This window comes from Toxotes jaculatrix, chromosome 7 (assembly GCF_017976425.1).
Source record: "Toxotes jaculatrix isolate fToxJac2 chromosome 7, fToxJac2.pri, whole genome shotgun sequence".
Lineage (NCBI taxonomy): Eukaryota > Metazoa > Chordata > Actinopteri > Toxotidae > Toxotes > Toxotes jaculatrix.
Genome location: NC_054400.1, coordinates 5,163,352 through 5,235,440, shown reverse-complemented (window position 1 = coordinate 5,235,440; position 72,089 = coordinate 5,163,352). Strand labels below are relative to the sequence as shown.

The 72,089-nt window shown below is 41.5% G+C and overlaps 2 protein-coding genes across 2 annotated transcripts; one reads left to right on the top strand and one right to left on the bottom strand.

Annotated features, from left to right (window-relative positions):
* Positions 1–35,157: 35,157 nt before the first annotated feature.
* prodhb (proline dehydrogenase (oxidase) 1b) lies at positions 35,158–46,718 on the bottom strand. Its single transcript, XM_041043251.1, has 14 exons — positions 46,296–46,718; positions 44,923–45,134; positions 42,753–42,787; positions 42,515–42,664; positions 42,246–42,310; positions 42,036–42,152; positions 41,782–41,855; positions 41,375–41,456; positions 40,849–40,941; positions 40,206–40,352; positions 39,654–39,829; positions 38,781–38,879; positions 38,579–38,667; positions 35,158–37,499 (listed from the first exon to the last, which is right to left on the bottom strand). The coding sequence occupies exons 1-14, from the start codon at positions 46,656–46,658 to the stop codon at positions 37,309–37,311; spliced, it is 1,893 nt and encodes a 630-aa protein (XP_040899185.1). The 5' UTR covers positions 46,659–46,718; the 3' UTR covers positions 35,158–37,308.
* Positions 46,719–48,177: 1,459 nt separating this feature from the next.
* Positions 48,178–71,870, top strand: scarf2 (scavenger receptor class F, member 2). Its single transcript, XM_041042225.1, has 11 exons — positions 48,178–48,815; positions 51,380–51,438; positions 51,536–51,637; positions 52,277–52,796; positions 53,335–53,553; positions 53,780–53,908; positions 54,260–54,363; positions 61,193–61,307; positions 61,641–61,738; positions 67,210–67,365; positions 68,288–71,870. The coding sequence occupies exons 1-11, from the start codon at positions 48,709–48,711 to the stop codon at positions 69,523–69,525; spliced, it is 2,847 nt and encodes a 948-aa protein (XP_040898159.1). The 5' UTR covers positions 48,178–48,708; the 3' UTR covers positions 69,526–71,870.
* The last annotated feature ends 219 nt before the right edge of the window (positions 71,871–72,089 follow it).

The following is a 72,089-nucleotide window of genomic DNA, read 5'->3' as shown; positions in this document are numbered from 1 at the left end:
CACAGAGCAGGAAGTGATTACATCACATGCTGCCTGCTGTCAAAACTGATGTTGTATTTTGTGTTGCCCTTGAAAAGATCATGTTATTGTCTGTCAAAACATTTAAAAAGGAAAAAAAAAAAAGATTTTTCCAAAAATGTAACTTTGCTGAGATTAGGGATCATTTCTTTTGTCACTACTTGGTACTGGAACTACTGTAAGGCTAAATTAGGTTCAATGAATGTTATTATGGTTGCCAGTCTTTGCATTTACTGGGTTGCCACCACACCCTCAACCTCCAGTCACTTCACTTCCCTCTGCTCTGTTTCATTGTCGAACTACAGCCTGTTTGTAGTTCCATCTAAGCCAGTTCTCTTTGACAGTGCATTTCTCTCAAATTACATGTGTGAACCATGTTATTTGCTTTTAAACACATCACATTAATTTCACTAAATTTCACAAGGCCAGGCTCCATTAACCCTTTATACCAATTCACATGGGTCATTAGGTTTGCGCTCTAAGCTTGAAAGATGTTGTACCGAGTCCTCAAACCCATTACCCCGTTGTCTACTCGTACTTGACTGATTAATCCTCCCCTGTCTCCCTCTCATGAAAGTAGGGTTGCTCATTCCCAGGTATCCAGGGGTGACTGGCCTTGAGGCAGTGCCATTTCCCTGGGTCTAAATAGCCAATTAGCTGAGACCTTGGGAACCACAGTAAGGCAACCATTAGTAATTAGCCATTGACATTTTGGCTGCAGTAGCAATGGAATAGTAGCCTCATATTCATTGAATCGCTGGCGATTCAGAGGTCTGGAACCAGGCTAATGCAATAGTTAAGGTGTGGCCAGTGTGCTGGATCAGTGCTTCTTCATCAATAATTTTAAATCTTTATCTTTCAGTGACACCCTCCTGAATAGGATTTCACCTCACAAGATCATCCAAGCAATAAAATAAAATCAGTTTATACAGAGTGGGAGATTAAAATAGTATATCCCTCATGCTGTGTTTGACAACCAGGGTCTTAATCTTTCTTTTTCATTTTTTTCTTTTTTTCCCCAAACCATCTTTGTAATCCAGACTCATGGATGGAGGACACTAAGCATTATAAACACTGAATGAGGTTCAATGTTCACCACTTCTCTTAAGATGGATTTTACTGTGCAGTGAAGCACGAGAAACACTACAACTGATGAATTATTTTTGTCAACATTTTTATATTTATAATTTTTAAATATAAACATCTTCTCAATTACTCATTTTGAACTATATTATAATTAATCAATCACCATCTTGCCAGATTTCTTTTTAGATTGACTAATGGACTAACCAAATGAATACTTTATCTCTAATTTAAACTATTGTATGAACAATGTGCCCCAAACAGATATATCTGGATATGTTTTTCTTTGTGTCCTCGTTGGTCACCGTCGAATGGGAGCAAAAATTTTAATTTGATTCCATCTTGAAATCTTACTCTCTTTTTCTGAAATTCTCTCCTGAACAGTAAGACGCTAGGGTGATTCTGATTAAAGCCACATTCTGTGTAAGTCACACAGTTTAACTAACAGGTTTTCGTGATTTTCAGCATGCTTTCAACCCTGTGTTCACACCACAGTAATATCTACACAACCTGCATTGAAAATGACTGTTAGTTTACAGCCAGGTGCTGTAGGTTACACTTTGGCTCTCACCAGCAGGTAGTAGTAAAGATGCAAAGTGGAGTTTTTCATTCTTAAATTACATTCCCTCTTAAACAGTTATGTAGTGGAGTCTTTTCTCTGTCAACTAAAGCAAAAAGAAACATTGACAAGAAACAAGAAAAATTGTCATTTGGTCTGTCATTAAGAAATTGAGACAACTGAAAGCCTCAAAAGGATTTGAGACATTGTAGAATAAGCTACTTTTAGCAAGTATATGAACGCAGTTTTATTCAAGTCAAGTACAGTACAGTACAGTGTCTGTACAGCAAAAGCAGTGTGCCCAACATATAATCGTGTACTTCTGCATGAAAGTAGGGAAAATTAGTTGGTGGTTGAATATCAGTTCCATCAGATGGACATCGGTTAGACAGGTGAAAATATATCCATAATAGACAGAGCTGGGAAGTTACTGTGAGTGTATTGATGTTATAGTACTTGTGTTTTTGTGGTGCCCCAAATATTCCGCAGATAGTGGTTGTAAAATTAGATTTAATGTAATAATAATGGCTGAAGCAGAAGCAAAGAGCTAACCTGTGTTTGCACTTGCGGGGCAAACAGAAGGCAGAATAAAGAGGAGGAATGAAATTTCAGGCTTTACCTCTGAGGATGGGTGTGAACTCGACGTCCAGTCAGTGAGTCAGGAGCTGTGACAGGCTGGGCAGCGGTGTAAATCTACCTTTCAGCAGAACGTCAGCAGCCTCCCTCTGACCTACATTCTCATAGACGGACAATAACTGCAGAGAGAATATTGTGGAATTAAGAGCAAGCAGGGCAATTTTATCAGAACGCTGCGGCTACGGGTGTGCTCACAGTTCTCCCAAATCTCCCGGGACAATCACTCATATTACTGGAGGCAGAGGATGATTTTTGTCAGGCATTTCCTGTCTCAATAATACATCTATTGTTATTTTTGCTATTCTATGAGCAGAGAGGTTTTGGAGGCAGAGTAAAAATATTTCAAGGCTTTCAAAATCAATTTTTCATGAGCTTCATGGCCTTCAGAGAAAAGTGCTATAGATGTAGTGTTCATTTTAGTAGGACACAAAATGTTCAAAATATTTTGGAAGCCTCGAGGTAAAACCTAAATTGCACATGAATGGGGGTGGGGTGTATGAATGATAGCTAATAAAGTCAGCACAGTCTTGTTTTCACCATGGTCCAAATCTGATTATTCTTGGGAAAAAAATATACTTAGTACAAGAACCTGCAGTGGCAGTTAAAAGCATCTGAAGGAACATGAGCATTTGCATGAACAAATTCCAGATATTCTAGAAAATCCCCTGCGATTTTATGATTTGAAAATGCAATTTCTACAAAAACTGCAACTACAAATTACTGCGAACTACCAACAGGTCTGAGCCAACATTTTAATAAAAGTCTGACAAGCAATGATCAATAGCTACTGCAAACAAAACCAAATTACTCTCATAAATCACAATGGGGTTTTCTCCTCATGGTGTTCCTTGTTCTGATATGGGAACAACACAGATCTGTTGGGCTGCCTTGGGAATCCCATTGTGGTTTAACAGTGTAGGTGGAGAGAGGCAAAGCCGTAGAAGAAGAGTAGTTAACCACATGGCTTCAGCCTGACAGTATATGGAGTGTTACTCTACCAAGGGCTACACAAGGGGGGGAACTACCACAGTATCCCAAAGGTTAAAGTGTCATTGATGATTTCAGTGAGCGACAACTCAGAATGTGATTTTCCATCTTCTTTACCTCACCAGCTCTGATTTCCAACATGAATATTACTTATTGGCATTTCTGAAAATATACAAGATTAAGATAATGTCAGGTGTTGGGCTGTTCTCAGTGGAGCCTGTGTAAGAGACAGTGTGGAGAATAAGTAAGCGAGGAGGAGAGAAAGATAAAGTGTAGGAGGTGCATTCAAAATGCCAACAGCTACAGTCTCATCTGTAAAACACCCAGATGGCATTTACCTGACAGCAGGGCAGTGGACGAGTGTAGAGCCTTCTCCTCCCTTCAAATCTCCATCCTTCGTGTTTCCCTCCTCCTCCTTGTCCGCTTTGTCTTGCCTTTCCTGTCTGCAATAATTGCCCCCACCTTCATCCTCTCCTGCCTCCCCTAAACTCCTCTCCACCCCTCTGCCACTACTACTGATCAACTGCCCTGCAGGCGAGGGCGCTGTCTTGAGCAAGACGTGCCTGATAAATGAAGATCCAGACTTCTGCTACAGAGGGGGCCCTGGAGCTCACGGGGGGTTAAATCACCACCATTGATTGTGCAGCTTCAACTCACTGACAAAAGGCCATGATCACTCATCTTGTTAAAAGCGGATTATCAGCCTGTTTGTATCTTGTTACACCCATAAAGATTTTTCTACCTTCGTCTTCTCTCCTATTTTACCACATTAGCTGTTTTTCTTTGGTCTAATTTGCTAAACGGATAATCCTCCACGTTGGGTTTTTGTCTCTAATGGAACTATGGATTTTGATGCTGTTTAGTATTGTCTTCCACTGAAATGGCTGACAGTGTGTGGTGATGTGCTGATTCATTAAGTGGCTGGTTTGATTTTCTGGTTGGTAAATAAGACTGGCACAGTGAACGTGTTGATCAGCTCTTGGCCTTGTCTGCATTTTGTTTGCGGCAGAGAGATTATATACTCTGACCCCCGTGGCTGTCTTACAAGAGCGCTTGGTAGGATCCATGGGATGAATTAATCAAACCATCCTCGCTCCATTGTTCTTGAGTGTAGCAAATTTGTGGCACCCAAGCAGATCACCTTTTAAATGCCTAATGGCTTAAGCCTGACTTCATCTGCAATGATTAACATATATATTGATAAAGTAATTACACTGTAGTTTATTAGAAATCTAGACTGATGGTGTGCTGTTCCATGGTGCAAGATTGTCATCTGCGTAATGATTGATAAGAAAATTAGACATGACGCTGTGCTGTTCTGTCACTGTCATGAAGGATTGTGTCATCTGCATAATGATTTACTAGCTTTCTAACAGGGGTGAAAACACGCATGTGAATGTGTGTGCATATCGGGGAGCAGGGGTTTAATGACATATCACTGCCAAATCCTATTTACCTTCTTACATGCTTTGTCCAAGCTGAGTGCTCAATGCAGACAAATGACAAATGAATCACAGAGAAAATGGAACGCCAGAATGTTAAGCCTGTTGGTAAATAAATACATTTTACAGAAGTGTAAGTTGCTGCTCCATATTGCAGGAGGTTAATCTTTCCTTCTGGCTCTTACCCTGACATAATATCAAGTCAAAAAAGTTAACTAAAACATTAAGACATATAATGTGCTAAATGCCATACATTGCACACCATCAAACAGCAGTGGGATGTTGCTGGGTGGATATTAAAGCAGTGATGTGAAGTCAACATACTGGCTTCAGTGTAAGAAAGGGTGAGTTCATGTTTGGAAAGCAGGAGCAGAAGAAAGGCAGAAAAGGCATTTAGACTTGTCCATGGTCTATCAATATTATATCCTGAATTTTTGTCGTCAGTATGGTCTGAGTCCAGTGATGTGTTACCAAAAACATTTCAGACACTGGTTCTGTTTTTCTTTCTAAAGCAGATTTGCTGATGTCACTGGCCCTGTAAAGCAGATGTTGAGCAGATAAAAATGTTTAACTGTTCATGGGTGTGTGAATATGTACATGGAACAATTCCAAGTGGGCTTGAGGAGAAACAGGAAAGCAGATGGTAGCAGGAAAGTTAACTGTGGCAATCGAATAGTGGTGTACCACTGGTCAACATGCTGCAGGCTAATCTCATCTAGTCTAGCCAGGTTCCAGATGTCTGAATCACCACCCACATTTAAAATTTTGTTCAATAAATAGGTCTGGTGTTGCTCTAGTGAAAAAATGTCTCTCTTAAACTGTGAAACAAGTAAAAATGGAAAAAAAAACTGAGGCTTTGTGGGCAGACGGTTCTTACACCACCATAAGCACAAGAACAAGTAACTAGAGAATCCAATCAAAATGGAACAATAAGAACATGCAGAGCTTGTATAGATCACCACTTTTATGTCTGATTATATTGGTTTTTTTTTTTTTCATCTGCAATGAACATTTTAATTGAAAGTAATTAAAATGTAATTTACAAAAACTACAAAGTGACATGGCACTGCTCGGTGCTGCGGAATTGTTATTTGTATCACTATAAATGGCTGCCTTTCCCAAGAAGGGCTGAAAGCACGTGTGTGTATGTGTTTTGTGTAGTGGGGAGTAGGTGTCTAATGGCAGATCAGTGCCAAATCCTAAACTCCCTGGCACAGAGCCCATTTACCTCCTTGAGCTCTTTGTCCAAGGCGAGTGCTCAACACAGACAAATGACAAATGAATCACAGAGAAAATGGAGCACCAGCATGTTAGAGCCACTGGTACATAAATCCATTGTAGTGGAGTGGAAGTGACTGCTCCATCTAATTACATCCTATGGAGGTTAATCCCTGCTTTTGAAAAAAAAATAAAAATTCTGGGTGGTGTTCTCCCTTAGTGTTACTACTACAGCTTTCACGTCTGAGAATATATGCCAACAGAGAGAATATTCAGCCCACCTTTTTAACCACAAACCCTCATTCTGCTGGTTAATCCTAACAACATCCAGTTAGAGGCCTCAGTGTCTGTGTCAAAACAAATCACTTTCCACTGATTGCAATGAGAGCAAAACCATTTTATATAAACTCCTATCACTGGAAAGGATTTTCACATATTTGTGAAATATTCCAAATTTGCTATCATGACCCAAATTGAACTGTTTGCCTTTGATTTGCTGATCATCTCATATTTATTGCCAAAATAACTACTTTCCGGCATCCAGCTATATTAATAATGTTTTAATTATCTCCAGAATTGTATTAAGAGTGTTTTGGGATAATTATGATGGCATTTAGACATCTGAATAAATGCCATCTCCAAGTTTACAAATTGCTGAGGACGCCAGTAGAGACCGTGCCATAATCATCTCACAGGGGAGCTTTTAAATTAGTGTGCCCATGAACAAGTCAAACCAGAGGAGCTCAACAGAATTGCATGACTGATGATGTGTTTTTCCTTGCAGTGTCATGGGAAATGAAGCCCTCTTTGAGGGGAATATTTGAATTAATGGTACTGACTCGTGGCATATGGAGTCCATCGTGCCAAGAAGCACGTGAGCCGAAGTGACAGCTCTTAGATTAAGTTTTACAGATGCAGATGCTGCAGTGTTGTTAAATGCATTCCTGTGACATGGTTGGTTTTTGCACTTTTTCACCGTACTTCACGTCTTCAAGTGTAGTGGGTTTCTCAATTGAGTTTCAGCCGGGCGTGTCACGGAATTGACAATTTATGGTTATACATTTATTGCAAATTTTTAAGGCCCTGCTCTTTGAGGTGGATCTTCAAGATTCTGAGCAGTAACAAGGATTCTGCTGGAATAACAAACTGGAATTAACCACATCCTACTGTTTAATAAGGTTACATTGTTGTTTACATTGCTACAAATGTCAATGGGATTCTGAAGGTATCAATGGGATTTTGTATCAGAAAACAGAAGTGTCAGTTTCACGTCATCTGCTAGTAGTCAGCTGAAAGCCGAACATGATGATGATGCTAAAGGATGATACATCAGCTACCACAAACACATTTAAATCTGTCTAAAAATCCTGCTCAAACATTTATTAATTTACAGTATCATGTAAATTTAGTAGGAAACATAGTAGTACCACATGCATACACATTAAAAACACATGCAAGATTTTTCTTTTAGTCAAGGAACCGTAACATTCCTGTGCCAGTCAGAGAAGTCAAGGAGAACATTAGGGTACATGTCTGGGTGTACAAAGCCCAGGGCCAGGGTTTGCATTTTTTTTATCCCATACATTACTACTAAAACACTTGGTGAAAGTGAAGAATGGTTCACTAAATCCAGATGACAGTTTAGATTGCTCAACTTGATGCTGAGCTCTGGAAGTTGGAGGTGTGTCATTTTCGCAAAGGATTATCGCTGAGCCCCAGAAGTAGCAAGCTAACAGCTCTAAATTATTCTGACAGCGTAGAGGAGTGGATGTCGTGTCTATTTACAAATTTTTCTTGCACCACACACACAGATAGATGTGTGCAAACACACACACACACACACACACACACAATCTGATTCAAATAAAGTGAGAGCCATTTTATACACACAGTTTCTCTCTATGCTACAACAGCAGGTGACAGAAACTGTCTTAGTGTGAGGGTGTCACACAGAAATGACAACAGTGTGGAAACAGTAGATGAGCGTTAACTTTGGCTTATTTCAGCTATAGCTATTACTGCTGAAGGAAAGACACTGATGTTGATAACTCCACTGGGGCAATGCTGTGCAGAGCAGAGTGGAGCTTGTCTGATTTATCCAGAAGACCATATGTGAGGGAGATTACAGCACCAAACCACCAGATTAAAAGACTGCTATCCTAGCTGTAGCCAAGGTCTAATGAAGAAAATGTGACAGCTTCTCTTTTTAAAGCAAGAGAGTAATGCGCTTCAAGCTCCCTGACTTGCCCTCAGATATGCATGATACAAAGATTAATCGTTTAGGGAAGACTTCTAGTGAGAAAAGGGACTGTGGATTGTAGCAACAGGGGTCTTTAAAGTGGTTAAATTAATTTTAGGACACCCCCCACCAGTGTCTATGGAACTAGGATTAACTAAAATGGCTTCCTTAAGGGAGTGACATGGGGAGGGTTCTAGTTTGTTTGCTGCTTTTGCTAAGCCCATAAAGTGTTCACAGTGGTTGTCAGTGTTGAACACTCACAGGGGTTTTGTAAATCACTTCCTGTTGTGCTTAAACACGGTGAGACATATTGAATATGGCTCACAAACTTGAGTGAATTAAGCTGCTGTGTCATTTAGAGGGTGCCTCAAAGCTGCAACACAGTCCTCTGTGCCTGTGGATGAGCACTGAACCTGAACCAAGTGGTGAAAATCACCATTTAAATGTGCTTGCAAAATAGAACAGCAAAACTAAAACCACTTGAATGTAATGCATTGCTACAATATAGTGAGAAAATGCATCTTGAATGTTAATTGGCAGTTTTCCCACAGCAGGGAAAGAGCAGGGGAAAGATGGTGAAAAACAAAAGGTCTTACAAGCTGTGTGCCCCGTCCGTGCATAATTAAAGAAACGGATGTGTTACAATTTAATTGCTGGAGATCTGTATCCACGCATCAATAATAAGATTATCCACGGTTCACATTACAGATGTCACTTTGATGTCAATATCGCTGCACTGATTTGTATCAAAACATGCCATCTTTCACAAGACAATATCTCCCATCTATGTAAGCTGCTTTGAAGTTACACCACCTGCCCCGTCTCTTCATTGATACCATCAGAAAGAACTGCTGCTGATTTTTTTTTTTTTTTTTTTTTTTTTTTAACCTGTCCCACCTGTCATGTTTCCCTCAACCCTGTTTTCTGTGACTCTTGGACCATCACTTAAACCATGGCCTACAGTAAATGTAGCACATGAGAGGTCAGTGGAAGCACAACATGGGGCACATATCATGATATGGCAGCAACCTGCCAGACAGCACGTGTTTCAGAAAACCACACACATTATCGTATCTTGTTTTATGTGTCTTCCACTCTAATCAATACTGCTTAATGATTTTAAGGCATTACTGTCTGGAAGAAAATAATTCCAGAATAAAAGTTTTCTCCTGTATACAGCCTGACTTGCAGCCTATGCAGCTAGAAAGAGAAACCCTGTCCTCAGTGAGAAGAACATGGCCAAGCATAGTCCTGTGAGGAGAAAGATAGATTTGGGTAAACTATACCTGAGGTAAGGCATCTTGCAAAGTAGAGCTGTGGCTCTAATTATGCACAGCTCATAGAAAACAATATTTGCTCTGTGTCTCAGAAAGAGAGAGAGGAGATGTCCAGACAGCCATAAAGCTGAATAAAAAATCAATTTTTATCTCAGAAGCAAGGTTTCTTAGCAAACTATTAGCTTCATGAGCATTTCCATTGCATTTTATGTTCTCCCTAAAACCACATCTTTGCAGTAAACAAAATAAGTCCAGAATAAAGAAAATGTGTGTCAGACACACTCACACAATGCTCTTTTATCCTTTGGAGGCAAATGTGTGGAAATTTAGCAAAGTGACCACATTACTTATCATAGGTATCAGGGTCTGTACAAATATTTTTGGGATTAAAATGATCTAACTTTATTTGTAAGAATAGGGTGGTGACCCAGACTCACATCCTACCCAATATAATATAGTGGTGACAACCTTTGTGTCCATTCTTTATCTTCTTCACCCACATCTATCAGCTAACAACATTTGCAGAAATTCTAGAGTTAGAGAGAGTATTAATGACGGTGGTAGTGAATCAAGTAACTGCATAAGACTAAAAGTGACACTGTGTTTTGCTTAAGAGATAAATTTCTTGCATTGCCCTCTGGGCTTTTGATGCTGTTCTATCCTTGATTAAATTATGGATTCTACAGCTTCTGTGGTGGGTGTGTGTGTGTGTGTGTGTGTGTGTGTGTGACAGCAGTGAACATCAGTGCAAAATTATGATGCTGAGGAAGAATTGACTCTTTGATACTGAGGGAATGACACCAAAGCCTGACATTTGCTATCAGGGTTACAGACAACAGAATTTTTTTTTTCCCTTTAAACTTCATTATAGATACACTCACAAGTTTTTGACATGCCACTACTTTATGTTTGGTTATCCCTAATAATAAGAAACAAAAAAACACCAGATAACAAAGTAAAGGTTCTAAAAACTGATTTTTGGGAAATTAATGCAAGTCTATGTAATGTCTCCAAAAGTGACCTCGTTCAGCGTGTGTGTGTATGTGTCCTCTATACTTCCAATGTCCAACACTTTACTGGGGACCATAGCAATGAACCCAATAAGTTTAGATTGCTGTTTGAGGGTTAAGATTTTGTTTTAGGGTTAGGCTTTGTCATTTACTTGTGACGGTTAAGGTTAGGGTAAGGGGCTAGGGAATGCATTATGTCAAGGTGTGTCCTCACAGGTACAGTAAGACAAGATTGTGTTTGTGTGTGTGTGTGTGTGTCTTGGCTGGCAGGAGCAGTTGCGTAGCACCAAGACAAGCAGGTGGTGGTGCCCAGCCGCAAGCACATAAGGATTAGGAGAAACTCACCCTACAGAGATCTGGGTTAATTAAAACTGTTTTGGTGAGCCCGGTGACCTACCCAGCAAGATGCAAAGAGACGCCAGCTCCATCTGTTTAAGCAACGATAAAGCTGCAGTCCACAGTCAGTGGCTCGGCTCAATGCATCAACGTACAGTAAATACAGGCTGGATTGTTTTGTTTTGGCAACAGTTTCACATCTTGCAGCCAGGCACTGACCATGTATAGAGTGGTCAGCAAGACACTGGAAGCAATGCATGTATTTTCAGTATGCACAGATGGGTTAGATATGGTTTACATGTACAAATACATACATGTACATACATGTTTACATGTACAAATGTAAGTATGTAAATATACTCAGCCACTGAATTAAATCACTCATTGGGCACACACATATATTATATATATTAGATCACCACTGATCTGTTGGGTGTAGTTGTCTGTCACTGAGTTTTGATGTTTGAGTTACATGAACTGTATTTCCAGTTCAATGTTTACAGCTTTTTTGGCTTGTGACCCTGTACAAAAACATCATCTGTGTGATGCAGAGTTAGCAGCTCTGAGCTTCTTGGTTTATTTAAATAACTGCTCAAGATCCAAAGAGGAAACTTTTTACATTATTTCAAAGGAACAGCAGTGGTAACGAGACAGTCCAAAAAATATCTACTACTCTAATTTGTGTTGTGTTTTTTCTGCTTTGCTGCCACATGAATCATCCTATGACCCCCAAATTTATCTTGGGACCCTCTGGAAGGGCAGGACCCATAGGTTGGGAACCAAGAAAATACTTACAGTGACAATGCACAGAGTAGATAAAACTACAGTAGCTCCATGTCAGCCAGCTAGCATAGTGAAATGGTACCGACACAGCAGTGCATCAGTATTAACAATCTATTACTATGAAATATAATAATATGCTAGTCAGTGGTTCACTTTGCTGATAGTAATTTCATACTTTTACCTCAAAATTGTGGTTATTTGTACTTTTCCTTAAGGAACTCAATACATCTTTCACTGCTGTAGAACTTTAAGTGACTAGTACAAAGAAAAGTTATATTAAAAAAAGAGCAAATTATATGTTCATTAATAAATTAGACACTTGTCACTATCACAGAGAGAATGAACTACTGTAAAATTAATTCAGGTACAATGCATGGCAGGGTATTCAAGTAAGACCTTTAAAAATACGTGTCCCTACCGTTTAAGTCAAAGGGAGACTAAAAAAAAACTATTTCCACATCCACTGCAAAGACAATCAAAAACAGTACTTTTTGTTTTGTTTCATTGTTTATCAAAATTTTATTTACGTACAGTGTTTGAGTAAATTTATTTAGCTTTGTTCCAGCATTGCTGATAGAAAATTGGGTACAAATTGAGGGGGAAAATTGATAAGTGAAAAGAAAAGAAAATATGCATTAGGTGGAATGAGGTCCATGATTATGGAAGGTATTAGGGATGAAATGTAGTTGGACTTTTTTATGTGATGAAAAGTAGGTTTATTTATCCAAATCTGCCTATGTTTGCAGCCGTTGGGAATATAAATATGATGGATCTTGTATTCTGCCCTGGATGAATTTCAATTTTAGAAGCAGGCATACGCATATATCTGCTGGATTTCTCTCTGTCTGTCTCTCTCACACATAAGCACATTCCCACCTTGCATCATTTTCCCTATGTCCTTCAGGTTTGCTCGCTTCTCTCTGTGCAGCTCTGCTACCTTTCCTTTCTCACATACAGTCCTCCTTCCTGTGTGTCGGCCTCCCTCCCTTTCCCTTCGCAGCATTCAGTGTTCTCTCACACACATTCTCTCTGTCGGTCTCTTTCTGTTTCTCTCTCTGATCTCTATCCTCCTGAGCATGTCTTGGAGGCGGATTGGCTGCAGCCAGCCAGGCAGCTGTGTGTTGCTGGTCTTGTGCCACCACAGAGGCGCTTTGGCTAACCCACTATCTATTTGTTCAGAGGAATTATAGGATGCACTCTCTCCAGGGACCTCTGGCATCCGAGTCACCAGAAGGGGCCCATAACGGAAATTGTACTCAGTAAACACACACACTCAGAAGGAGACATAGATGAACCCACAAAAAGGAAAAACTGATAATCCATCACTGATCTTTGGAATGATCATCTCATCCGATTCCCCATCACTGACCACTGCATTGTGTGGCGGGACAGGGGAGGGGGTTACAGATGTGGGCTTTTGAGGTAGTTCTCACGGGTGCCATTATACTTACTACTTGACTGCTTTCATTTTTTCCTCGCTGTGCTCGTGGGGGACCACAGGAATGATTCAATATCCAGTCTGCCACGCAGTGTGCACTGCACGTTAATGCAATCCATTTTCTATTTTCTCCAAACGCTTTTAGTTGCGGTGCAGTGGGGAAATTGGTTTCCCTTCCAGCTGAATCATAGACTGTATATGCATATGTATAACATGGCGCAACATAAATATGATTTGTGCAAACTTAAGTGGGTGAAAAAAGTAGTTCTGTACCATATCTGTAGCTAAATGAGAAAAATGAAAGTGGCAATCAGATGCCTAATATGCTTTGACAAGGCTGTTGGCTTGAAAATTGCCTCACTGCCTTTCCCCAGCTTAACTTAGATGGCTCTTTTGAAGCCGTGCAATGTTTGTTTGTTATTTTCAGTGTATGGACTAAAGCTTTCTGCATCTGTAATGGGAGGTATATAACTAGCTCAGTGGGTGAGGAGAACCTAAAATTCTCCGGTCCGTTCACCTTGACAATCACAGTCAATGGACTCAGCATACAGGCATGTTATTTGCTGCTCCCACGCTGTGAGCCATGTATGCATAGCTTGCTCAACTACTGGTGGGCAATGAACTGAGAGCACACAGGCTGATATCTGCTTGCCTGCCAGCAGCTCTTTAGGGAATTGCATCACATGGAGGCTAGCAAAGGTGAGATTTAATTCTGACAAAAGACTAGCGGAAACAACAGTTGTATTCTCAGGGGCTCTGCAAAATTTGGCCAGCTGGTGTGAAAAAAATATTCTGGGAAATAAAGCTGGATTTTACATGCAAGAAAGAGGGTAATAGAAAACACGACTACGACTAATTAGCTTCTATCTTGTTCATTCCAGAAATTCAACACGCTCAGTACATGATCCTGTTCCTTTGCATAAACTGGTACCGAAGGTTCAAGAGAAGTTGGCGCATGCTAAACTTTCTTTTCCCTTCTTGACAGTTCACTGGAAGTAATTATGTTGTATATTGGTGGAAAAGAAACAACCATCTATATCCATACAGCTGGAGAGAAAGGGTGAGACAGAGTGCTGGCACTGACTAATCATTATTGATGGAGATTCACTTTCACTTAGCAACCGGATGGTTGGCTGACTGCTGATGCTCGGAAGGGGAGGACTGCGAGTGAACCGCCATTGGCTGGTTTTCACGGCCTATTGAGCCAATCAAGGTGACAGTGTGAAAGCCTGCTGTTGGGTTTCACCCAAACCTTTGTGGAGTTTTGGGTGAAATTTTGTCCAGTTCCCCAGCACTCGTATACCCTCCACTTCAAAGCGTTGGGTTTGAGTAAAGCGTCAAGATTAAATTCTCTGTTATGTCAGCCTTAAACTACTCCAGGGTGGAGTGATAGACTGTCACAGCACCGTGACACGGTTCATTTTTAGGTTAAATCTAAGACATTCCTATTGTATAGGAAAACTTTCACCTTCTGACATCCCAGTATTTTATTATTTTTTTAACTTCAAAGTTCTATAAATTTGTCTCTTTTCTTATGGCTGCGAGGAAAAGCTAATCTCCACTGAGAAAGCATGTGCATAAATCATGTGGATGTATTTACAGTGATGTATTCTCCTGCTTGTGTTGTTATGATCACGCTTCACAGGATTCCAGTGTGCTGCATACTCATGAATATTCATGTCTCATTCTATATTTGATCTTTATTAACCCTGTTAGCTGTATATACAATGCGCTAAAATTCACCCTCCTCTCCGTCCTTCTCAAACTGTGTACGCTCTTATTGTTCATAAACAATTACTCTGTACATTTGTTTATTTTTATTTATCCACATGTACTCCCATCACACACTGTGTGCACCAGACACCTTCTTGACTCTTTGACACTTTTTGTTTACCTATTGTGTGCATACTGTGATGACCATGGTGCGTGCTTTGTCGCCATCAGCATGTCATTGTGCGTGTTTGTGCAGGCCTGTGTGTGAACTGTGCACCAGAGCATGAAAGCATGTACCAGTCCTAGTCATGCTTCGTTCAAAGGAACATCCCCACTGAGAGTAGTCTATACAGGTGAGAGGCCCACTGTGACAGGTGCAGACTCTAAACTGAAAATACTCTTTAGGGCTTCTGCACGCAAAGTACTGTACTGTACATGCACCAAGCATGTTGCATGCAGTTACAATCCTCACGCACAAAATTTTAACCCAAAGTCAGCATGTTTTAATGTGAGACAGAAAGAGAGAGAGACAGGGCATCCATTTTCATATTTTGTTCTATTTCTCTTCTTATCATTATTTTTTAATCCTGTTCTTGTTAAGAACTTTGAGCTGCATCTATGTAGATATTATTATACATTAGACAGTGCACTGATTTTGAAAGCCTCCTGTGATTATCCTCATTTTTCTTTTAATTTTAATTATATTCTTATCCCACATACATACCTATAGACACTAAAAGTGTTTACCAAAATATAGTAGGAGTGTGTGGAACCAAAAGCAGCTTTATCTTCTGCATGTTCTCTGTTGAAAATGATTTTCATTCATTTCCCTTCTAACCATTTGAACCAGGTGGCACCCATAGCTGTCACATGTGGGAAGAAGGATCATTGTCACAGATTATGTAACTCCCTTGAGACACAGCAAGTGCATTAACACAAAACCCTAGGGTCGCTTAAAGCGATACTCCACCCCCACTATCTTTCAAGCAAAGACAGATCTGCACTCACTTCCTGTAGCCTTGAAATGTGGATGTTAAAAGTTTGCATTTTGCACCTTCACATAGAACAGTGGCTGTGGTCATCTTGATTTATGGTGTTTACTGCACAGTGGAATCCAATGGTGACAAGTTCTTACATCAGGGAAAAGTACACAAGTATCCACAGAAACTTCTAAAAGCACTCCTGCAGCATAATCCACTTCTCTCATTCGTCCACATCCGCAGTATATTCCAAACGGTAATCCTTTATATTTTCCATGTTTTGTCGTGAGGTTAAACTTCTCACAGAAACCCCATGACTTTAGGGAGGGCAACGGAGATGTGTCTTTTGCCGTATTTGAGCAAAATGATGACTGGAAAATACTAAGTATGAGGAAATAGAGGAGAAGTGAATTATGATGTTAGTGTTATTTCACACTTGCATTTCACACCTTCAAGCATCGTTAATTAGCGACAACCAGTCAACAAGCATCTCCCACAATGCTGCAGTGCTTTACCGCCCCCCCTCCTTTTCCTTTCCCCACCACCACCAGAATCACGACCTGCTACCACCGCCTCTGAGTCACAGGTACCGACAATCTCAATTTACCTTTCCCCTCCTGGTGGACTAGCTGTTTTCAGTGCGTTGCCAAATTAAGGACCTGGGAATTACTCTCGGCGTGGAATAATGATGAGGCGGCCCCTATCAGGACAAGGAAGTGTGTTTATAATGAGATCGTAAACATATGCTCGTGCCAGCGCAGCAGCTACCCATCAGCTTAATTGGCTCGATGTGGAATCTCAGCTCTCGTTGGTCCTCTCCAGAGGAGGAGGGGTATGTGGAGGAGGATAGTGCAGAGGTGCATTGTGACATTAGTGTGACGTTTGTCTGCAAAGCAGTGTTTAGGACAGAAAACACACAAATACTAATGTAAAGACTTCCACAAAGATGACCCTATGATCTATATGTGTAGGTACTGAGATTTGCAGACAAAGACACACTTTCTTTCTCTCTCTCTCCCTCTCTCTCACACACACACACACACTAACCAGAGAAAGTGTTAAGACTACCAGGTACAGTAATTGGCACCTGCACGGACAATATTGAGGGTAAACAGACCCATTGTGCATTGTACTTGCTTTTGTGAATCAATGTATCTGCTAAGCCAAGTGGGGTATAGAATATAATGAATTGGCCCAACAATTGACAAAGTATGATTTATGCATGTTTCTTCGCGTAATCAGTCTTGCCGTGGCTGGATTTGGTCCAGAGGGGAAGAATGAGCAGAGGTTAAATTGCACTAACCTCTGTCTGCTTAGGAGCTATTGGGAACAATTTGGCAGCTTGGGATAATATAAATGCCATTAATCATCACTCGGCTCATCGTACACATGTGGAGACACACATGAACACTGGCACTCAGTCATGCAAACACTATCTGTCCATCTATCTACCTAACAACATGCTTAAATATCCATGAATGAGACCCAATGCAAAGGGAAAAACACATTTCCACACTGACTGACTCAACTGAGCTGCTCAAACTAGTTATCAGCCACACCAGCATCCAATACTGACGTTTATTATGCTCGAGATATATGACATGAATATGAATATTAAATCAAGAGGAAAAAAACAAAAAACAAAAATTGTGTATTTGATGCTTTTTCTTGGTGTCACACACTTGTATATGTGGCTAGCTTCTGTCCATGTAATTAATGGGGATCACGGTGCCAAAAACTGAGAAGAAAATTAGAAGTTACTTGCGGCCTGGCAAATTAAAAATTCCAACTTATGCTCTCAACAGATGGACCCTTTGCATCTTCATTGTTCATCTCTGGCAAGCTGTCCACTCTCTTGGCGTGTTCAGTGCCCATGCAGTCCCTGTCCTCCACTGCACCCATACAGCCTAGGTAATCACACGCAGTGATGTTACATGTACAGTTCAACACAGGCAGATTAGGCATGGTAGCGTGTCATAGTTCCCTGTGATAGCGCGTAAAGCTCATTTGCACAGCACTAACGTGGTACAGTACTAATAGCTTCCAACCATCCCTATAGAATGAAAGCTCATTACAAGCCGAGAAGCCACCGCCTACTATTATTGACAGAGATGTGATGAGCCTGTGAGTATCTAAAGCGTTAACTGCCAGCATTTGAGCCATGACGTTTTATTGCACATAAGCATGGATTTGGTTAATTTGACATTGCATTCTTTTAATAAACTGGGCTGGAAATATATTCAATTTGGGCAGATGTGTTTATCAATTACAATTAGTGGATAATTACTCATCAAAAGATTTCACCAAAGAGATTTGTGTATTGAGTGTGTGAAAGGATTTGCTTTTCTAAATGGAAAACAAAAACAATAAAAAAAAAAGAGCCTGTGTAATTACTGTATCATTGATTTTCTCCACCCTTCAATATAGAAACATTAAATTGCTAAATGAACTCCTGCAGTAGTTGATAGATTTAGTCATGAGAGCAGTAAATTCAATATAGCGGTAATTTGGCGTGCTATACATGTAACCAACCTTGAAGACGTGCTCCTCTTACTTTTCCAAAAAAGATGTTATATGTGAAATAGCATCTTGCTGTATTTTACCACCAAGGCCATAAGTTTCTATTCATCAGATTGTGCCTTTAAATTACATTTTCTTTTTATTACAATCTTATTAATTTTACCGCTTTGAAACTAGAACATATGCAGTGGTTCCCTCATTTTCTACCAGGAGGTGTAAGTACTATATGTGCAACCCATAAAACTATCACAAAATTTTGCACAATTCTTCTCCTACACCCCTCCCTTCACACATAACCTCCTTTCGTTTCTAGCTCTCCCATTGGTTCACACTTTGCAATAATCCATCCCTGCATGGATATCAAATAAAAATAGCAACATGCTCTCAAAATGACATTTTACTGCGACTTTAAAGGTTGAAGGGAATGTTGAATATATGAGACAATACAGCCACAAGAGACACTGTCATTGTAGAGTTTATGACAGACAATAAAAAAGGTGATTGAATGGCTTTGTAATGAATAGGTAAATGAGTGAGATTCCCAGAGGCTGCAGTGGATGAGAGCTGAGTCTTAAGCAGAAGAAATCATCACAGGAAGTTTTTTTTTTTTGATACCTCATCATCATAGCAGATGCGCCTACCTTTGACATAAAACTTTACAGCATGCTAAACTTATTGCTTGTGCTCCAACCCAAAGAAACCATCTGCTTGTTGTTATAATGCCTTTAACTTGTACCTAGTAATTGGCATGCTGTCAATGCCAACAAGGGAACAGTCTCTACAAAAACCTGATAACTAATCAGATGTGGTCACAACAGGATGTTGAGTACAAGCTAGTTAACAAGCTGAAGAAGCAGAAATTGATTTGATGCATCAATAGTGAAATGAACAGCTCCCAGTCAAAAAAGAGCACAGTAATGAAGCGTGTACTCAGTTCAGTTGAGAGAGAGCCAAGTCATATGTTTAGTAACACAACCAGCTGTTCACAGCTGTTGTTGCCCAAGAGCTTTGGGCCAGCTCTGGGCTGGCAGAAAGTGTGTCACTTTACCTGACGGGTTGTTCCATGTCTTTTACAATTGCCACAGAAGTTCTCATAATCAAACATGGAGCAGACTTTTAACAAACTGAATCAACCTTTTGCTCTGTGACACTGAAATTACTGCTCAGTCCAGTGTTCTGTACCAGCTGCAGACCTGACTTAGACTTTCAAAGGTTCAAATGAAACAAAGGAAGAAAGAACTGAACGAGCCCCATGCATGAAGAGGTACTTGTGCTGTATTTCCTGTAGATGCTCTTTGTGGTCCCTTTGTTGACAAGTGATACAGTCAAAGGCACAGAGAGTGCATTAGAGAGCAGAAGAGTAGGACATAAATATAGAAAGACAGGAGCAAAAGACATGTATTTTGCATTAAAATTAAACTAAAAGGTATGTCACCACAGGGAGATTCATGTCAATCACATATCATTATTGTCCTGATTCAAATTTCAAATTTCAACCTAATTACACCAATGCAAATAAAACCTACACATACTGTTTTTGAACCCCATCTCTTGCAAATTACATGTGTCTGCTACTTGCAATTAAACCTGCATCAACTGATTTATTGTATTATTATTATTATTATTATTATTATTATTATTATTATTATTATTATTATTCTTTTTTTGCCACTTTAGGGTAGTCTAATAATCTGTATTATATTATAGAGGTAATATTGTGAACAATGGGAACAGTCGCCTATTTAAACACCCAGCAGACACTGAGCAGCATTAACATCCATTTAAAGTCATGTTTCTGGCCACCTGATGACTGTAAGTCCAATATTCACTCTGCTTTTAGCTCTGTTTTGGTCTTCACCAACGCAAGAGGGAAATATCTGGCTCTTTAGCTGCTAAATGTTCCACCATGTTCACAGTCTAGTCACTAACTTTGTCTGATTGCTGTCTGGTAATAAGCAGGAAATGTACAGTAAGTTTATCAGAGATTTATTCCAGAACACAGCTGCCTGCTGCAGCTGGCAACAAGGTTAATGAGAACAGTGAGTGAACCAAACAGTACATTTGCAGGCTGTAAAACCAAACCAATGAGCTGAAAGATGCTAAAATGCTTTGTAGAGCTGAGGGGAACTGCTAAATCAGGTAATAATTCTCTGGACACCTTTCAACAATAACAATCGGTCAAATGACTATGTATAATGTAAAATTATTGATTGGTGTGGCTTTAAGCAGGTGTTTCAGTAGATTAAACCTAACAAAATGAGGGATGCGAGATGTGAAGCCCAGTGGCCCAGTGGCTGGTCTCTATGTGCCCAGCCAACCACTGGGACTTTTTTTCTCTGTAACATCTTTGCAGTATTAGGATTTAACACTTTCTGGATTAGTTTACAGCAAAAATATATTTGGCAAAGCAAATACGCTGCATATAAGCATATGAAGAAGAAGGAGTTCTTTGAGCATACGTTCTGGGAAATGTAAGATAACCATAATGATTGACAAATGTGTAAACTGTGGAAAAGTATGTAAAAAGGTGGACCAACATCTGTGCCAAAACAGTTTGAAATGTCACACACTTCTGCAAAACATCAGAGTCTCTGGCCTGTCAGAGGGACACAGATTGACCATTTCATCTGTCAATCATACATTTCACTGGCTGGCCATTGGTAGTGGCTGGGAGGCCGGGCACTGTGTGTGAATCCAAAACAAGTGCATTGCTGCTCTAAGACTTCTGCCACTGTTCCCTGGATCACATGAGTCCTCCTGCCTGGTTGCACTGATTCGCATTAGACAGACAGAGAGGGAGAGATTGTGGGAGTTTGTTTGAGAAAGGAAAGGGAGAAGGGGAAGGACATGGAGTTATGTGCTGAAGGTTTCAGGGGAAGGATGGGAAGATATAAAGAGGAAAGAGATGGAAAAATACAGAAAAGAAATGGAGGAAGGAGGATGATAATTATAATGAGACCGAGATGATGAAAGGAACGAAAGCGAGGAATGACCACAGGGTGAAGTTTTGATAGAGCAGGGGAATATTGCAGCAGATACCACACGTAATCCGGCACTCACTGATGCATATCAGATGGTGGTAAAGTGCAATTTAGTGGGTTAATCAGTTTGGTTATTAAGTTGTAATGTGGCTGTAATATAGATAGATTTGATCACATTTTACCAGGTCAAATAAAGATACAGTAAAATGTTCTCCATAGCAAAAGAAATGAACAATTTATGTGCAGGGGTGTAATAGATTGCTGATCAATACCAGTTTATATAATGTAGTCATAAAATTACAATTATATTTAACATTTATAGCTTTTAAAAGTCACTTTGCAGCCTCTCTTGTAGTTTCTCAAGAAAAACTCCACCTAGCAGCTTCCCTGCCTTTCTCTCAAGCCAAAAAATGAAAACCAGTACCTCTTATGGAATTGTTTTTGTTGGATCTTTGTCCTAATTAGGCAGCTGACTCATCTCTTGTAAAAACACTTTATGTCTCAGATGTTACAACATGACTTTACTGGGCATGTCCATTACAGGATTTTGTGAATCACTCTTGTTTGTGTTGTGTACCTGTGGAGCCAAGAGAGTGACAAGATAATTATAGACTTATAATTACAGACTTATTCATTAGAGTCATTTCATTAGATTCATCAGTTCATCACTTCCATTAGAGTCAATTAATAAGTGGCTAAATCAAATAGCAAATTAATTTACATTTTCATTTGAATAATACATAAAAACTCTGTATGTAATAAAAAGTTAGTTAGCCTACATTTGCCAATTAATACTTTAATTTCATTAAGTTGTCTTTAAATTATGAATTAATTTATTTTTAAATATAAAATTTTAAAAAATTCTATACACAATTTACAGCTACCCTGTCAGATTTCCTGTTATATTTACATTTACCAGCCACGTTGTCTGTATTCTTGAGGTCTGTTGAATGTATTTTCTTCATTATCCTTCATCTGCAAAACCATTTCATCTCTTACTTCAAACCCACATTGTTTACATCTGTGTTTATAGCTATTATAAGTCTTAATCTTCCCACCTGTTGTATCAGAATGCAATTTTTCTTGGAACTGGTTGCTACCACTTGTTGATCGGTGGAATAGTGTGAAATACTGAAAAAATATCAGGAGGACTGCTGATCATATGAACTGCATGCTTATGAGTTTACATGTACGTAAATCCTAATGCATGGACTAGAGCTCAGGATATAAACAAAACAGGAACCCTCTATCAGTTTATAATTACTTTTTTGTAAACCGATTGATCGTAATTGGTCACTGAAAAATTATTATTCTGGTGGCGTGTCACTCTGGACTGATAAAAAGAAGTTCTGGTGCTACAGGTTGCCACATCTGTCTCAATCTAGACTCAGGACAGGTGAGCGTGTCGACGACCAGATTTCTTTGCTACATTACTTCTGACTGTTATAGCTGATTACATGCACATACCTGACATACTGAAAACGACACCAGTGTGTCAGGAACAGGCCACAGCAGAATACTTTAAGACCACAGAAGTAATGATGAAAATTGGCCCCAGGCTATGCTGTAGGCAGGAACATCAGACACTGCATCTACTGTATTTTTCCTCCCATCTCGTTTTTCTATCGAGATGAGAAAAGGGCAGAATGGTGTCAGGAGAAAGCAGTTAGAGGCTTCTCTTGGATCAACAGTGATTGACTGACTCATATGTGGCTGATTGCTTGGATGGTTAATTCATGGGAAAATTGAATAATTGATTTGTGGGGTAATTGGTTCATACATTTATTAATGATGTGTTTTTTTTTTCACCCCCATGGAGTCAGGGATGTTAACCAACAGCATTTGTGATATTTACACAAACATAGAGGAATAATGTTGAGATATCTCTACAGTATCTGTGATTGTGGTTTATGAAATATGAAAGCAAGGTTTATGTGCTGTCAGAAGCATCACACCTCGACAGTCACACCTCTTTTAGAAATAGCTACAATCTGACAAACCTTTTTTTTCATCCCACACCTAACCCCTCTCCTCCACTGTGTGATGAGCAATGCAAGATGATGATGCATCACTTTGACATCTTACGGAATTTAAAGCCTGTACTTTCACCAAGCTAAACTTTGCCACAATATGTGGCCTGGCAGCGGGCCAGTTGTGCTGTACACATACAAATGTTCACAGTTTGGCCTGCGGCTGGTAATGTGCTAGTAAGCAGTGGAATCCTCAATGGAGAGCGAGACGGAGATGAATCCCTGGACTTCCACACGGCTGCTGGATAAACCTGGCCTTGCTGTGACTGCGAACACCCACTCACATCTGCACCATCTGCTTTGTGGCTCAGTGGAAATCCCTCCCACAGACCCACCACCAGCCTTCACACACACACATACACACTCCCTTCCTCCACCCACCCCCCATCCTTCTCTTCATCCCCTCTCTCGCCCACGTTTGCACACCCACACACTCCTGACACTCACTCACATACCACTGATAGTGTCAAACGCTTAAATGCCACACCACCTTCCACCTACCAGCTGCATCCCACATGCACGGCGTTAGTGAGAGGAATACAGATACGCCATCCCTAAACACACACATACACACACAAACATGCACACCCTCTCATACAGACAGACACGCACAGTATCCTGCTGTCCTGGAGGAGAGGGTTAATCCCTTTCTTGCTCTGCCTGAGACTCCTCTACAGCTCAACGGTTTCTACTTCAGTGAAGTCGAGGCAACAGATGACCTTTTAATCCATGCAACTTTTTGTCAGGTTATTCCAACATGCGACAGCTTAGTTATCTTAGACCTGTTAGCCATTCCTTCAGTGCTGGATTTCATCATTGGTCCAGGCAGTGTTTTATACATGCAAGGACCCTGGTTTTTAATTAGTGGGCTACATCATTAGGTAGTTTAAGTTTTGTGTTGTTAAATCTCACCACATTAAGCAAGGCGTCCTCTAGGATATTAGGTGTTTCCTCCATCTACATTTTCTAGCAATTACAGGGACTGCTTTAATGTATTTTTTTTGACAGAGCCTATGCTTAAGAAACATCTCTGTGCCACTGAAAAGAATGAGACAAAGAAGGCAACACAGAGGGTGAGGAAAATAAAATGAAGCATAGACATTATTGGAAAAAAATGTGCAATGTGTAGTATGTAGTTTAAACAAACATAATTCAAAAATCAATATCTTGTGTAAGATCTTCTGTGTAAGACTGAAAAGGACTTGAAAATATAAAGAGAATAAATGTGTGAACTGAATGTGTTGCTGCACTGCTTATAAACAGTAAGTTACACCTGTATAATTAGCAAAGCAACACAGCTCAAGCTGCAATTTAGTTTAAAAAAAATCTCTGTGCTCACAGATACCAAGAAACAGCTGTTATAGTATGGTGGTTACACGTGAATTATGAAAGCAGCAAGCTTTTTTTTTTTTCTTTTGGCATTAATGTGATAGTTCTACCTATGAATTTATTGTCACTGATCATTGCTTTTGGAACAAATCCATGTGTTCCAGAAGCTGATTTTTTCTATTTTTTTTTTAAATTTGTAGTCTTCAGACCTAGCTGATGCTGACTCAGTTGACTTGGAAAAAAAATGCTCCGCGGCTCAAAAACCATAGACTTCCAATAAAAGAGCAAACAAGGAAAATTACTACGCTTTGTATTATGACTTTTAAAACATTTTCACTTTCCTTGGAGCCTAGAGATGCTGTTTTTCTGAGTGTGACATTATGTAAGTGTGGGACTGGCATGTGGGCTCAGGAGTCCAGTTTCCAGTCTTCATGATGACACCTGCCAGACACCAAAGCCTGTTTCAAGAAGCAGGTTTACTGAGTGATGTGAATTAAATTCCTGGCTAAAACCCAGAATATTTTGTTGTATATCAGTTCATTTTTAAGATTTGAGGGAGTTCCAGGTTTTAATAAGCAAAGTTAACCAGGTAACTCAGTAAATGGGCTTCTTCACACAGGCCACAGGTGTACACAGCAGAAAACACAAAAGCTTTCCCGAACTGGTCGTAGGTGGAATCGCTGTTATGAATATCAACCAGCAAAAGAGAGAGGCAAAAGAAATGTTCATTTATAATCAAGAAACGTATACGTGTAATAGATTGTGGTACATGTGGCAGCTGGTAATGGCAGGGAGGGACTCATTTCCGCTAGGTGTTACAAATGATGAGATTAGTCTGGTGTGTGTGAATGAGTGTGTGTGACAGTGGGAGGGAGAGACAGCATAAGAGGTGGACGGATTAGAGAAAACACTGTATACCTTTAGGAGAGTTAAGAGAGGGAAATTGAAAAACAAGTAGGTGAGAGAAAGTGTGTGTGTTTTACATGAGTATGTGAAGGAGAGAGAGGGAGGGATCCTTGCTCAGCCAGACAGGCAGACAGCTTTCTATATCTCCCTCTAACACCAACTCAAGGTCGGCTGAGGTTGTGGCTGCTGAGACTAGAATCTGCATCGACTACTGCCCCGCCAATATCTGCTCCGCTCTCCGTTATTTTTATTTTTTTTTCTATCAGTGCTGTGTCCCACAATCCTCTGCAGTGATTAAACAACTGAAAGGGAGCGTGAATTGGGATGATGGGATAGAGAACGAGATGAATTTATGTGTGAGCGTGCGTGTCGGTGAATATTTTGGGGCTGTGTGTGGGGAAAAAGACGCAGAGGCAGCTCTGCAGACAGAGACAGATGCGACTCAATGGTCGTGAATGCCTCTGTTTACATTTAGAAATAGTCTTGCACACCTCAGCCACATCTCATTGCTCCTTCCCACTGGAGCTGTGCCAGTGTCAGGAGGAATTTCTAGCACAGGTTCTTTGTCAAGGAGAACTACTAAAAGGGGGGGAAACAACCAGAAAAGTGCTTAAACACATTCCATCTAGGATTGACTCTATATGTCATTGTCAAATGAACTGAGATAATGACCACTGTTACTGCCTTCTTTGTGCCCTTTGGGTTCTTTTCTGTTCTTATGTGCAGCATAGAACAGCAAATCAGCATTTAAAGACCCAAGAAAGCTTGATTTTCTTTCTCTTTGTTTTTCTGCATTTGAAAGGAGAGCAGGCTCAGCTCCAAGAAAGTATTCCCTGGAGCAGGTGTTTCTATACTGATGTTACTGAATGAGCGACTGAAGTCCATCCATCAGATTCAGTGCAATACAGCATAAGGAAGTCTAACAGTTTCATTGGCTAAAAGCCAGACTGTGAAAACAGCATGTTTAACATCTCAAGTTCTCATTATACTATGTTGAAAGCACATGAAAAGCATTAGCAGTATTTCTGTCTTCCTCATGTGGGCTGGTGGGTCTTATTATTCTGTAGGCATGCAGCAAGATAATCAGAACTTCAAATGTTTGAGATGACATTATTCACAACCCACCACTTTTGCTCAGTCAACATTAAAATGTAGGTGAAATGTGATTTGATGTCACTCATGAATAATAATACAGTTGTACTTTTAGAGACTATATTTCAACTTGCAACAAGAACTAGATGACAGCTTTCAGCTTTTCAAGATTACTTTTTGACAAATAGCGAAAAAAAGGGGGGAAAGGGTTCACTTTGCTGGTGTGACAAAGCCTTGCTTTGCCACTGTGTGGCATATATTTCACAATTTCATAGTATTCTTCCTCTTCCATGCTTCTGATGTTTAACTTGCCAATATGAAACTGGTTATGTTTTTCTCATGTAGAACTGAGCCAAGAAGTCCTTGAGTGATCTAAATAAAAACAGGAAAGAGATCACGACCGTCACATTAGTCATACTCAAAACTGGAAGATGATTCATGCACTGTTGCCTAACACTGAATCCATGCTTTAATGCATTTGTGCTGCTGCAAAGTGGAGTTGTACGCGCAAAATATCCTCCTCTAAAATCTTTGTATGTTTTATCACAAAAAATGTGATAAAACAATAACAATATACTTAAATTCACATTACCATTATTAATATATACATACAGTTCATCTAGCATATGCAGCATTTGCATCACAAAGCGATTGATCTATGATCCAGCTTCCATTGGGGAACGATGCATTCAGTGCAGAATGTGAGATCAAGGGGCAAGCTGGCTGTAATGCCCACATGGGACACAGAAGACTGAGAACAATGAGTGTAAGGGAGGTCTGTGAAAATGAAATTGTTTTCCAGAGACAGATTTGTAAACCGCAGCAGCAGTAGCTTGTAAGCAGCTCTCACTCAGACAAAACAATACCAAGAGCAGCATACATCTGTCTGCTTTTGAGACATATGCTTTCTATGGATGAACGTGTTTCACTTGCAACTAATATGTTGTGGTATCTTGTATTTTTCCTGATGGAAGCAAAGCATCCTTGCTAGCCGGTCTCCTTTTATGTACAGTATGTGCCTTTTGCAGCTCGCTGCAGCCTACAGTGCGTCTCAGAGCAGTGTGGGTATTAGCAGTGAGTTACTGGAGGGAGGTAGGGGAGCCATGGGGGGCAGGCAAGACTATAATGATGATCTTCGCCATGAGTGATAATGACTGCTAAGGTAATCCTCGCCTGGGACCATGCACAAACTAACAAACACACCGTGCTCATACACGGTCATGAACAAAATGCCACCAAGATACCTCACAAACACACATCTAGAAGCACACTTCGCCTGTGTGTTATCAGTCTGGATACTGAGCATGCAGGGAAATCAGAGGCGCACAATCTTGCCTCCAGGAGCCGAATTTGTGGCCCCTCTAAGGCTGTTATGATGATACCCCCCCTTGTCCTCCTCCTCTTCCTCTCCTAACAGCTTTATTCTTTTATCACACAGACAATCAGATAGATAGTAGGGCTCTGAAACCCTTCCTCCAGCTCAGTGATGGGGACCAAGGACCAAGGACCTCACTAATGCAGCCCACGAGCCCCGGGCTTGTTAGCTGGAGCCAGCTCTGGAAAAAAGAAGGGGGGGCAGAAGAAGAGTAGGAGAGAGAGGAAAGATGAGTGCTGGAGGGGTGTGTGTTTCTGGGTGTAGAGCAGAGAGAGAGAGAGAGAGAAGAGAGAGAGAGAGAGAGAGAGAGAGAGAGAGAGAGAGAGAGAGAGAGAGAGAGAGAGAGAGAGGAGAGTGCTGGGCTGTTTACAACCATGTGTGTGTGTGTGTGTGTGTGTGTGTGGAAAAGACACAGTAGTACTTCCGCAGATGAAAGGAAGGAAAAGTGAATCTCTTTCCCATGTGTCATACTGTAAGTCTGTCCCTTTGAATGAGAGTTAAATCCATCAAGTCAAAGTGGAAGAGCTCTCTCTTTTTCTCTCTTCCCCCACTTGCTTCTTCTCTCTCTCACTTCCCCTTCCTCTTTGTTCTGATTGTTTCTCTCTCTCACTGGACCAAATCAATCTGCCACCCACAGATCATGTCATCACGGAAAGAAGACAAGGACACGTGTGTCTGAGCCGGCCTGCATGACACTTAATGGTTATTTGCGCATGCCTGTGTGTGTGTAGCCTGAGTGTCCCTTCATAAGCGCGACAGCAGTCTTCCTGCTATGCTTATGAATAAAGATGATATTAATCCTTAAAACATGGAGGAGGGGATTACTGTGTTTACTACGGTGCATGTCTGTGGAAATCGAGTGCTCTCGCCCAGTAATGGTGGCATGTTTGGACTTCTGAGACGATTTATGAAACCGTAGAGGACAGAAAAAGAGGAAAGAGAAAAGAAAACAGAAAAAGAAAGTGTTGTGTTTCCCTGTGCGTGCCCACAGTGAGTGGGTGTGTAGCTGCCATATCTTCTTTCAGTAATTTATGGAAAATAAGAGACATATGGGGTATTATGGTTCTATTTTTAGCAGCGACAGTCTCAAACCATTGCTCCATGCCTACCTCCATGCGTTTAAATCTGCCCCAGCAACTTGCCAATATTTCTTCTGTCCTCTCAAAATCCTCATCACGATAAGACAGAATATAGGGGGGGAAAAAACGAGAGAAAAATTAAGAGAAGCCAAGTAACCAATCTCCCAAAATAGGACTGTTTGAAAGCACGATGAATTTTCATACAGCCTTTTTCAAGGGCTTTTTAGGACTGAGGATTGTGGAGGAGAAGATGCTGCTGAGGATCTGTTCTCACACACACAGATGGATTGAGGTTCATAGAAGGGCCTTGAAGACTACTACTGCCCCCTGCTGGCTGCCACTGTGACAACATGTTATTTTCCCATGGGCTTGCATCCAGAGGCTCACCTCTACTGAGGATTTGGCGAGGCAGAAACATGTGGGTTCAGCTTCCTCATATAGGCATCATGATCATGGCTTCAGTGAAGATGTAGGTGTCCAAAACGCTAAGCGAGAACGGATGAGATGTCCATTTCCCCCCCCCCCCCCCCCTTCTAACGCCCTCTTTCTGTGGCTCTAAGAGTCAGAGCCTACACAAACACAAGGGAGAGAGAGAGAGAAATCAATGAAGATGTGCCAGACTTGGCTCTCTTATCCAGAAAATCAGTGCTCTTATAGGCTGCCGCCTCACGTTCAGCCTGAGGTTAGAATAGGAAGGCGTTCTCTGACTCATCATCCTGAAATAAAACAAGCAATTATTCATATCCTGTTTGGAGAAGGATCAAATAAGTTACTACTGCTGACACAGCTTTTCAGCTCACCTCCAATTGCTCTTCTTTTCAACCCTGTTCAATGTGTCTACAGTATATGCTCTATAGAGTGTCTCCTCATGGCAAAATCTCTTCATAGTGGGTAACAGGATGTGTAATTTAAGTGTCTTCTGTTAAATTAGTTCCATTCACTCAAGAAACCCATTTAATTGATTCGCTTATTCATTGTGCTCTGCTGAGGAGCTCAATCCAATTGTATTTGTACTTAAAGTGTCCTTTTTTAACTTTAACTCTCCAATTAAGACTTCATATTTCATATTAAGAAGGGAAAATGTGGGAAAAAAATAGCTGATGATTAAAAAATTTTAATTCAGTTTGTCATCCAAATTAATGATGCCAAGCAAATGGATGACTGAATGGATGGACAATCACATCACTTGTATGTAAAAGTTGTTGCTTATCAGACGGCTGGTATATTGTTGAAAGCAAAATGCAACAAAGGCTGCTTTGCTGTCTCTGCTTTCATCTCAGCATCACTGGTTGGGTAAATGTTCCTCCTACTGTTCTGGCATGACAATTGGATCCCCAAACAAAGGAGCACCATGCCGTGTTTGTCTGGTAGCATGCAACCTTCTACAGGCATTCACACACACATCCAATAAAACATGCAAAGGAAATGGACAGAAAGCCAAATGCTCACACAGAACAGCGTGTGGGTGTTTGTCTTTATAAGTATGACTTCTCATTTTAATGAAATGTATAGAAAATCTTTGTAAACACTTTGATCAAACAAGTCATCTTAATTTAATGACAAAACAGCTGATCATATGAGTTGTATGAACTGCCATCTATATGGTTTGATTTATGTTTAGGCAGTTTAGACAATTAATAAACATCAGACTACTTCTGCCTTTGCTTCTGAGAAAGGTCATGTCACACACGACCACAACAGGTCACTTGTGAAGAAAACATAAACATAAGTCATTATAAGCATTTGAACAAACCACTGGTGTTGGTGGTGTTTTCTACCAAATAAAGTTGATTTTAAAGCTGGCAGCTCTTGCAACAGCCAGGTTGTGTCAAATAACAATCTTGCAGACTTAACTAACATATCATAGATATTTTTCAACCCTGTGACACACAACACAATAAAGCAATAATATTCATTTGATTTTAGTAATGTTCCCAATCTACAAGTGTGACTTTCTGTTAGCATAAACCAACAGCCAGCCACACTTTTACTTCTTTCTCGTGAGCTTTTGTAGACAAGAATGCTAGACTGGTAAATCTCTGATTTACTTGCAGACTGAAAGGGCTTCTAAATTATGATTAAGTTGTAACGTTGTGTTGTAAACCCAATTTATTACTTTTTTTTCCACAAAGGGGCAAAAGTGCACTCTCAGTTGTACCTGGAAGATATATGGTATTGAAATACAGACCTGCATTCTACTACCCACACATCCACTGTGCGATCTTTGTACTCCACAAAGATTTATATGTTGCCTTTATCCCTGCTCTACCGTATATATACAATACATCCACAGACATGTATAGGTAGAATTGTATTCAGATGTATACGCGTGCAACACTCAACCTAGTGCGTACGCACCAACATGGTTTTCTTCCCCAGGCATCAGGTAGCCAATCCATCCTGTGATGGGGAATTGTTCTTTTTCTTATTAAAAGAACAGGTGGCCATGAGATAGCAGTCTCATTTTTCACTGCTGCTGCACTCCATGAGTCCAAACTAATGATCAAAACATTGAGCTGCTTCAAATCATCTCTCACCCCAGACTGATAGATATGGGAACTGATTGGAGGGAGGAAGAAAGCGTGTGAGTGTGTATGTGTGTAAGTGTACATTCTCAGGTGTGTTTGCGTGAGCCTATAGAGTCAGTACATGCATTTGTCACTATGCATGCATGCTGCCTCCACATGCTTATGATTTCTGTATGTTTGTATGAGCACATGCGGTTATGCATGTTTGACTTTATACGTTTGTGTGTTTATGTGCGTTAGGTCAAAGGTGGGAAACTTAAGCCTTCAGGTTGAGTATTACAACAAGGTTGTTAGGCCAGTGGCTGTGACGGATCGTTTGCTCTGCTCTTTTCCACGCTGGTGGCATTCTCTAGGCAGTTTCCACTTCAACACACAAACGCACACAGAGAAACCTCCCATCTTCTTTTTTTTTTCTTCCATTCAGGCTGCACCATGCTTATTGCTTTCAAAGGGAAAACAGTATGCATCTCAGAGAGAGACACATGAAAGCGGTTTAATGATCTATAATACATGGGCTTTAGGTATTGGGGGAAGAGGGGGGCAGACTGAGAGAAATCAAGTCGTCCACCTTAACTGGTGAGGAGTGGGAGGCCGTTGTCATGGCCATTGTGTTTTATTTCTTCTTGGACAGCTTTACTCACCTTCAAATGAAATGACTGAAAACACAAACCAGTGAGTAATGACAGGCTGACTGGAAGAAAAAAAATTTTTTCAAGGATGTGTGAGGCATGTGATATGTTATTTGATTTTTTTTCAACCCTCCCTATCACAAAACCTGTGATAAGTGACAACACTCACCACACACATCCACTCAGGAGACTCGGCAGATGATTTCAGTGATTAGTATTTGATAGCACAGTGATGACAAATCACTGTGATGTGACAAAAGTGTCACGCTCACTTGACAATGCGCAGGACGGAAAATGTAAACTTTCCGTCTCCCCCCTCTCTCCCTCAGCTTTTGATCATTTGTGCTGCGTTTTGCTACTCTATTTGGACCATTGAGATTAGTCATAGTCTGTCCCATCTGCTGTGTTTACGACTCATTTGTTTACTCGCTGGTTCACATCAAGAGCTTACTGCGGCCAGAGGGATCCCTTCAGTGCAGGACTGGGTCCAGGCTCTGAGGTCAACTTAGCTCAATGATTCATTACATTTCTCACTAAGTGGCTATGATGGACAACACAGATTCCCTTCATTTCTCCCTGTAATGAAAAGCAACGTAATGGAAAAATGCCATGTGCCAGAGCCAAAAGGAGAAAGCAGACAAAATGCAAGTTTTGACAGAGCTGTTTGGTCAGCTCAACGTGTCACCTGCGGATCTACTGTGTTGTTAACCAGGTCTAACAAGTGCTAATTTACCAGACATGGTTTGACAAGTCAAACTGCTTGCGGTTGCTGTCTACAGGGAAACAGCTGGTGATGTGAAACATGTCTGCAATAGTTTCACATTCTGTAGATGAGCAGTACAGACACAGCTGGAGACATTCACAGTCACTAAAAAAACTCTGCTGAAACCAAAAGTTGTCACACTGGTAGTGTGTAAATTGTATTGTACATCTGAGTTTTCCATAGGCTCTTGTTTATCCATGCATCCATTTTTTATACAAACGTGCTAATTCTACCACAGGAATTTTGTTATGTGGAGTAATATTCACTCATCAATTGCTTTTAGAAATTCTGCAGCCTGAAAAAAAAATAATGTAAAGCACTTATCTTGGGTCAGAGGTCACATTTTTATGTGCAAAACAGTAAAAGCTTCTTCAGCTTCACGCTACAGCTAATTTAGACCAGATGCCTTCTACATACAAAAGAGGGAAAGCAAACTAGTTCACATGGACAAATTACCGTATTTTCCGCACTATAAGGCGCATCGGATTATAAGGCGCACTGTCGGTTTTTGAGAAAATTAAAGGATTTTAGGTGCGCCTTATAGTGCGGAAAATACGGTATGTTTTCCTGCGCATGCTTACTAAGTAACAAGCAGCGTTTCGCGCTATTTCTTATCTTCATCCAACCACAATTCGACACACTCGTCTTTAGCCAATCATTCTTAAGATTTCAAAATAAAAAAAAACAAAAAACAAAAACGTAACGGTTGGCCCGCCCTCTCCAATCAAACCCTCCAATCTGAAGCCTCTCTCTTACGACGACGTCACAACCTCAAACTCTATTTAAGATTGCTTCCCACAGGTACGTACTTCCTGCCGTGGTCTAGGCGCCAAAATACGTACCTGTTCGCAGTAAATTTACTTAAAATTCACACGTTGTCCATCGTTCTTCTTCTAAGTCTCTCCTGACTGAAATGATGTTTCCGGCATCGACCAGCGGGTTAGCTTAGCTCGGAACAAAGGCTGGCTAACACACACAACTGGCTTCGGTATCAAAGGTAAAACACAAAACCAAACAAAAAATATAAATAAAAACCCGCCCCACCAGCACCTCTAAAGTGCACAGTTAAACGGATTATATCTCATTTATACAATCGCTTTTGTTTACTTATTTTACATGCTATTTCCTAGCCAGGTGCATTGACTTCCTCCTGTTAAGCTAACCGGAAGCAGGCTGGAGCTTCATATTTATTGTACAGACATGCGACTGATGCAGTGTTTGCAGTGTCATCTCTCACCAAGAAAGCAAATATGCGTGATTCCCAAAATGGCGAACCATTCCTCACAATATGTCGGCTACAGAATATAGACTGTAGCATTTCCAATTATTCAGGAGCTATTTGTGTGATATTTATTAATTAGAACTTAGATTCTGGTTTGTTCCTCAGTTGTTTTTTTGGTGACTACTTTTTTCTGTGCATCATCACTGTAACATGTTGCCAATTATTGTGCTGGGGGAAATGTCAGTGTCTTGCAGAAAGTTCACAACCCTTTCTCCTTGTTAGACATCTAAGCCAAGTTAGCCTCAGATGTTGTCATAAAATATTGACACATCATGCAGCATTTTCACTGATGTCAATATACTGAGTTATACTGTGCTTGTCATTCTGACTGGTCATGTAGAAATGATGTTGAGATTATGCTGCAATGTCAGGAAATACAGTCTACTGTCTCTGGCTGAAGGTCTCCTTTCTGTATTTTCATCCTATCTCCAACCCATTGGAGTTACATATGTACAGAGGAACCAAATGATTTAAATAAGTCAGCCAGCCTATTGTAATGCAGAATGCACCTTGTGATGATGAAAATGAAAAAAAAAAAAAACAACAACAAACAGCAGAAGTAAGGCTGAGCTAAAACAGTAGCCAAAGGTCAGTTAGAATGCAGTTAATGAGTCAGTACTAGTTTTGGATCATTCATTTTGTGGTTCCAACTCAAATGTTAAGTGAGAAGATCGAATCACTGATGTGAATGTTTAGGTGGCGTTATGTGGAAAATACTGTGCTGACAGATGAAAACTCCCTTTAAATTTTTGCAAGTAGAGGCTGTTGAATCAGTCTTCTTCTGTAAGTTGCAAAATGATTCCCCTATGCCTTCTCAGTCCTCACAGAGTGAAATAAAGTTTTAACATCCTCTCATACTGTGGGTATGATTACAGCAATAGAGTTGAATGTGCCCAGGCCCAGTTTTGTGCACACTGTGAGCCACTAATCTCTCAATTTGCTGTCAAAAGATAAAAATACACAATACTCCTGGCCGGCTCAAAGCCATCATACTCCTTATTGTCTGTTCATCTACTGGCACACAGACGTTGATTAGAGATTAAATGGCTGCTGTAACTCAGCAGCAAGCCAATCTATTCATTGTGCTGCAGATCTTTTCAAATTTGGAAACCTGAAAAACAATGCTTAGTACATTTTCAAATCAGGGCCTGTCACAGCATATGTCGCAGTGCTTTGAAAAGCACCGGACCACTGTGAGGTCCCACTGAAATCACAAAGTCAAGGGCACAGTCAAACAAACAATTCGAGATGCCAGAACATTTGGAGCCACTGGCAAAGGAGCCCAGAGAAATCGGTTACGTACGCCATCCTTCACGTCTTGCATAATACAATGTCAACATTCATTCCATAAAGTAAATTAGCCTGGGCTGCCTCTATTACATGCCTGTGTGCTTTAATGTAGGGAGAAGTGTTGTTAAGTCCCAAAGAATATGGTGAGCCCATGCTGCTTTTGACTGACTAGTGGAGCTTGTGTAGAATTTCTCCACCCTATAATGTGTCCTCTAAATCATCTTTGCAGTTGAGCTAACCAGGAAAACTCCAGCACCGCGTAAGAAGGGATTTGTTGGCAAATGTATACCCAAAGGCACATCTTACATCAAAAGTAGACTTGATTCTTAATTAAACCAATAGAATACTGCAGCAGTGACAGCTCTGTGGCGCTTTGCCTCAGTAAAACTTAACAGCCACTAAAGTTTCTTCTGAGTAATGATTAATGCATCCAATTTCTGTGATCTGTACTGAGCGTAGCATCACGGGTAATTAAATGATGGTCTACAGAGCACTGACTGCTCTCATAAAATGACAAGGCCATAATTATCATGAAGCTTGGTTACCCTCTGACTCAAATACTAATTGTGTATCAATAACCAAGAGGAATATGTCACAGAATTAAAACCCAACACAACCAAAGCTGTACAGATGGCTTGCAGGTACAGTATTGAGTCAATAACACCCAGTCCTTATTTTAACTAAATGTTCATGTGTACACTTTTGCTATTCATACACTTCATATTTATTTACAGAGCAATTTTACAGGTCCATAAAATGAGATAAGTAAAACCAACAAATAGAATGACCTGCTTCAAATGTATTTAAACCATCAGAGATAAGAACTGAACAAATTGAATCCATCAAAATACAATAAGACCAACCCTCTAACTTATTAACCCTTTGCATATTATCTGTCATGAAAAAAAAAACAAAAAAAACAACCTGCCAGACTCTCAGGCATCTGTATTAAAAGGAGATTCACTCACTGAATACTAACACTGTGTTCTCATGTAACACCTCAGTGACTGAGAATATAGCTTCCTTTGGTAAATACAATGACAAAAACATTGCATACTTAGAAGAAGAGCGATGTGCTGTGAGGACCCATTTATGGTTTCCTCGCTGATTCATAAACAGGCATCATTTTCAAACCAGTAATACAACCTCAAACACAGCACACAAATATACAGTACTGAGAAGTCTCCTCGGGGTACTGTGTGGCTGTCCAAGAATGAGAAAAACATAATATAGGAGGGGAATATTGGTGTTTCCTTTACTACCATTTAAATCAAGCTTTTTATTTTCTTTATTGTTGTCCCTCTCCAAGATAAATAGAGTGATAAAAACAAACGCCCGCCCCAGTCTCATCTGACATTTTAGGGAGTCCTTTTGGAGCAGTAAAGATGCCCACTTGATGGATACTGGAGCTCTATAGACCATGGGAAGACAAAGTGTGGAATGCTTATGGATGCAGAGGCAGATAAGAAAGAGAGAACATGGGCAGCACATATAAGTAAGGATAGGGGTGAAGCTGGGTAACATCAGCAAGGAACAGAAGGGGGAACAAGAAATGGAGAAAAACAACAGTGGGGAGACAGAAAAGGAGAGTGACATGCAGAAACAGTCCATCAGCAAGAAAACTCCAGGACAGGGTAGAACAGGAGATATACATCCAGGGAGAGCTGTACTGAGGGAGAGACAGAACAGACAGCCACAGCAGCAGCCGTCAACCAGAGAAGATAAAAAAAAAAAAAAAAAACTTGACAGGTTGACACACTCTCCTCTCTGTCTCTTCTTCTGTTTTCAGTACCCCGGTCTGTAGAGAAGCTCCCCAGAGGCAAGTCTGCGTTTCAGCTCCTTCCACAGCAGCTCCCTCTCCTTTTGGGCGCCCTTCATGAAGCCTCTGTTCTCCTGGGCTCTCCGAGACAGGTAGGGCATCACCTCATTCACCGGCCCATAGGGGACATACTTATAAACAGGGAAGCCTGCCTGGCCTAGGGTTGAAGTGGATGGGATGGGAAACAACAAAAGAAAAAGGTTCTTTGTAGAATGACATGGATGAAGAAGATAAACATAGATAAATCAGACTATTACTCTATTTGTCAGCAGATATCAAAGAGCTTTCATGAATATGTTAAAATGTGATTTTCGATTGAGTAGGCTCATTTGAGGTACTGAAAAAAAAAAAAAAGCATTTTTACAGGTAATTTTGGACAAACTCCAGAGAGCGCATCATAACTGGAAGTCATTTTGATTGGTTTCCCTCACTGAATGATTGCTACAATCATTGTAATCAGGCAGGTTTTCAGCAGTTGCACAGACACCCTCAGTTTGCTGCATTTGATTTAGAAAAACTGCTGTTGTTTGCCAGTGTGGCTCACATACTGTGACTGTTTTGCCAGGGCTTACTCTTTACTCTTCTTAACTAATCCTCAAAGCATCAAAACATGATAAAATTAAACAAAGTCTTGAAAAAACATCCTGAACTACAGTAAATATGAAAACAAATCATGAAAACTGAATATGGTATCTTTAAAAAAGAATAATGTTGTTTTACTCCAATCTGCTGTATTTCACAAAACAACTTCTTTTTTTGGATTCTAAGACACAACACTAACTGCTCTATCCCTTGAGAAAACAACAAAGAAACATGTGTGTCTGTTTACATCAATACTGGTCAAGGCTGTTTCAACTTGAGCCTCACATTGACACATAACAGCCTGCTGCATGCTGTCTGCCTTTGACTGACAAACAAAGTGGTGAGAGCCGGCAGCAATGCTTCGTTAGGACAGCTTGTCAATACTGAGGTGTCTCAGTTCATAAGTCACGTTACGGGCTGCAGACTGACTTCTACATGTGCGCTTCATGCCCTCCATGTGTTCTGTGGGGCACCTGTGTAACTCAAAGGTGTTAGGAGACACAGCTGGGAGTTGTAGAGGAGGATGGCAAATACTGATTGTACAGAGGCTGGACTGAAACTGTTAAATCAACAGCCTTATGCAGAGCAGCAGAACTCAGTGCCTGGTCATTGTGTGGCTGTCTGACAGAGTGTGTTTGTGTGGATTTTTCTCACCCAGTGGAAAGCTGATCTGATCACACATGCCCAGCAGTTGACCGAAGTACACCTTGTTCTCTGTGGGATGGAGACCCAGCTCATTCATTCTGCATGAGAGAGAGAGATATACAAAAATAAGTTGGTTTATATGGATGCAAAGCTGTATAAAAAAAAAAATCAATGTTTTCAACAGTGTGCTTGGATAGAACTGAAACAGTACCTCCTTAAGGTGTGTTTCACTGTGTCTTCATTATGGGAAGCAACCATTACATTGGCATTTCTGTTGAGTGCAATCTCATCCAGCACATAATCCAGGCACCTTACACAATCACAGACACAAACACAAGAAAGACATGGTTGTGAAGTGGGAAATACCACAATTGTTTTCTACCTAACTATTGAATATAAAATTGTAAACTGTATATGATTTAGTATATTGTATGCATATTGTGACTTACATTGTTTTCATTACTCATTCATGGAAATATTTCAATATTTCAATAGCATGTAAGATTTATTTTGTGGTGCAGGACTACCTTTACACAGCTAAACAGTAAAAGTATCCCTGAATCTACTCGAAAGCTTGAGGAGTTTGGCCTTTCCTCTTTTAGTGCACGACACATTCATCTCCACCGGGTGATTTCTTCTAGCTCACCTTAATCTAGGACTGTCAGGAAATTGCTACAACACAGCAACCCTAAAACTGAATGTTTTCTGTAACTTGCACAAGGGGAACTCAACAGGGTGGAAGGTTGCTGACACAAAATGATAAACCCAGAAACTCCAATTTAAGGACCACTTCCCTAAAGTTAAATCCCTGTGCTGTCCACTGCAGTGGATTTGTACCTATAAGGTGGCCAGTTTAAATCTGTGAACTACATGGGAACGTCGTGGCAAAAAAAAAAAAGTGTCTCCTGGGGTGTCTTTGTGAAAGAAATTTAACTCTTAACTGCTCACTATCCAGCGGCAAATGGCTATATTAATAGCAGGCAGCTTCAGTGTGAACATAAAGAAATGAGAGCTTGGCATGGCAGGTGCAGATTTGGACAGCTGTCAGCAGTTAATAAGCAAAGAAATAATTCCTGGCTCCTACCTGTGGTACATTCTATTGGTTGACTCATAGTCAGGGTTAATAGGGTCCTCATAACCAATCTCTTTGGCCCTCTGTCGCTCTTGATACATGTAGGCCCCACGCACCAGCTTGGCAGCGAAATGCCAGCCCTCACGCCGTGACAGTTCTACATCCATGCTTACGTTGTCGAAGGCCTCCTGCAGAACAAAAAACAGGAAGACTCGCTCTTTAGCAAAGATCCATGTATGTATGTTTCAGGTGACAGTATAGTAAGGCTATGGATGCTAAGCCCATGAATGAAACACTACTGTGACTTAAACAGCTTTGACATGCTATATTTAAAATAAAAATAAAACACCAAATTTCCACCCAACATTATCCTCTCCTTGGCCATGTGGCTGTTTCTCCCTCAACTCAGCTGTAATCTGATTACATGCTGAAATTTGAAGTTGCACAATATGTCACAGCACGGTCTTTGTCATGAGAATTACAACTGTTGTGTCTGCTCTATGTGCGCACATATTCAAAATTGACAGATTGGAACATCTATTTTCGTCAGCTGTGGGTTCTTACCTTTAGGTAGCACTGGTATGTGTTGAAGATGACAGGCTTTTCTCTGTTGTAGATCCTCTGCATTTCTAATGTCAGTCTACTGATAGCAGGCTGGAAGTAGGTTTGCTCTGCATCCACCATCAACCGAACACCATTCTCTACGGCATGCTGGGACATGAGAGATCTCATTAATTTTGTATAATATCACCTAACAGTGCTTTTTATTCTAAAGTTTCATTAAAAAATAGTCTTCAGAGTTGAATTAATGAGGCTTTCTTTAACTAAACAAATGTGATCCGTTGTTCTGTCTACGCATATATTGGGACTTTGAACAATTTTCTTTTATCATATTAATAATACAATAGATTTGGTATTGTGCTTATACTTACAGTGGCTAGCAGCACTGCAGTAGCTGTGATCTTATTAAAAATGGCTCTCATACAGTTTTACACAATAGCTAACAACATATTTGTACTGTCTGAAACTCTATACATATTAGTAAGTATATATACTGCAACATGTTAGCATGTTGATAAACATATCACATTTGCTTAAACTATAACTACTTTATTCTTACCGATTAACAACAAATGCATTTGCTACCAGTTGTGCGTATATTTGTCTACAGTGATCAGTTTTTATGTTGTAGTTTATGTGAGATTACCTTGGCTAAGACATCCATTCGCTGTAACATCCTCTTCATTTGTTTCTCCTCCTCTGTGGTGAACCTCTCCATCAGAGGCTCCAGCTCACCTTTCTGAGCAAACAACCCAGGAGAGCAAACACCATGAGATGCTCACGAACCAAAAATCACACAGTATGACACCTATTAGTGCTTCTTACTTTAGCCACCCTTCAGCTGTCTTTAGTCCAAGGTCAACAGGTACGCTGAAGGTAACCTCCCCAGATTTTGTAGACATGCAGTTAACCAAGGCCTTTCCTTAACCCAGAGCCTTAATTAGTCAATATCTATATTAGCCTCGCTACTGTCCATCATTCTGGAAAATGCTGATACTGCTCTGATACTTCAGATTTCCTGCCTGCCGTAAACTGTATCACGTCAAATTTGAAAAAGCAAATAGCAAGTCAATTATCATCTCTAGTGAATTGAATCATTAGATTAAGGATTATTTAACTGCGTTTTTCTTCCCAGTTATTGCCACTTTCTTTCAGTGTGTTATGATACTCACCTTTACATTTGGAACAACAAGGAGGTCCGATATCTTTGTTCTGTCATCTATTAGGCTGTTCCAGTCGAGCATGTCAATGGTTCTGTCGGGGCAGAAAGGTATTGGTGGGCTGTGTCTTAAAACTAACATCTCTAGGGTCATTGTAATTATGCAGCAAAATTTGAATTTGGCTAATAAATTGTGATTTAATGATATAATTAAATGATTTTGTCGGGTATAACCACTGCAAAATACACTGCAGTTCATTAGGACACAATTTGTTCTTTTTCGTCATACGTTTTCAGTGAATGATTTTCCCTCTAAATTGAACCTAATGAGGTATTTCCCCATGTGTGAGACTGACATTATTTCACAGATATTTCACAGATGTCTGGGGTCTTAATTTTGGTTGTCTGTTTCTGGCTCACCCTGAAGCTTCCTCGTTCCTCCCAGCAAACCAGCCATAGAAGTCACCTTTTGCACCCAGTTTGGTCAAGAATTCCTAGACCGATATAAAGATCTTAAGTACTGCACTTTACATACTGTAGCAACGACCATAGCAAAATCCTCATAGTATGTATGTCATGGAAGTGCACAGCATGCACAGTTTCTAACATTGCGTGTAATGTAGCACCACAATAAATATCACCAGAAATGAAAAAGAAGAGGAAAAAAAAACTACCTGTAATAGTTTCAGCTCCAGCCTCTGCTCTAAGGCATCCATTCCATCTTTCCCCTGCTGTGATGCCAGGAAGGCGAAAAACCGTCGCCATTTCACCAGGACCTCTGAGAATTGGAGCTTTTTTTTTTTTTTTTTAAAAAAAGCATGATGTCAGTCTAGAGTATCAGCCAAACTGTTACACTAATATTTTAATCACCCCTTAGTGCCTACCAGAAACTGAGGTCGTCCTAGAGCAGTCATTTTGATGGCAGAAAACCCGTCCATGGAACTCCCACCTTCAGGTCAAACAGACAAAAATATTATCACATTGGTAATGCATTTTTAAAGACCCTGCCGCATGTGAAATTAAATCTGAATGAAATGGATTAGAGAACTGTACCAAGTGTCCACGTGTTGAGGGATGACAATATTTGGTAGAAAATATCAAAGATTTATTGTTAAGTTGTATTACTGATGTAGTTTAATTTCTGTTTACTTACCAGATGCTTTGATGCATTTGATGAAGGTTTCCATATGCTGGTCACATTTGGCCTCATCAGCATAGAAATACGTGCGGGCTCCGGTCACTCCAGTGCGGCGGTCCCCAAACTGTTTGTGCGTTTCATATTTTTTCTCTCTGTGGTCCTTGCCTGTAGGTGAAAACAAATATGCAAGCTTATTACTTCTAATTACATCATATACTGTGTCCACAAATGAGAACAAAACAAGGCAGCTTACCTATGCTCTCTTTCTCTGCAGCAGATACATATGAGCTAAATTAGAGGGAATACAAAAAGATAAAATAAGTGAATGTGCCCTGTATTTCGGGAATATTAGAAATGTGAGTTGCATCATAATTTCAGCAAAGTGGCAGGCATTTTAGAGTTCGATCTGGGGACACGCAATCTTTCTGTGAGCATTTTGGTCTTGTGGCAGTGGCATGCAAGAGGCTGACACTGTGTTTACTGACCCTATATATGCTGAGCTGTCCTGTTGTCAGCCTGCTGACCCTATGGAGAGGGCAGTTGTAACGTCACTCCACAGTTGACCTAACCCCCCCCTCATCATAAGGCACTGGGGAGCTCATGTAACTAAGCAGATGACTAAACAGTAAGCATGCAAGACGTCAGAGATGTCAGTGGGTTTCACAGCCCGGAAAACGAAACAGCGTTCTCTTCTTTAACTATTTTCCTGTTAACACTTTTACTGTAGAACTGTAGATGAAACTGTAATGGAATCCATGTTACGCTGACTGAAACTGTACTGTCTTAAACACATTTTATTTAGTCAGTAGAATTTTAGTAGCAGTTCTAAGTAGCACTGAATAGCTATGTTTAATAACCCTGTTGTTAGTACTGATTTTGGTGAACCGTTTAAGTGGCCAGTGAAATTTTATTTTGCCAGTTTTCTGCTTTACACTGCCACGAATTCAAATCATGCTAGATGCACCGATTACTGGTAATCTTTTATCATAAATCTGACTACTGGCACAAAATATTGGTTACTGGCAGCTGTGTTAAAAAAAAAATGTCAGAACCAGCCTACAAAAGCCAGTGATAATCAAATCCAAACTGTAAAATGTATATTTTTGGTAGGCATGGCTCATGAATCTGAAGGCTGGCACTGTCAGTATCATGCTCTCAAAACCAAGCCAGGGCTCGCCTCTGTTCCTTATATCTTCTTTCTGTTGGAGGGAACTGAGTAATGTTGTTGTTGCTATCTTGACAGATCATTGGAGTGCCTGTCAAACCCTGCTGTCTGAGATCAAGCTGGCTTAATGCGCCCTGTCCTCCACCCTTACGGTTTGAAGGTGTATGTTCGCCAAACAAAAGCTCTCTAGGCTGAGGTTTGATACCTCTTTTGATGTTTCCAAGCAGGCATCCCAAAGACAAAGTATATAAAAGCTGAGCAGTGATATCTTGTTACTAGTGATATGGTATAAAAAAAAAACCTACACAGAGTTAAAGTAGGGTTAAGAAAGCCACAGCAAAGGTCTTGCCTGGGAGCTTTATCACCTTACAGAATGTGATAACACTAGGAAACAAAAGTAGAGGATGTTCTGTCTGGCATAAGGTGACATTGCAGTCAGTCAGTCAGGTGTCACTCTGTGTCAACAGACTTTTAAACACCAAACACTTAAGAACTGCCTAACAGCCTTGTTTATTCACTGCATCTGGCCTTTTCAGAAATAGAGCTGTTGTGTGAGATATAAAAGGTCAGACTTTTCTGGCTGAGTATTATACTTATGCTAAGTAAATCTGACATGTGCACTTATCTTTTTCACATCAATGAAATGAACATCAAATATATTCACTTCAGAAATGTTATGCACTGATTTGACTGTGAGGCAACTCCTAAATGGGCCAAAATGTCCAAATTTTATTTTGGACGACGAGATGTCCTAATTACTCATAATGCATGAATGCCCACAACCAAATTTAAGTAATATTGCTGCCGCTGCCTAGAGATGCTGCTTGCATAAGGTTTGTACTGTCATCCAAATTTACATCAGCTGACAGATCAGATAGCCAACTAGTGCTCCCCATGTGACAGGATTCCTAACAAGTGCGAAATTCTCTCCAGCCAGCCAATCAAGAATGGGGGGCAATGACTCAGCCAACAAATCATGTTCTATACAGCGTTTACTTCCTCACTGTTATGAAAAATAAATCTATTTTTGGCACCAAAAAAGAGGAAAGTATTAAATGTTGTCGTACTTATTTTTACTCTTGATATTTGTAAAATGTCATTTTAATTTGTTTTTGGTAATAAGTAAATCCATGACTCCTCTTTAATTTTTTACTAACTGTTGAAAAAAAATGCACTTGAAATGCTGCCAGCTCTAAAGCTTTTTTTTTTTTTTTTTGCATGTCTGCTGTAATGTGTGGTAATACCGCAACTTTCGTACTCTTTCATCTCTCTCTGTTCGGCCTCCTCCTGGCTGATGTCTTCCTCAACACTGTAGTCCAGAACAGAGCCAACACCGAAGGCCTGATTCTTCTGGATCAGCGGCCTGATGGCCCTGTGGTCCTCGCCAGCCACAAACTGCCCATAAAATGTCATCTTCATGAACTGGTTGAAGGCTCTCTGTCCCAGGATCGTCTTACCTAGATCCATTATCTGAACAGAAAGGGAGGAGGATATTATAAGCATTTTAGGCAGACGCATTATGTACCTATAATTTATAACTAATAATCCTAATTAGTTCTGCATGTAATTTAGCCTAATTTATGTTAATCATCCGGTCTCAGAAAAGAAAGGCCATGTCTGGGCGTGTTTTGAGGCAGCAGGTTTACCTGACAGACTGTGGGGAAAAAGAAGAAAAGCAGCAAGTTGACCTTTTGTAAGCAAAGGAATTCAAATCATGTTCCTAACCCCAAGCCAAAAACTACATGGGGCGTGCGTGACCAAAACAGGGGCAAAGAACGAGACATTGCAGCTACAGTGAAAATCAAAGTAATGCCAGATTAGATTACTGCTTTACATTTGCTGTCTCCACTTGCTTTCGCAACCACAGCCAAGCTGTCCATTGATTCCATTGATTCCATGAAGGCTTGATAAGCGTGGACAGAAGGAGCCTGCAGTGCTGCAGGTCTATTAAATACTGTGCCCTGACACATCACAACATGGGCACAAAGACATAGGCTTTTAAGATTAGAAAGTGTGTCTTGTGCCCTGTCAGTTTACATTCTGTGTATTAACATTACACTACTGTACAGGTTGAGTAAATACTACTACTGCAGAGGTTAAGTAACATGGACATAGTGCTTGGAAAAACAGGCTGTAATTTGAGAAGTGGGTATAACACTTGAGCCTTAAGTGCAAACAGTCAGCCCTGTGGGTTCAAACCATAGACTGTGTACAACCCTATAGTCTGTAGCTCAGACTTAATATGGCTGTTTACCTTGAACACAACTAATGGCCTTTCAGCTATAACTTATCAATATAACTCCCGCAAACAAGCATGTGTATGTATAAACACGGGGTTATCAAATTCAATTCCAACTCCTACACATGTACAGACTGTTGCTGTGCCGAGACCATTTTCTGGCCTGTCGTACCTTTTGTGTTCACACCTGACAATTACTCCGATGTTGACACCCGTTTTTTTTTTTTTTTTTTACCGCCTGTGCCATGTGAAAGTGCCACACTGGAGTGAACAAGAGTGCTAACCTTTTTATATACTGTCATTATCAAGTTCACCTTGGTAACTCTAGCCACACTGACAAACCGTCTCCGTGGTTAACGTTCGGGCTGCGCGCTAAGGGATCACCTCATTACCTCTTTATTCTTATCAACCAGGACGTCATAGGAGCAGAGTTTGAAAACCACCAAACTTCTGAGCAGCTCTAATGAGTCTTTGCTTTTATAAGCCTCCTGGGTCAGATCAAAGTCTACGGAGATCTCATTAGCTGCCGCGGTTTTGGTGCCGTCTCTCCCTCCTCTGCTCGGCTGTCCGGGACACTCCGACCGCGCCGAGTCGTGTTGAGCGCCGCCGCGGCTGCTGACATGGTCCCGCTGCTCCGTCTGCCTCGCAGATGTGGAGCTGACGGTGGATCTGAGTCTTCGGCTGGAGAGTAACCATTTACAGGGAATCTGCGCCCCTGCCCGCGTCAGGGCTGGCGCAGTTTTGACATAAAACATCAGCCCGGTGGAGGTAGATGTCAGCGGAGCGGCGAAATTACACAGACCATCTGTCGGCGCTCGCTGCGCACGCTGCAGTGTAAACAGACACCGGGCCAAACAGTCACATTAGCATCATTTGGTTGGTGGATGATCTGTGACGCAGGAGTTTTGTTTTTCACTCCCAAACTTTTTTTTTTTTTTTTTTTTTTGGTTTCACAACACACACCCTGCACAGGTGCACACCCACTTAAGTCCTGACTGAGCAAGTTGCACCAGTGGAAAATAACCAACTGTTTAACCAAGTGTTGTTATAGAAAAGCGGTTTTTTCGTGTATAATCTTCTACTTTTACTAGAGTGAACTTTTCTTTTACTTGTATTTAGTTTGAGTATTTATCCATTGTGGCATTGCTACTTGTACTTAAATGACCTGAAATACTTCTTACACCACTGACTGTCTCGACACAATCAATTCGAAGTTATCTTTCAAGAAAAAAGACCTCACCCCTTTGGAGAGCACTTAAAAGGAAACTGATACGCTTTCTATGTATAGTATGTCAGCCCCATATTTGTCCTCACGTGGTGGCCACGTAAGCAACAAATTATGAGTACTTTACCTTTAAGCATAATTTTCGATACAAATAATCTCATGCTTGGGTAATATCTAAGTAATTGAAGGACTCACAATTCACCCCTGGAGCATGTTTGTCATGCATGATAGCAATGCACATTAATTATCTGTATTTTCTTGTCCACATTAATTGCTCTCACATGATCAGAAAGCATTATTCATTATAACTTAGTAGTTATGTTTAGTTAATATTAAAAGAGGTCTGAGCATTTGGGTTTTTTTTTAATTTTGGCAGTGGGTTTTGTTGACATAAACATGAAATATGTTTGTTGAATTAGTCACCATTAATCTAATATAATCAATAAAAAAAAAACCCCATAATATTACACTTGGCTCCATTCTGCAGCTGTCAGTGGTAAAGAGGCCCTAGCTTTGCACTTATAGGACTTAATCCAGGAGGTGTCATATGCCAGCCTCACTTTATTCCTGTTAACAGATGGGGGAGCCATTGTTTCACGTGTAGTTGTTACACTCCTGCCCTCTCCACCCCCCACACTCAAAAGCACACACACTTTCATTAATTTAAGACTACCTTAAATTAGTGTTTTGAAGTAAGTTACTATTCTTCAAATAACATCTATAAATCTATATTTTTAAATGGCCTACGATAAATCTCAGATAATTAAAATGTGGAGCTGTCAATGATAATAGTGACAAGTGATAATTTGCATCACATAAAAGAGCAATGCTTTATCATCTTAATTACCTCCATTAACTTTTTGTCTGTTAAAGTGAAAAAATTAGGCCACAAGACATTTTTTTTTTAAGCGAGGCCAATAAAACCGAGCCTGTTGCGCACAGGCGTATGTAAATTTGGTGGCGCACACATGGCGCACAAAGCCAAAGATAGAGTAACAAATCAGGAATTTCCCTCCTGCCACTCCTGAGAGCGCAAGAGAGGACAAAAGTTACAGATTAAGCGCTTCTCCTCGGAGAGGAAAGAGCGAAAGGCAGCTAATTTGCCTTAAGTTTTTTTTTTGTCAAGATTATCATCAACTTACACGTTTCCGGGTGCGTTGAGGACATTATATTAAAAGGGAAAAAAGTTTTTTGTTCTGTGTCATTATGAGTCTGGACCCATCAGCTTTGCATGATGGCTTCTTTTAGAAACTTTAATGGAATACACGGCGCACTGCAGGAAAACAACTTTTATGAAGAATACTGTGATTTTCTAGTTTTGGTTTTGTGACTTTTCAGCTGGTGGGATAGCGGTCGCGGGACACTTTGTTGCTGCTGAGTTTCTCGATGGCGTAGGTGGTGGCAAGACTTTTCAAAACACCTTAAGGACAAGGATTTCGTATTTATAAAGTACACACGTCTGGATTATGTGCACGGAAGAATCTGGAGTGTATTAAACAGTGAAAACCCGCCATCAATACTTTTGGAGGACGGAAATGCGGAGTAAAAACGGCGTCTAGAAGGATGCTGTTGCTTGTACAATGGAAGTGAAGAACTCTTTTGCTGTTGCGGTGGTTTGTCTCTTCTTATGCTCCAGTTTCAGCCAAGAACTCAACCCTAAAGGCAGGAATGTATGCAAAGCACCTGGGTAAGCATCAGTGCAGAAGAAAATAGGATTTATTCCTCTGGTTGTAAATGCAAATCAGCTTGTGTGCAAGTTTTCCTTGTGGCATCTCGGCCTCGTCCGTAGCGTATTTATCGCATTATGATGCGACAAATAGTCCTGTCAGAGTTGAAATTACATCGAAAACAAGTGGTATTATCTCATTGTGTTCAGTCTTTTATTAGCTTTTAGAAAATTAGTGTTTTAAAACTGCGCATGAGACGCATTGCATATTAAAACGGGCATCTTTTGCAGTGTTGGCCATATGTACGAATAGCGGTTCTCACTAACTTGTGAAATCAGACGCTGGCTTTAATCAGTAGGCTGAACTTTTTCATTTTTATTTTCTCAAAAAGCCCCAGTAACGCTATCATTTTTAATATTTTATTTCACTTTGACCTCTTTCTTTTCTACATATAACATGTTCATTGTATATAGCAGGAGGAGGAGTCCACTGAAGCAAGCAGCAATACAGATGTGTGCATCTGGAACGGGAGAGTTTTTTTTGCCCTGTATGGGGCGCTCTTATTGCCCCTGACAGCATTCGTGGCGCCGTTTGATAAGACACTGTGCTCGAAGTTTTTGGAGAGTTTAACGCAGTTCACAAAACTGTTGAAGGGTCATATTTTGGTTAAGAGTTGATATTTCAGCGTGGAGATCCAGTAGGTGAAAAGTAATAGAATTATACTTTAGGAACCCACATATCTAGACAGTCTGTCCTCAAAGGTTAAGGTATCCCAAAAGCTTTTCTTGTTGACCTCTAGGAATATAGCTGAGCCTGTGGATGTCTAGTTACTAGGATAAAAGAACAACATCCAAGTCCACAATTGCTGACTGCAGCATCCAAGCTTGTTGGACGGATGTCTGTGATTTTTGAAATTGTAGTAGGCGAGAAGCAGAAAATGCAGTCTAGGGCTCATCCTCCAATATGCTATAACAGATGTGTGATAAGAAATCATGTGCTTACAGTTTCCCTTATTTCCTGTAACATAACTTGGCCTCCTTTACAGACTTTGGGACAGATGAGCATGAAAACTTAAAAAAAAAATAAAAATAAATATGTAAAATAAAAAAGAATGTTTCCTGTGCAGTCACAGTTCTTGTCAAAACTGAAAATAACTTATCTGAAAAGCCACACACAGCATTTTTCCATGCAGTCAGAATGAAATGCAAAGTAATCAGGAACGGCTCTTCAGAAGCTGAAGTTGTGCTGTCATCTCACAGATTTTCCTGCGCTTTGCGGGGCAACAAATTGTCATTTACCAGAAAAATACAGCCTATTTTTGTGCTTTGTGAAGTGTTCAGTGTGATATATATAGTGCTGGCTTCCACATCTCTACAAGTTTGACATTTTGCCCTCCCTCCAGTATTCAACATTCATTGCAGTGAACTCTCCACTCACCGCTCACTTGTTTTTCCCATTATGCCCATTATGTTTTTTTATTTTTTCAGACTTGAATTGAATGAATAGAAGGAAGTAGTTCAGCATTTATCATCACTAGTCAGTTTTTCCAATATGTGTCTTCGCATTGCAAAATCAGCTGCTGAATCTAGCTGGAATGGCAATACATCCTAACTCCACTACTTGATGATGCCTTCAACACTGATTGTTTTTTAGAATCAAGTGTTCCTACAAAATGTCTGGGTACAAAAGAGCTGTTAGGCATGTGATGTTTTGAGTACTGATGCAAAAAAAATGTGTTTTTGAATGAGTGAAAGAGCAGCTATTGAAGTCCTTGGCAGAGGTAGTTGGTACGTTCTTTATGTAAAACTGAAAGGAAAACAGGGGTGCAGCTTTGCTTCTAAACATTAAATTAATTCCACAAAACAGTGAATGTAATCTTTCACCCTGAGTGTTGACATGGATTGGCTGTGTGTTAAAGGTCAACACGGGTCAACTCCATACATATTAACTGGAGTTAGTGCCATGGTATATACAAAAAGTGGTAAAAGGCTTATTTATTCCATCACAAAAAGTGAAAGCAAACAGAGGTTAGGCCTATGATCTCTACCACGTGCCTATTTTGGAATAAAAAACAGCTCCCTGCGAACTGACTGAAAGCAAACTGCCATCTTCAAACACTTTAGGGGAAGCTGACGTGCTGCAGGGCCCCCACAGAGGTCACGGGTGTGGGAGGAAGAAGAGACGCATCCGTCCTTTCCTGACAGGCCAAAAACGTGGCTGAAAACATTTTTCTTTGAATATTCATACTCCGCCTTCAGTGTTCCCCAAAGCCTGGGGAAAGCTAAAGAATCTGATAAACTGCAGATTCAGAGGTTAAGGGCTTTTGAGCACCAAATACAGCTGGATGTGAATGACCCATATTCAGAAAAATATGCAACCATATGCTAAGCACATGCGTCATGTACAGCATGCCCAGCATACGTTTGCAGAATTTGGCATCAGCCACATCAATAAGAACTATGAGATCAAAGAGGCAAGAGTTGGGTGTGGATGTTGCCACTTTGATATGTGTTTGTTTTACTGTATTTTACTGAGGTCCTTTATCTTTCCCCTCTCATTCTGAATCTCATAACTTCTTTTCCAGGTCATCAGGATCAGTGTGCTGCAGTGGATGGGGGCAGCTAGGGGATGAATGCCTGACACGTATGTACCACACAGGGTGCTAACATTTATCAGTGCATGTCATACAGCTCATTGTGCAAGCCAGTTGAATAATGTGGCTCTTTCTTGTTCACCCAAGCTCTCTGTGAAGGCAACTTCACCTGCAAGGAAAATGAGGTGTGTGTCAGGCCGAATGAATGCCGCTGTCGTCATGGATACTTTGGAGCTAGCTGTGACACTAGTAAGGGATTTTTTTTTTTTTTATCAGCATTTGCCTCTTGACTATGGTGTTAAAAGCTCAGGTTAATAGAAAATATTTTACCTGTTAAATACCAATTTTGTAGCTCTCACAGAAAATTCGAAAATACAGAAGAAGTAGAATTCACTGGGGTTTTTAACCATGCTAGCAGTGCTGGTCTGTCATTCGGCTGGTTCAGTACTATTTGATGGATTGCTCTGGAATTTTGTACCAATATTCATAGTGCCTAGAGGATAAATCTAATGACTTTGGTGTTTTTTTAGTGCCACCAGCAGGTTGACATTTGTGGTTTTGAGGGAAATGTCTCAACAGCTTTTCAGTGGATGCAATTAAATGTTGTATACACATTTCCTCTCGAGTTGAGCTGGAATAACTTTTTGGTGATCCCTTTTCATCTAATGCCAGCATTAGGTCAAAGTTTTCATTTGTCTAATGCTTTGGTTTAATACCTACAAATGCTGAACTAAGCTGGTGACCACAGCAAACATACCTGCTAAACATCAGCGTGACTTGATCACTGCCACTGCTAGCAAAGCCATAGTGTCTTACTCTTCTTTAAGGATGTTTAAAAAGTCAGAAGAATTTTGCCTGTTTCCTGATTCCATCACTGTCTTTTAACAGAGTGTCCTGCCCAGTTCTGGGGTCCTGACTGCAAGGGGAAATGTAATTGTTACCCCAATGGCCAGTGCGATGACTTGACCGGCGAGTGTACCTGCAACCACAATCGTTGGGGACCAAACTGCGAGAACACGTGCTTATGCCAAAAGGGCAAATGTGATCAAGAGACAGGCAAATGCACGTGCCATCCTGGTGTTTGGGGTCCGCAGTGCAACAACAACTGCTACTGCAGCATCAACTCTGTCTGTGATGCGATGACAGGCCGTTGCCTGTGCAACCCAGGCTGGACAGGAAGGAACTGTGCAATCCAGTGTAACTGTAACGGTTCACCATGTGACCAGTTCACGGGACGTTGCCAGTGCCGGGAGAGGCTGTGGGGCCCACGGTGTGAACGATACTGCCAGTGCGTCCACGGCAAATGCAACCAAGCTGACGGCTCGTGTACCTGCACACCAGGGTACCGTGGGAAGTTCTGCAGGGAACCATGTCCTGCTGGATTCTATGGTCAAAACTGTAGGAACAGGTGGGGGAAAAAAACTTGGCAGAGAGCAAATGTACCATTTCTAAAACACAGGAAACATGCAGTTTTACAGATGCCTAATGTTCAGTTCCCTTGTCTGATCCATATTATGGTGCGGTTTTGCGGTTTTGATAGGAAATAAGATTTGATATATGCTGCAGCCGATAACCCTTAAAATACCTGAACATGTTACTTAATGGAGCAATAATAAAGTGAGATTTGGGACTTGGTATTCACATTATCCCATTTTCATCAGCCAACATGTAAAAGCAATTCAGGTTAAATGCTCTACCTTGCATGGACTGGCCTGTTCTCACACGATACAGTTGCTATAACCGAAAAAGAACACAGAGTTCAGTGTTGTTTATCTTCCCCTTTAAATGATCATTAGAGCAACTATTTAAAGCATGCGACTACAGATGCCTTTCATCATGTTTCAGATCCTTAAACATTTCCATTACACTTAGATGAGATGGAGGATTTTTTTGTGTAAACAAGATAAATGAGAATTCGGTTTTCTGTTTACTTTGGCTGGCCACAGGTGTGGGCACTGCAAAGGCCAGCAGCCGTGTAAGGTGACAGAGGGACGCTGCATCACCTGCGACAGAGGCTGGAATGGGACACGGTGTGATCAGCTCTGCTCCAAGGGCTTCTTTGGCGAAAACTGCCAGGAAGTGTGCCCCACCTGTAAAGACGGTCACCACTGTGACCCCATTCATGGCAAGTGCTCTCACTGTAACCCTGGCTGGATTGGGGACAGGTAAGAAAACACACACAAATATGCAAAAAATATGTTAACATTTTCTTGTTTAGTCAGACCTTTTTTTCCCATAGAGCTTTATCATTTTAAAATCTAAAAACACAATGGCAGTGCCTTTAACTAGTAGCTACTATAATACAATTTTCCACACTGTGATAATGTCTGTGACTCATACTTGTAATTTTGAAAATGACTGTAATCATGGCATTCCTTTTGTGTGTCATAGGTGCGAGGTGCGCTGCCCCAACGGCACGTACGGCGAGAACTGTGAGAACAACTGCAGTCACTGTTTTAACGGCATCTGTCATGTTGTCACCGGAGAATGCCTGTGTGACCCAGGGTTTTACGGCACCTAGTAAGTCATAAGACACCTCATACCCAAAAAACTCAGCTTTATGCCTTTGGCGGCGCACAGTGCATAGTGAAAAGGATTGATGCCTTTCATATTGCGTTTGTCACACACACATACATCTTGGGAATTGAAAGAGTGAGCTTGTGTTTTGAGACGTGTTTTTACAGATAAAAAGCACAGTCCTGGAATAGAAAAGTGAAATTCCTTCAAACTTCCATCACAGAATAAAAAATGCTCGGAACCAAGAAGTGATCCTATTTATCCCCTTGTTCCTCTTGCTGTCTCCTGTTTTACACATCCGTCACTTGGAATGGACATTAAGCAGATGTTGTTTTTGTCTCCTCTGTACTAAAGCTGCAATATGACCTGTCAACCTGGCCAGTATGGAGTGAACTGCAATCAAACCTGCTCTTGCCATGACAAGAACTGTGATCCTGTGTCTGGTGCCTGCTATCTTCGTAAGAAAACCTTCATTTTCTTTGAGAGCAATCACATGCTTTGTGGTTATGGTGTTTTAAAGGGGTTTTCTGTGAACAGCAGTAGTCAGAAACCGGTGTTTTTCTAAGTAATGTACCGTTTCCGAGACAAAACAGGTATTACTTATACTCCGTATGCAGAAACAGTTCTAACCCTCTAGAGCTGTTTGTCCAAAAAGCCAGATGCCACTAGTCCTGCCTGTGTATTAAATGTCTAATTGTTGGCTGTGTACACTGAGTACCAACAAACACATCTATTCAGGTCAGTGTGTGTAGTAGGAGAGTTAACGTAGTGGGGCCTTGATAGCATTTCCAGACCCAGACCGGTGTCCTTTTTATGGCTGTGTTTGTTGGCCGTGTTCCTGTCCAGCTAGAGAGAGAGGAAGAGAGAGAGAGGGAAAGGAAGGAAGAAGAAAAAAGATGGGGGATGGAGAAAAGGGAAGAGAGAAAGAGAACTTGGAAGGGAGACAGAGAGTAGAGGAAAAAATGAATGTTTGGAAAGAGATGATTAGAGGCAGGGAGGGAGAATATCAGTGTGTAGGACACTAAGGTAGCAGCGATTTTGGCCAGAGAATATGATGCGCGGCGACAGGTTGGTCAGTGATATCGTAAGACCTCATCACTTTTACCTCACCCCCCCTCACACACCAGCAATAACAACATGCCACGCCCAGACTGCCCAACAATCCATCTCAGACTTATGTGACAGTGTAAAGACACGAGAGCCACCGCTACTTTCCCCTTAACTGATGGTTTGCCTCTCCTCTGGTGTCATCTGTCCTTGCAAGCGCCAAATGTCATCCATACTTATGCAATACAGCGCTTATTATCTTGGGGTGTATCATGCTTGAAGAGGGAGGGGAGCTAATAAATCATGGAGTTATGGTGAGGAGTGTGTAGTAAAGAGGGGGGTGAGACATTGCAAGACGTTGCGTGCAGGAAATCAGCAATGAAAGGGTAAGTGGTCCCATGTCCTGAGAGAGATAAGATTAATAGTGAATTATTTGTCGTGAATTTCAGCCTGTTGCAAACTCATTTCCTCAGAGATGCTTCATGTCAAAGCAGCCACTGAAAATCAATTATTAACGCAACGCCGCGCTCTGTCTTTATTATCAAAGCTAACTGTTCTAAATTCTCTAATAGAGTATGCATATTGATAGAATGTTAGGATTTGTTTATGATTTGATTCCAGTTGTGATATTTGGTCAGGCATTTTTAGTTCACATGTTATTAGATCAGGCTGTTAGGAGACAGCTATGTCTGGGCGAGGGGGGGCTTTTGAAGAAAAATAAGGAGTAAGCTCAGTGTGTGTGTTTCCTGGTTTTTGGCTCGGCTACGAGTGTACCTGGCTGTTCATTATTAAACCACTTAGAAAACGTCAGCGGAGTTCCCAGTATTCTTTGACCGGAATATGCACACGGGTGAAGAATAACCCCAGCGTTATATCGTTGCATTGAGAGTTTCTAATATTGGTCCTTCGAGCCGGATACTTCACTTGTGACGGCAAATGGACACGCCAACAAGAATAGAGGTAGAAAGCTGCGGACTCGGAGTGAGACAACGACAGCTTCCAACTCACCTAGAGAGCTACCAAGTTAGCCTGCCACAGTCCCTCATTCCTCACGGTGTCCACATCAGAGACCGAAGAGAATGCGTCGGCGCACAGCAGCTGCAGTCACTCAGCCTACAGACTGAGTCTGTGCACATAGCGGACCAGCCGCACAGTGCGCACGCTATCCCCGATCGTCTCTCAGTACGAGGAACAGCCGGCATGATGAGTGAGTGGAGCACGACGATGCACGGCAAAGATTCACCTAGCCAGCTAGCAGGCTATATGAGCCCAGAACAGTGCTATCCAAGCAGCTCAAGTTCTCCAGTGCTGTCCGAGCAGCCATCAGTTAACCACAAGGTGAACATCCCACCATATCAGTTACCTTGGTCAGGCTCTCCTAACCACAGCAGCATCCCTCTGCCACAACATCCACCCTTCAGCTTAGATCAGCTAGCATACTTCAACATGAGTCACAACTGTCTATGCTGCCACATTCCACTTCTGCAGTACTAAAGTTCCAAGCCACACTGACTCCTACATCAGGTAGTAGACAAGAGGACTACACACTAACTCAGTCTCTGCCATCAACTGTGACGACTGCATGGACGCAGCCTCCCTCCACCACCCTGCAGGTTACTATGTTACAACCAACCCCTCAAGCATCACAAGCAGTGAGTTATGCAAGTTCACAGATGCCAATTACATCTGGCTATCAGCTCAACCAGCCGTATATACAGTCGGTAAACAGTGCACCTAAAAATGGCCTTGGACCATCTGCTCAATCCACATACAGAACTTTCTGAACATTGTAAATACCGTGTGCTTATGGAACAGTTGGTCTTGGATGAAGCAAAGTTAATAGCTCAGTCATACAGGCATTATGTACAACCCTACACAGCCGCCATGCAAGCTTTACAGAGACAGTACGGACAGCCACACCAGTTGGCACAAAGTGAGATTGCAGCCATCCTGAACTCTCCCGATTCAAAGGGCTTTCAGAGCTTTGCCCTCAACATTGATCTGCTGGTAGGAATGCTGACTTCATTAGAGGGACCAAATGGGACAGAAATTATGTCTACTGGCCATGTTGACCGGCTACTTAGCAAACTCCCCAGACACATGAGAGACAACTTTGTGGAACATCTGCAAGTTCGAGGCCGCCTTAGCACCAGCAACCTAAACCCATACAACCTCAGAGACCTTGCAGAGTGGCTCAAGGTGAAGGCAGAGGCTCAGAGACTGTCTGCAAAAATGGCGTAACGCTATCGAGCTGAAGGAGCACAGCCTACCAAGAGAGACAGACCCATCCCTAATCCCCGACCTCGGACTCAACCTGTCTCTGTGTACCATTGCGCTGACCAGTCCAGATCTGCAGAAATGCCACGACAAGCATTTAAACAACAAAGGTTTAAAAGAATGTGTATTTTTTGCAAGAGTACAGAGCACTATTTGTCACAGTGTCCAGACATTACTCAACGCTCAACACAGGATATTGAGAAGTGGATAGTAGATGGCAAGCGCTGTCGGAACTGCGGCCGCACTAACCACGACCAAGAGAGCTGCACCTTCAAGAAACCATGTAGTGAGTGTCAAGAGGTTCACTTGAGAGTGCTGCATGATGTTGCTGGACCAGGACCCGTGTCTGTCTCATAACACCAAAGGACTACAGCTCTGCTGCTAGCTCTATGGGAGGAGGAAAAGTATACCTCAAGGTGGTGCCAATCATCATCAGTCATGGGGCCAAATCACTGCAGACCTATGCAATCCTCGATGATGGGGCTGAACACACCATAATTCTGCCAGCTGCCGTCCGTGACCTGGGGCTCAGAGGCAGAACTGAGTCCCTCAACCTGTCATTCACCTCACTGGAGCATTGGTGGATTTCCATGTAGCCTCTCCAGCAACACCATCAGAACGACATTTGGTCGAGAGAGCCTACACAGCGGGTCGACTCACCCTGACAGAGCAGTCCTACCCAATCGCTGCACTCCAGAGACGCTACCACCACCTGAAGGGGTTGCAAATACAGGGCTTCAGTAAGGTACAACCACTGCTGCTTATTGGTGCGGATCATACTCACCTGATCACTGCCACTGAACCAGTCAGGTTTGGTCCAAAGGGAGGACCTGTAGCCATTCACACCGCACTTGGCTGGACGCTACAGGGTCCAGATGGTTCACAATCCTCCAGTGCTTCATGCTATTACACCACCTTCAAGCCAGCACCAGATGATATCTACCAACACGTCGAATGCCTCTGGCAGCTTGACGTGCTTCCATTCCGTAGTGAGCGGTTAGCATTGCGGTCCCACCTGGACCAGGAGGCAGTGCACATTTTGGAAGCACGTACCAAGAAGGTGAAGGTTGGTGACATACACCGCTATGCGACACCTCTGCTCCGGGTGAAGGGTGCACCACTGCTTAAGGCAAATGTTGAAGCAGTTATGCCAAAGCTTTGCAGCACAGAGAGGCAGCTGCTGAAAGACCCTATTAAGGCCAAGGTGTTTGAAGCAGAGATCCAGAAACTTATTGATGGCGGGTGTGTCACCAAGCTCCAGGAGGAAGAGGTAATGAACTCCAGCGAGTCATGGTTCATTCCCCATCATCTCATCCATCACAATGGTAAACATGGCCTGGTGTTTGACTGCTCCTTTAAACATGGCGGTCTCTCTCTCAATGAGCAGCTGCTTCCTGGTCCAACCCTTGGACCATCTCTCATCGGGGTCCTCCTGCGGTTCCGCCAGCATGCTGTTGCCATCAGCGGAGACATCCGAGCCATGTTCCACCAGGTTCGGCTTCTACCCAAGGACCAGCCGTTACTGAGGTTTGTTTGGAGGAATCTGCAAACAGAAAAACAGCCCGATGTCTACCAATGGCAAGTCTTGCCATTTGGTACCACAAGCAGCCCATGCTGTGCAACATTTGCTCTCCAAAGACATGTCAAAGAGAATGCTCCAGGGAATGAGGACGTCCTGCAGTCTGTCGAACAGTCCTTTTACATGGACAGTTGTCTTCAGAGTCTGTCAACAGCTGAGTCAGCCAAGCTGCTTGTGGACAAAATGCGACAGTGTCTGGCTTCAGGAGGCTTTGAGGTCCGTCAGTGGGCGAGTAATTTTCCATCAGTTGTCTCCCATTTACCTTCCACTGCCAGATCTGAGAGCACAGAGCTGTGGCTCACCGAGAAGAGCAACGATCCACAGGAGCCAGCTCTCGGCCTGCTGTGGCATTGTCCGACTGATCGGCTCAGTTACAAGCCAAAGCCTCCAGAGAGTGAGACCCCCTCTATGCGCTACATATATAAGGTGCTCGCCCGCCAGTATGATCCGCTTGGGATCATTATCCCGTACACTACTCGGGCCAAGGTCCTGGTCCCGAAACTGTGGGCAAAGAAGAGGAGCTGGGACGATCCGAACCTCCCTCCTGGCATTCACCAGGCCTGGTCTAGCTGGGAGAGGGAGCTCCCCGAGCTAGGCAATATCTCCATCCCTCGAACCTATGCACCATTGGAGTCTGCTACTGATACCACCGAGTACACTCTCCACGTTTTCTGTGACTCCTCAGAGCAAGCATATGGGTCAGTAGCATACCTCACCTCCACAAGTGATGATAAGACTCATGTCTCGTTTGTCATGGCAAGGTCCAGGGTGGCCCCAAAACGTCAGCAGTCAATGCCACGGTTAGAACTCTGTGCAGAGCTGACAGGAGCCCAGCTGTCCTCCCTCATTCACAAAGAGCTCACCTTGTGTATTTCCCAGACCATCTTATGGACTGACTCCACAACAGTTCTTACCTGGCTGACATCTCCATCATGCAGGTTTAAGGTCTTTGTGGGAACCCGAGTTTCTGAGATCCAAGAGTTGACTGCTTCACACACCTGGAGGTACGTGGATACCACTAATAATCCAGCCGACGATCTCACACGCGGGAAGGCTTTAGCTGAGTTAACCCCATCAAGTCGTTGGATCCAGGGTCCAGCATTCCTACGACGTCCGCTGGATGAATGGCCATCAGGTCCTGGCACTGCGGGGCCTGAGGACAGTAGTGAGTTAAAACAGAGTGTGTTTTGTGGCCTCACACAGACGAGCTCACCACTCAAGATACCAGACATCACCCAGTTCAGCAGCTGGAGGGAACTGGTAAAGGCTACGCAGCAGTCTCTTCATGGGGCGGCAGCTGACCCTGCATCGCCTCTGTGTAGTTTTGCAGAACTTCATCTATTAAGGAACAGCCGAGCAGACTGCTTCTCTGAAGAAGTCAGATGCCTCAAAGTAGGCAAACCAGTACCCCCCAGCAGTAGGCTGAGTACGCTCGCTCCAGAGTTAGACCCCGACATGGGTCTTATGCGGGTTACGGGACGCCTGCGCCGCCTTGACAGTTCTGACCCCACTGGCATTCACCCGATAGTGTTGGATCCCTACCACGCAATCACCAAACTCCTCATTAAGGACACAGACACCCTAAACAGGAGGCGCTGGCGTCATTGCCAGATGATGACTGACCACTTCTGGAAACAGTTCATCAGGAACTACTTACCTACTCTTCAAACACGCCAGAGGTGGCGACAACACACAGATCATTTCCCTCTGGACAGTTGTGATGATTGTTGACCCCCAGCTTCCACGGGCTCATTGGCCAATTGGAAGGGTGGTGAAGCTGAATGTAAGTGATGATGGGTGCATCAGAACAGCTGAGGTTAGAGTTGGCAAGAAGACTTACTTGAGACCGGTGGCGCGACTGGTCCAGCTGCCAGCTCTTCCTGAAGATAATCCTGTTTAAAGGACTGTTGTGGGAATTTATGTTTGTTTCTAAATAGCTATGCTATTTAGGGGGCGGCTGTTCTAAATTCCCTAATAGAGTATGCATATTGATAGCTTAAGGAGTAAGCTCAGTGTGTGTGTTTCCTGGTTTTTGGCTCGGCTACGAGTGTACCTGGCTGTTCATTATTAAACCACTTAGAAAACGTCAGCGGAGTCCCCAGTATGACTGGAATATGCACACGGGTGAAGAATAACCCCAGCGTTATATCGTTGCATTGTGAGTTTCTAATACTAACTATCACATTAATAAAAATCCTATACAGTGAGCTAAACCCCATACCCAAGTCATTTGAATGCAGGTTTATAGTAAATCATGATGAATTACCATATGCCAAGTTTTTTAGCGCTGGCGATGACAGAGAGAGGGATTTGTTGAAACTGGCATTCAGAGCTTCCCTTCGCCAATGTGGCACACCCAGAATTCTCCACATCTCGTCTTTCAGAGCCCAACCAGCGGATGGGTGTGATTGCGGCTGGAACCTTGGTCTCCTTTCTACTGATTGTCCTCCTCTCGCTGCTGTGCTGCTGCTGCCTGTGTCGACACAAAGATGACCACAAGTGAGTGACAGATAGGTATCTTTATCTTAATAGTCCACGAAGGGGGCTTGAGTTCCTAGTAGGAGGTCTGAATAGGTTATGAAAAATAGAGAACAATGTTTTCTTTTTGCTTATTCTCACAGGTACCAGGTTGCTAAATGAATAAATGCATATAAGTTGTTTTTTTTAAGTACTTTTAAGTATTGACATTACAGTTTGAGTTGCAATGTGAGCAGCCAGTGAGCCCTCAAAGGAGGCACACAGCCAGGTTTAATATGCCTCCTTTGAATGATTCATTTGGATTTCCATGGCGTCATCCCTTTTCAATTCTAACCAAGACAACTCTACCAACAGCAAAAAAGCCAAGCGGATCCTGTGTGGACGATTCAGTCGAATCAGCACTAAACTTCCCCGTATTCCACTGAGGCGACAGAAACTGCCCAAAGTAGTCGGTAAGCCCCAGAACTCTTTCTCATATCCCACAGTAGTGCTGCCGGAAGCTGCTTTAGTTTATGTAATGTTTCTCTCTGGTGCTTGTACAACACAGTCTGCTAATGTCACATTCTTAAATTAATAAAGTCGCATCATTCTTAACCTTTGGCTAATTATACATTGGCTATTAAAAGCCAATGCATAATTAACATGGTTATTCAGATTTTGACATAACAACGGTGATGTCAGAGAATATAAAGACTGATTTCAGTGGCTATTGCTTTTGAGTGTCTTCAGTTTAGCACGGCAGAGACAATGACAGCAATGAGTGGCAGTCAGAGGGAGCGTTTTACTTCAGTGCTACCTTAGTCTGCGTCTTAGATGATGAATAGGGTTGAAAAGTGTATGGTGGCTGCCAGGCGAGTATGGGGTTTCATTTGAAAGGAATTCACTGGTTTTAGAGCCCCTTATTATTCTTGGCACCCCCAAATGCCATGTGTTCATATTATTACAACCCTAAACTGGGGCTTTTTTCTTCCCATTTTCTTTGCTCGTTTCCATCATCTTTTCTTGGGCTGAGGAGGAGGAGGAGGCTGTGTTATTAAAAGAAGGCCAGTGGTTGTCGGGGGGCCCGGGTGGTGGTGAGTGACGTGCTATCAAAGGCCGCACTGTTTGGGTGGACGCTGCTGCTCTGCTGCTCCATGTGGCGGTCTCGTGGTGTGTGACAGATCTGTCTGTGACCCCCAGTCATTCTTTTCGTAGTCAGAGGAGATATGCTGATCTTTTAAATCCAATAACATGCGGTTTAACATGGCTGTGTTTGTTCAGGGTTCATAGGAAATTTGTACTTTCTACTGTTAGCCGTGGTCTCTTATATCTCAATACAGTGTCAATGATTATTCTTTGTTGTGACAGTACATGCAGTTGCAGGGTAAATGTATTGTCACTAATCTTTATATGGAATTTCCAGTATTTCCAGTACATAGGATTCCTCTTACTGTACAGACCTATTTAGGAGCCATTATTTTGCAAATGTTTTTATTAGCTAATTGAAGTGGAAGATCAATCATGTTTAACTATAGGATTGGCATTTGCAGTTGTGCTAAAGCAATTAATCATTTAAACACTTAGTCCACAAAACTTGATGTACAGCAGTTTTTCTTACAATCAATTTATAGGTAAAAGTCATTTATAAAGAAACACCGTGGCACTGTTCCTCTGACAAAACAAGCAATTTGAAGATGTCAGCTCGGGGGTCCGAGAACTGAAACATATTTAGAGTACATGATTAATTGATTGGTCGGTGTTGCAGAGTTTCCTGGTTTTGCTGTGGATTAAGCATCACTAAGAAACAGTACAATTTACTGCTTTAAAAGAGGTCCTTTGAAGTCAGTGTGGTGCAGAAGGAGTTAAAAAAAAAGATGACCTGGTTTCTTTTCCTTGTGTGAGCAGCACGTGCCTCCTCAGTTACCCAGCTGATTATTTAAGCTAGAATCTGTCTCCATTATATCTCAGTTCAAAATACAACACTGGTTGTCTTTGTCATGACAGTGTGAGACATGAATATGTTTGTTAGTGAAGAGCCTGACCATGTGAGGCAATGTGCCAGAGGCACAAATTCCTCTTAGTCAAAGGCCTTTAAAAACAATCTTTATCATATTTTTACATTTACATTACAAGGAAATAAACTTTAAGCTTTTACACACAACATTACCACATTTTCAGACAACAGATAAGACATACATGGACCAGTCAGAACAGACCTCAATTCTCAATCATCTATTACAAAGATCAGTGTCTCTCTTCTCCTTCCTGGTTTGTCCTATCCAAATTTTTGCTACTCTTTTTGCTGGGCTACCCACAGACGCGTGGTCTGCCAACATTAAGAAAGTCTAACTCTGACTGGGGCTACACAGTCCTGCACACACACACATTCCAGAGGGGGCCCAATGGGGCTGGAAACAGGAAGTGGTCAAATTTACCCCAGCCCGTGTCAGAACTGTGATTTATCCACACCAGGGTCAGTGGCAACAGATGTGGCAAGACAAAATGAAAAAGGAATGGGGGGAAGCAGGGGAGAAAGACCTTTACCCCTCTGTTAGCATAGTTAGCCTCAAAGAAATAGCAACATGAACACACTATCACCTATTCCCCTTTTGGCAAAACTAAGGCTGTTTGCTTGTAGTTTGGCATTCCATTCTAAGCATATTTACTCCACGCCCTACGGACTCACGTCTGTCCGGCATTCCTTGCATCCTCTGTATCCAAATGCTTCCCCTTGGGTGAGTCCTGGGAGCAGCACCACCTGCTTTTTTCATCTTTATTTATCCAGGGAAAGTTGGCTGGCTTTGCAAATGTGTTTGCAATAACACTCTCAGCTTCACTTTCATGCAGTTGTGAGCTGCCTAATAAAAAGGGCAAAAAACTTTCTCACACTGTAAAGCCGCTCCTAAGTGCACGAGTTTAGATGAATCAAACGAAAAAAAATGAGTTCAAGTTTTAATAGTGTAAACCAGTGTGTGTATATTGCTACAGCTATATATTTCTCAATGAATATGATCAGTGACTGGTCTGTGGGCTCTGAGGTGGCCATGGTGAATGTGTAATATATTTATTTAGCCTGCTCAGACTTGTTTAGACATGCAATCCAGTAACCCTTACATGGGCTATTTCAGGCTGAAACATATTGATTCTTATTATTATTGGCAACTAATATTCCCATTCTATGCCCAGATTTCCACAGCTGGACGGGACATTTGAACTAGCAGCCTTCATATTCCAGCCCAGCTTTCTATCCTCTAGACTTCCACTGCCCCAGATCAGTAAAATCATCCCCCCACTGAGCAACTGTGGCGGTGGAGCTTTGCAGCTGGGACGTGTCAATAATGGCCTGTTGTGCATTGGCCTCCATGTAGGGAGGGATCACAGTGGCATCCAGTCTGCAGAGCAATCTGCCCTTCTAGACCCACAGTCTGGAGGGAGCAACTTTCAAGGGCAGCAGTTGTTCATCACTGCATACACGTAACATTGTCAAATACCCATGTGTAAGCTTGTTGACTAACTTAACTGAAGTCTTTGCATAGGTTAGCTGCTCTACATTCCTCAGTTCCTCAGTCTCTGCCCATCTGCCTGATGCAGCACAGTAACGACCCTGCGAGGGCAGAAGTGCAGACAGAGCACATATTCTGTCTTATTCATTTAATTATTTGTCCTTGTAAATTTGGGGCATAATATTTTTGTGTCATCCGCACCTCTAGATAAATATTTTACTGGATTCTGTAATATTCTGTATATTGTTATTAATCTTCGGCATACACACAAAGCTGATTTCTTAGTTACAGTCAATCGGGTGAAAATAGTAGTGCCACGTTAGAATTTGGAGTCATTTGTGGAGCCATTACAGTCCAATATGAACTGCAAATGTAGAGAGAGCTGGCTGGTATTTTTATGGTAAACAGGATATCCTTAAATAATCACAAAGATAGGTGTCCTTGGATGGAAGTATACATATCCAAAATGTTTTTTTATTTTTTATCTTTTCCTACCATCTGTAAGGATCTTCTATCTGAGGTAGTAACTTACAGCTTAAGTCCATGATCTGGTAAACTAGATAAAACTCAGCAGCATCAAGGAAAAAACAAATCAGGGTCTTTGAAAATTGCTTTGTACAAACATGGAGCACATACACAAACACGCCCTCTATAACCCACGTCTGATTTGACCATGACTGAGTCTGTTTGCTATTTGAGAAGATGTTGAAAGCAAGACAGGCACAACAGAAAGTCGCATGGCCTGAGGCAGAAGGATGGACACGGGAAGCGAGAGAATAAACATCAGACTGGTTTAAGATGAAAAATAAATCACACATGTTCAGTTTACACTTTATGTTGAGCGGAACAATAAACAGATCGTCTGCTAAAGTTGCATGTGTTTGAATGTTATTAAGATCAAGGTTTTCTTGTTATGTAGCATTTTAAAAGTGCATTTACATCGAATGCCGACAAGGGAGGATGCAGTGAGAATTTCACACAATGCTGTGTGAAATCTGAGTGACAAAGGCGTCTTATATTCTAATTTTACAGATGAAATACAAAGTAAATTCAGTTTTTCATCTGACAGTGGATCTACAAATCGCCAAGTCTGCAAAACCCCGGGCGTAGATCTCTTAAAGTAGCTCATCCTTTTAGTTTCAGTCAAACAACAACAGCTAAGGGGCAAGGATTTGTTCCTGGCCAGGGTACTGGTACACTTATGGGATTTCTTGCATGGAGGATTTATCTGAGGTCTAAACAAACGGATGGACCCATGTGTCATCGGGCATGTAAACAGGAGCATCTGATGTGGTCGGTCATGTCGAGTTAACGCCCAGTACAGTTTAGGCCAAAACTGTTCACACCAGATGGGAAGATCCTCCGCAAGTATCCCTCAGAAACCACAGCTGTCCTAACACTGAAGGGTCAGCAGAATGCAGCAGTGTCTGAAGGGGAGGAAGGAAGATGGAGAGAGCAAGAGGGAGACAGTGAGAGAGAAACATGACTTGACCTACATATTGTTGCAAGAGAGGATTCTGTGGAAGACGATGAAAGAATCTATTTGTGGCTCATTTTGTTCAACATCTAAATTCTAAAGAAGTCCAGATTAAGGGGCTACATGACATTAAAACTGCAAACACTGATTGTGTACAGGCGTAGCAGGTCTACAGACTACCAGTTTGTTTCCAGTCTTTATGCTAAATTAGGCGAAGCATGTCCTCACTAGCTTCATAATAAATGCATAGGGATGAGATTGGTATCAATCTTCTCATCTCTCTCCGAAAGAAGTGCGCATTTTTTCCCCCAATATACTGAATCTTACGCTTAAAGAAAATCATATATTTTCTGAGCCTCTTTTTCTTTTTTTCACTTTCATGTCATTTCATTGAATTAGAAGTATATTGTAGGATCTTGTAGGTTGAGACTATAACAGATTACACCTCACATACTCCTCAGTAATTTATTCATTCACAAATTAAGTAATAACTTCATAATTTAGTAAATTAATATCTACAGTGAGTTTATGTGGTAATCTTTTAAAGGACTAATGTATCTCTTGCTTCCCTGATAATTTGGCTCACACTCAGCTATTGACCAACCAAAATCAGTGCTGTTAGTCTTGGGTTAATTGAGAATGTCTGTTTTATGGTCAGAATGCTGTTTCTTTTCTGTCTTTTAAGCTGCTAAGATATAACTGTGGAAAACTTTAGCTTTTGGCATCAAAATATGAAAATGTTTAAGCTAATACAAAAAAAGTCACATTTTGCTTTGAAAGTGATTTTGTTAACTCACGTGCAAAACCAATAAAACCCAATTTTTCTGCAGACTCACTTAAACCAATGCTTTCTACAACTGTGAGGCAGTTGTGAGAGTGAGTGAGAACAGACTGTTGTTCTTGTAACACAGTACAGTACCCTCTAGCTGACCTTTTGGCTTCTGCGTTTGTTTTCTGTTCTCAGTAGCCCACCACGACCCAGAGAACACCTTCAACTGCAGCTTCATCGAACCCCCCTCAGTGGCTGAGCAGCCCTCCCCTTCCTCCTGGTCGTCCCAGGAGTCCTTCTCTTCCTTTGAGAGCGGAGACGAGGGGCCAGTTTACTGTGTGCCCCATGAAGGTGAGTCATCGTAAGAATAAATAAACAGTTTAGTTATCTAGAATGACGCACATAAATCCATGATTTGTCTTTGGCATGTAGGGGCTTTCAGACACTGATAGTTGCGCTTCTTAAGAAGTCAAGATCCCCACTGCGCTCTGCGGTGACTCGCCCATTTCTGTGAATCTCATTACAGAGATAGTTAGCCCTTTATCATATGCCATCTAGGTCCAGGTTTTGCTTCGAGAACAAGGAGAGTATAAACAGGAAATGGAATAGTCAAGTCAGCATATGGCACAAATCCAAACAGTGACTAACTCTTTGATGTTTGGTGGAAAATACCCAGTCCATCAGATTCTATTCTGGAAGTCTGACCGTGCAAGTCTGGTTTTATTTGTGGGGATTTTTTAATGTGTGTTTGACTGATATATTTTTAGTGCTCCCTCAGTAGTTTGGTTTAGTCCTCATTCTCACCATGAATGGTCCAAGGACTTTGAAACAATTGATTCTGAGTTAAAAGCCTTTGGCACAAAATAATTACTGCAAACATCATGAAAGGGTTTTGAAATGAAGTTGCACAGATATCATCTTCTGCATTGGAGCCGCTCCAGCTCTCAAGTATGTGTATACAAATTAGCAAATGAAGCGGTACCAGATATCAGTCTTTAAATAATGTGTGTGAGTTCTTTTCTGGTGGGAAGAAAATAATGTCTCCTTGTAGAGAAAACAATGAAGTGCTTCTATATGTGAAGGTCACAGATATAATACAATGGTTAGAAGTTTCAGATTTAAAAGCTATGTAGGCTATTTTCCACTATATAACAAAGGCACATTTTTAGTCCGTTGTCTATATTGTACATTCAGTTTTAAAACAAACTTTGCTTGTTGATCATTAAATAGGTAAGGCTTGACTAATACCTGTTGGTCTGCCAATGATCCACAGAATCTGTGAATGAAAGCAAAGAGAAGCGCAGCCCCAGCCCAGCAACAGAGAAGCCAGAAGCCATCCCTAATGAGGAGGATGCAGGGGAGTATACCTCCCTGAAAGACACCAGTATCACAAAACCAGAAGGCAGCGAACAGCCCCTGCTCAAGTCTTCTGACAGCGAAGGCTCCACCAGCGGCTCTGAGTCCACAACTGCAGCTCTTTATGCCCGCATTGCTCGCCTGTCCAAGCAGTCCAAGGAGGATGATGGTAGCAGCAAGGATGGGGATGGCACTCCTACACCAGAGGCCAAGCGCAATGGAAAACCACCACCTTCACCTGGCAAGCCAAAACCACGCCCACCAGACCCATCCACTAAGCCCAAGATATCATGGATACACGGAAATACCACAGGGTCCCCCCAGCCAGAACAGCAGGGACAGGGGGGAATGAAGGCACTGGCAGTGCCAAAGGAAAAAAAGAGGAGCTCGAGCGATGGCTCGTCCAAGAGCGAGGAGCGTCAGAAAATGAAGGACAGAAACCGCGAGCAGCAGAAGAAACTGGAGGGGAAGGAGGCAGACGCCAATAGTTCCCCCAGTAAACACAAACCTCTGCGAGGTAGGAAGTCTGGGGACGAGCACAGTGGTCCCAGTCACATGGAGCACATTAATGGTGTTGTTCAGAATGCCCTGAAGAAGATTAGTAGCTTTCACAGTTCTTCATCTGAGAAGAAGAGTGCTGACAGTCCAAAGGAGACCGCCAAGGAGCCGCCCAAGAGCCCTAAGGTCATTCATCCTCATATGAACTCTGAGGCTGCCACTCTGCTGGCTGCTCAGCTCAAGGAGAAAACCCAAAGCATCAACAGAAACGAGGGGACAGGCCTGACGAAGACCAATGGTCTCTCCACACCCAAGGGAAACCGGGAGAAGCCCACACCTCCCCAGAAAGCCAAGAGGACCCCCTCCAGTGGATTGAATCAGCAGAGTTCCACCAAGCCCCTGCTGCCCACCTCAAGCAGCCTCCAGAAGATGGTGGCGCCTGTCACCACCGACCTCGGTAACCCTGAAGCCAAGAGCCCGGAGAAGCAGGACTTGAACGGGTCAAGATCAGGGGACCCAATGCTGGATCCAACACCAAAGAAGACTCCAATAAAAAAGCCACCCAGAAAGAAAGGCAAGGAGGGTACTTTGGATACACCTGAAAGTAAAACACCCCAGCAAAAGACGGCCATCATGCCACCACAGGTAGTGAAATAAGTGGTTTTTAAAGACAAATGGCCCAAAGTTTGTGATGGATCTTAAAAAGACGAAAATGGATTTGTTGGAAAGTAAACCACGTAGTTTTTCAATCAAGGAATTTAAGCATTTTCCTGTGTGAGTGTGCTGTGACGTCAGGACCAGTCAAGAGTGAGAAATGCTTTTAAATCGAGGGCATATTGGTGAGTTGTACTATAATGACCTTTATACACCATTGTATTACATTTCAAGAATCCTTTTTTTGTGTAGCAACTATATATCAAACTCACACCACAACCTGTGGCTAATCCGGACACAACTGTGAGAACAGTGGCACTCAGACATAATCCATAGTTCATTCATCTCTATTCCTCTGCAGTATGTCCACCACTATATTTATATACGGATTGCTTTTGAGGTTGCATAACTGTAATTTGCTATGCAGACGTCAGAAAAAAAATAGCTATTTCTATGTACGCTCTCCACAGGTACTAAAGGTACTAAAAATAAGAAAATTTGGATCCTCTGAGGATTGCAAGCTATTTGTTTCTGTTTGTTTTTTTTTCTCATTTCAGTGGACCAACTGTATAATCCTCATTTTTGACGTCAAGGCTACTTTTGGCAGAGGAGGGTCTACTTAAATATTGTCAATTAAGAGCAGTGTGATTTGTTGGAGAACTTTAAGGCAATAAAGCCTTATTTTCTTCACACTTGTTGCTAACAGAGCAGGTTTCACGTTGCTGCCCCATGTTATTAGAAATATCAGAAACAACTAAATTTGATATGCCAAAGTACAGGAGTTATGCTACATTTAGGACTTAACTGTCGTCCACAATTGTGAGTCACCTTTAATTCCTGAGCTTTATTGCTGCTTTCAGGGCTCTTCCATAGGGAAATATAGCATTTTTGGATTTAAAGTCTTAGCTCTCTTTTGTCGAACTCTGTCAGACATGGTTGGTTGAAGCCCAAACAAGCTTTTTGATCTTTCTGCAAAAGGGGCTATTTAAAATCTCTTTCATACTTCTGCTAACACCAAATCACCAGAATGTGCTCTTACTGTACATTTTATTCAGTCAGCTAAACCACTAAACCAAAAATGAATCCCCAAGCTATCCTATGTCCTCACTTTATGTCATGCTTCTAAATCACTTTAAACTTGCTTAGTTCCTCTGTATTACAGCAATATCTGCAGTTTCCCTATGCTGCACTAAAGCAGACATACTGCAGGACAATTTCATCCTGTAAATCAGACACAATAGAGAGTTTTGTTAAAGTAGTGGCTGTTAGTAGTTTTCTCCACAGATCAGATTATAGGAGGAGGCAGCCATGTGTCTTTATTTGCTCTTTCAGTTTAGTCGAGAAACTAGGTCATTATCATTTCACATGAATTTGTTTATGCCATCAGAATATTGTGTGAAAAAGAATCCTGACAAAGATGGATCAAGGGTCCATGTCAAGGATTATATTTTCTTAAGCTAGTAGATCCATGCTGAACAAGGTGCTTTAATTTCGTTGTTGTTCATAAGGTAAGACTATAGGACTAAATGGTACCATGCCTCAAGTGTTAAAATGTGCCTCAACTGTGGATCAGTTTAAGCAAAAGAAGCTATGTTAGTTACTAAATGTTTCAAGTGTTTATCCTAAAATAAATCAACCAAAACGAGATGGTCAGGTCGGATACTTACTGGACTAATTCAGTTTGACAAAAGGACAAAGATTTTTTTTTTTTTTTTTTTTTGCAGTTACTGGTGGATTTTGAAAGTAGCGCTTAAAACTTGAGCTATGAACAGTGGGTGATAGGCTTAAATTTGTAACAAGTTAATGTTAATTGGTATGCTTTAGGCTGAAGAATGTTCTACATTCACAGCTAATTTGAAAATTTTTCACGGTTTTATGTGTTTTTATCAAGGTACAACACATTTCTTTGGTTATTTTTTCAACATTTTCTACTTGTATACATTGTGTACTTTTTATTATCTTTGTAAGCTGTGCTTATATGACCTTTTTAATTCTTCTGTTTTCCTTGGTGTCAATGAACTGGCTTTCATGTTGTATTTGCTTTTTTTTTTTTTGGTATGTTGCTTATTTTGGGCTCGGAAGCAAACCTACAGTATGAGTACTTTCCTCCTGTAAAGTTTACATTGGCTTTGTAATTGTTCTCTGTTGATGTTATTGTTTGTGTAACACTTAACTGCATGACGCAGAGTGTAATTATAAGGCATTAATAGCTGCACGGGAAATCTGTAATCTTCTTGTCTTGTTCCCCTCCAGTTGTTATTATTGCCTCCTGTAAAAAAAAAAAAAAAAAAAAAAAAAAAAAACCTCTTACAGAAAAGATTGTACAATACTACTATGATACCACTTTTGAAACAATTGCATATACTTAAAACCATAACATTGTGTAATTATGAAGTGGCAATTTTTATCTGACTGGCCCATGCCTGTTTTTATAGGCTTACAGTGCATTTTTTGTAAAGATGGGCCTGAAAAGCTGCAAAAACGTTACCAACTTTAGGCCTAAGGTATAGTTTGTCTTTTGTCGTTTGTTTTTAGCAACCTTGATTTCCATTTGTGTATGGTCATTG

What these genes read in the sequence shown, in the direction of transcription:
- scarf2 (XM_041042225.1), top strand. Translation starts at nt 48,709, where the DNA reads ATGGAAGTGAAGAACTCTTTTGCTGTTGCGGTGGTTTGTCTCTTCTTA. An exon ending in GGTCAAAACTGTAGGAACAG is followed by an intron (nt 52,797 to 53,334) that starts GTGGGGGAAAAA and finishes GGCTGGCCACAG; the next exon opens with GTGTGGGCACTGCAAAGGCC. An exon ending in CCAGGGTTTTACGGCACCTA is followed by an intron (nt 53,909 to 54,259) that starts GTAAGTCATAAG and finishes TCTGTACTAAAG; the next exon opens with CTGCAATATGACCTGTCAAC.
- prodhb (XM_041043251.1), bottom strand. Translation starts at nt 46,658, where the DNA reads ATGTTTTATGTCAAAACTGCGCCAGCCCTGACGCGGGCAGGGGCGCAG. An exon ending in TGGAGCTGAAACTATTACAG is followed by an intron (nt 41,856 to 42,035) that starts GTAGTTTTTTTT and finishes ATATCGGTCTAG; the next exon opens with GAATTCTTGACCAAACTGGG. An exon ending in AGGAACGAGGAAGCTTCAGG is followed by an intron (nt 41,457 to 41,781) that starts GTGAGCCAGAAA and finishes CTGCCCCGACAG; the next exon opens with AACCATTGACATGCTCGACT.